Below are 70486 nucleotides of genomic sequence, written 5' to 3' on the forward strand. Positions count from 1 at the left end.
AGTTTCCTCCTGCCCAACATACAGTTGGCATTCCATGCCCATTGGGCATGCTCAGTTCTCACTGGGCTCTTTTGGGTTTCCCAGAGTGGGTGGGCATAAAGATATACCACACTTGCACAGGCTTTTGGGTTCCTCTGAGTCTCATGATACCTCATTCTTATATAGGGGTGGTGTCATTTTGGATCCATAAGGATTGGCACTAGAGAATAAGTGGCACCCTGCAGCAAACTCTATTCCATCTCCTTTCCACCCACCCCAGTTTTCCTTGCCCCCCCCAACACTGAGCATTCCATTCCCACTGAGCATGTTCAGGATTTATTGGACTGTTTGAGTTTCTTCCTCCATTTTGTGCCCACCACCACCACATTAGCATATTGTATTTCTTAATTGAGTTCAGTGGGTAGCAGTGGAGGACTTGTGTACTACAGAACCCTGTGCAAGGGCAAATCCCCCCCCCAACAAGCCCTCGTGCTGCCTTCCTAAAGGGAAGGAGGTGCAAAGGCTTTGGCAGGGCCCTAGAGCCCTTCCCCTCTTCCTTCCCAAAGGTAGAAAAGCATTAACTAGGCTTTAGGAAGGAAGAAGAAGCCTGTCAGAGTACCTCTTTTACCGGGCTTTGAGACAGCGCCCACCCCTCCCAGCTCAGATCCCTGTGTGTGTGTGTGTGTGTGTGTGTGTGTGTGTGTGTGTGTACACCACTCGCACCGGCCTAAGTTCACCCCTGAGGATGGCTCTCCCTTCCATCCCTGGGGCCATTTAAAAACATTTCCCCAGTGTGAAGCAGAAAATGACCTGTCCTCACAGGGAGGTGGTCTTTTTCTACTCTGTTCGTCTCTATGTGGTTCTGCCCTCTTCCGCTTCTCCAGTCCAATAACCCTACCAGCTGGGTGCCAGTCCGCCCCCATCCACACACACACACACACACCGGTCTCAGTGTGACAACGTTCCACAACACTGTGTCATCATTGGGCTGATTTGCGAGTTCCCTCACAAAGTTTTTCTTAGAATTATTTATCTTCTCCTGCAAACCCTGGGGCTATCTGATTCTGCTGATTAATATAACTGGAGACTAAGTTAATAAATCTGTCATAAAGTCAACTGAGAGATTGTTTCAACTGCCCTTGAAATATAGACATAATTTGTGGTAAAAGGGAAGACCCTGGCGCCCAGAGGTTACCCAATAAATTGTGCCACCTGAAGTGGATTCCATTCTTAAGATTGATGTGCACAACTTATATTTGGATTCTGGTAAACTCACAAAGTGAAAACAGCTAATATAATAAGCAGTGCAAAATTTCTTGTACAGTACAAAGGACAATAAATAGGTGAATGGATGAGCAGAATATGGAAAGAATTCATAGAATACCCTTGTAATATCAGCTATGGGAGTTATTCAAACTTTCTTGAAACGATCCCCCCCCCCACACACACACCATTTACTATAATAAGGAATCTGAAAAAGGCTATTACCCTTTTCTCCTCTTTCACATAAGTGGATGGAATTTGCAGGTAAAAGAGCCCCTCCAAGATGGATTAGGCCTGACAAATTTCAAGTAAATCCACCCAGAGGGTTTCTTGCAAGGAACCTTTAAAGTTCATTTTTAAAAAAGAAAAGGGAAAGTCCCACAAGAGACTTGGTGGGGGTGAGTTTTTTAAATCTGAGAATGTGAGGGAGTTGTCCCTGGGTGGGAAACCTACCAAACATTTAGATAAATATGTTCAGGGGCATCATAGCAGGTGCTTTAACTTTCACTTACCTTTTTAAGAGGAACTGTGGAAAAGTCATTGTTTCTTCTCTCACGCACCCTGCCTTTTCTTGGAAGCACCCTCATTGAAGAAGGAAAAAGAAAGCACTGGGATTTTTAATTGTTAGGGGAAGGAACGATTGGGAATCATAGAACCATAGAGTTGGAAGAGACCACGAGGGCCATCCAGTCCAACCCCCTGCCAAGCAGGAAACACCATCAAAGCATTCTTGACATATGGCTGTCAAGCCTCTGCTTAAAGACCCCCAAAGAAGGAGACTCCACCACACTCCTTGATAGCAAATTCCACTGCCGAACAGCTCTTACTGTCAGGAAGTTCTTCCTAATGTTTAGGTGGAATCTTCTTTATTGAAGTTTTAATCCATTGCTCCGTGTCCGCTTCTCTGGAGCAACAGAAAACAATCCTTCTCCTTCCTCCATATGACATCCTTTCATATATTTGAACATGGCTATCATATCACCCCTTAACCTTCTCTTCTCCAGGCTAAACATACCCAGCTCCCTAAGCCGTTCCTCATAAGGCATCATTTCCAGGCCTTTGACCATTTTGGTTGCCCTCTTCTGGACACGTTCCAGCTTGTCAGTATCCTTCTTGAACTGTGGTGCCCAGATCAAGAAGATCCCAATAGTTTGATTTCACTGACATCCTGCTTTTGAATAATGATGATGATGATGTATTATTTATACCCCGCCCATCTGTCTGGGTTTCCCCAGCCACTCTGGGTGGCTTCCAACAGAAGTATTAAAATACAATAATCTATTAAACATCAAAAGCTTCCCTAAACAGAGTTGTTTCTCTCTTTAAAATCTGATGGGAGGGCGTTCCACAGGGCGGGTGCCACTAACGAGAAGGCCCTCTGCCTGGTTCCCTGTAACTTGGCTTCTCACAGCGAGGGAACTGCCAGAAGGCCCTCGGCGCTGGATCTCAGTGTCCGGGATGAACAATGGGGGTGGAGACGCTCCTTCGGGTATACTGGACTGAGGCCGAATACCAGTTGCTGGAAACCACAGGAGGGGAGACGGCTGTTGTTGCTCAGGTCCTGCTTGCAAATTTCCCTTCAGGCACCAGGTTGATCACTGACCTGATCCAGCAGCCTCCTGCTCTGCTCTTATGCCCTGCTCAATAACCCACATAAATAGCAGCTTTGTTTATTTCTCCCCACAAATCACTGTGTTTTGGGTCCACTGGGAAAACCGTGAATAAAAATTAGACCATCGGAACAAAACATCTCCTCTCCAAGCCCTCCCCTCTCAAACACGGGGCGTTTCCGCAGTTAATTTAGTTTCATTTCTCAGAATAGAAAAGCAGGGAAAGAGGTTAAGAATTAAACTCTCTGGAGAAACCAGGGGCAAAAGAGCTGCTTGGAAGGCTGGGGACTCCCTGACCCGCCTCGACACGCCTTGTTAATGGGGTGGTGCGACTTGGGAACGTGAGAGTCTGCTGTGAGAGTCTGCTGTGTCATTCAGGATTCACACAGAGGCGATGCACACCCTTAAGAGGCATGCTGGAAATTGCTGACTTGCTTCTGTGTTCTGCCCAACAGGCTGCCAAAGTTACATGGCAGCATAAGGGCATAACACGCAATTAGAAAATCCATCCCCCTTTATGTTATTTCCCTGCATAAAATCATAGAATCATAGAGTTGGAAGGGACCCTGAGGATCATCTAGTCCAACCCCCTGCGATGCCAGAATATGCAGCTGTACCATACAGGGATCGAACCTGCAGCCTTGGTGTCATCAGCACCATACTCTAACCAAAAGGGCTGAATGAATGAATCTTTATTTGCGTCAGCCATCGGCCATAGCAATAAAACAAGAATACAATATACAAAGAATAGAAATAAAAACTCAGTTATATAAAATACATTTTAGGGTTTTGAATCAATAGTCAAATAGTGGATCTTATTCTAATTGCCCCAGGTAAAAACCTTGCAACCTTTGCTGTCACCTGCTCATCTTGATCTGCCAAAAGAAAAGACAGTGTGGCAATGGCTGGGAAACCCAGAATGGACAATAAAAGAGGAGTGATAACCTCATTCCTCAAGTCTTTATAAAGAGTGCAAGCCAGAAGTTTGCTCCACCGATTCGGTACTGCCATCTCCACAGGGACATAAGCGTTTTTCATTTGGAATCTGTTGGAATCATCCCTCAAGTACAGCCGAGGGCAATACATTCAATCTTGTGAGAGTAAAAACGTATCTATATTTTAGAATCGCTAGATATCTATGCAGATAGGGTACCAGAGAGTTGAAATTATGAAGGTGGAAAATAGTCATATCATGGGCAAAATTTCCTTATTGTGGCCAAGTTGTTCTGACACTCGATACCATTTAGGCGCTGACAAATTAGACTGTTTGCTTTACTAAAACCCAAAGTGAGTAGCTGTTGTGCTGATAAACCACAAGAGTGAAGTTTCTGACAATCTTGCAGCATTAGGGATATTAAACCGGGGGGATTTGAGTTTAGGCAAAGCCAATAGTTAAGTGTCCTATGCCAGGTCCGTAATTCTACTGAGGGAAGATTAGCTTCTAGGCACAACCAATTGAGCTATCCAGGTGCTGAGGATTCCCGACCCTTTGCTGTCATACTGCACAAGTCCATCCACTTTCCTACATGAAGGGATGGTACATGTGTCATCTTCACTGTTAAATAAAATGCAAAAGAATGAGGCTATCCAGATTTGCCATAGGACCGAAAAATCTTTTAGGAACAATAGATTTTAGCATCCCTCTATCTCGGGAGACAATGGAGGAGTGCGCCTTTGGGAGTGAAGTCAAACCATTTCTTGCTGTGACTGTAGATCAGAGGTTTTCGACCAGTGGGGTGCCTTGAATGATGGTCAGGGGTGCTGTGGGTAACACTGGCCTCTGTCCCTCTTCCCGTCCCTCCCTCCTCTGATGTCCTCTTGCATCTCTGCCTCCCAAAGGCTTGTGTGGTTGTTTGTTGCAACAGCCCCGGGCGAATGGTGCCTCTGGCGCTGGCCAGAGGGTGCTGGTTGCCAGGACCTGAGGCAGCCTCGGAGTAGGCAAGCAAGTGGGTGAGGGAACCCACCTAGCCAGCCAGCCAGCCATACCCTCACTGTTGGGAACGGACAGCCAAATGGGAGGCTGGGCAGGCAGGCAGGCGCTGGCCTTTCTTATGATTACTGTGTGAAAGGCCTGCCTGGGAGCTGCATGGCCAGCATGGAAGGGGGGCCATTCTGCCATGCAGGCCCGGCAGCGCCCACTGCTACCTCCCAAGGTGAGTAAAGGCTGTCCTCATGTTCACCTTTGGCCAGTCTCTGCCAGGCTGTTATGTCTGGGGACATCCTCTTCCCAGGCCCCTGTGGGGCAGTGTGAGGAGGCACCCCTCTTTGGGGCTGGGGGGGGGTGCCTCAGAGACTGGGGTGGTAGCGGTAGTTGCCTGGAAGACTCCCAAGGAGAGGGGAGAGGAGAGGAGGCTGAGGGGACACTCCACAAGGGAGGGTGTTCAAAATGGGGTGAGGGGCTGCCGGCTCTGAAGGCAAGGGGTGACGTAACTGGGCTCCACAGGGGTGCCACAGAAAGAACGTGGTTGGGTAAGTAAGCCATGGGCTCAAAAAGGTTGAAAACCTCTGCTGCAGATCATTGATCTGGCGAGCACCACTATAGATACTGAATAGGATTGGCATTTGCGCCAAGATTGTGCAAGTTATGGCGTCGACTCCAGTGCCATCTCTTGCCCTTGTGAACCCGTATTAGTCACATGGAGCAGAACCTTCGCTGGCGCAGTCAGAAGCAATACAAAAAGGTGCTCATGTCTTTCTTCAATGCGATGGCCGTGGTTGATGGAGAATGACTAACAGGTTAACAAAAGCTTGCCTCTGTGGTCTCAAAGGATGATTTATGTTTCTGGGTTTGGCAAAGGGTATGCGTGATGCAATGTATCTAACATTATTTTAATTGAAAAGGAGATTTAGCTAGTCAGCAGCCATGACAAGCTCTAAGTAATTAGTGGGATCAAAAACAACAACTTCATCTGCCCTTTGAAAGCCGGGAGGAAAATTAGCCAGTATAGGCTAAGTGCACTATCATAGACTCACCTGCCACCGTTCATTGACAGCATAATTATTTTCAATCCAGAATTAAGCATAGAATCACAGAATTAAGATGATGGTTTTTAAAAAATTACTTTTCAAGCAAGCACTTGAACTGCATCCGAAATATACTGTGACCTCTGCTCCATGCAGGGCACCTACCTGCCATTAAAAAGGGGGGGGGGAGTCAAATAGCTGATTGATCACAAAACATTGAGGATCCTTTCATAGGAAATTCTTATATAAATAGCAGAATAAAAATGCTACCACCTTCGTTTCCCCCAAAACTGCTGAATTTTTAAAGCAACGAATCAAATAATCCTCTGATATTAACGAAGAAGAATAAACCGAATGGATTCCCTCCCGGTGTAACCTTATAGCATTGTATTGCATTGCATTAATGCAAAAACTGGTGTGCTTTTAAAGCAGAGCTTAAACCCCATTCGCCAAATGACAGCTGCTTCTAGACATAATGGGACTAGGGCGGGGGAGAGAATTATTCAATGCTGCTACTGCAAGTGGACAGTGTTCTCGAAGCTACGAATATGAGTTTGACCAAACTGCGGGAGGCAGTCGAAGACAGGAGTGCCTGGCGTGCTATGGTCCATGGGGTCACAAAGAGTCAGACACGACTAAACGACTAAACAACAACAACTGCAAGTGCATAATTGTACCCTCCCATAGCTGCCAAGTTTTCACTTTTCTCGCGAGAAAGCCTATTCAGCATAAGGGAAAATCCCTGTAAAAAAGGGATAACTTGGCAGCTATGTACCCTCCCTTTCAAAAGGCCTATGCCCCGTTGGTCAGAATCAAAAGCCATATTAGCTTTCTGCAAAGCTTGTGTGGTTCTTTTCATTATGACTGCTGCCATTTGTTGCCATTTTTATGCATACATTCATTAAAAATCTGTCTATGTTTGTCTTGTTTTTATTTTTAAAAAGTACATTTCTTCGTCTCTTTTTATTATGTGTATGTTTTCTTCTGCAGAAAAGGGTCTGATTGATTAGATCAATCTCTCTGTGAGATGTGGTCCTTCCTCTCTTTCTAAGCTAAATAGCAGTGGAGCTAGGGTTGCCCTATTCCCCAAAGTTGAGCTTTTTTTCTTTTCTTTTTTTTTGAAAAGTCCCCCCAGACAAGGCAGCCCTAATTGAAGTGATGGGAAGATATGTCACATAAGATATGTGACAGTTCAGCACAGTTATAAACAGGAGCCACCAGCTACTAGTTATGAACTTCTGTGGTTTTTAGAATCTGAATCTCTGTGGTCCAAAATCTCTCCCTGGTGTAAAGGGTCAGCGACCTGTGCTTTAGTCCAGCCAGTCCAGGCCCTGTACTCCCATTGGTCAACCAGATGCTTATGGGAAGCTCTCAGGCAGGACTCAAGCATGACAGCACTTTCCCCTCCCATGGTTTCCAGCAACTGGTGTTCAGAGATGCATTGCCTCGAACTGCGAAGGTTGAACAGGGTTAGTAGGAATTGACAGCCTTCTCCTGAGTGAATTTGTCCAGTCCTCTTTTAAAGCTATCCAAGTTGTTGGCTCTCCCTGTCTCTTGTGGGAGCAAGCTCCGCAGTTCAACCACGCACCGTGTGAAGAAGTTCTTCCTTTTTGTCTACGCAGGAATAAAACTTGCCAGAATCAGCGTTAACCTGAAAGTTAACGCTGCAGTTCTGGCAAGATGTGTGCAAAAGGTAGAAGGAATAGAGAGGGCAAGGTAACGCAGGGATGAAAATGGAGATACCTAAAGAAATAGCATGCAATAATGTGTTAGGAAGCAGCAAAACTATAAAAAGGAAAGTACAGTAATTACTCAATTGAGTTCCAAAGGCGCTAATGAAAGGTTTGGCCCACCCCGCTCCACCTATTCTCCATGTTGACATGCTGATTAACCAGAGGGAAGAACCCAAGCATGCATATTGGGATTAGCTATTAATTATTATAATTAGCTAATGATGGGCTAGGCTAGCAATTTGGCAAAAAAAAAAAAACACCATACACATAGGAGTATGATGCAATTGCACATTTCTGTATAAAAAGGTAAAAACTGCCTTCCGAGGACACCATCGCTGCATTTCTGCACAGGGAAGGTCCTCTGTACGTTGTTCTGCAAACATGAGTTTCTTTAGCCAGTCCTCCAGGCAAGCCACTTCTTCCCGCAGCAGCAACAGCAGAGGACCAGCGAGGATGTCTGGCCATGGAGCATGCAGCTTCAGCGGTGGATCTAGCGGCAGGGCCTTTGGTGGAAGCTCAAGCTTCAGCGGTGGATCTAGCGGCAGGGGCTTGGGTGGGAGCTCAAGCTTCAGCGGTGGATCTAGTGGCAGGGGCTTGGGTGGGAGCTCAAGCTTCAGCGGTGGATCTAGCAGAAGGACCATTGGTGGAGGCTCCAGCTGTGGTGGTGGCGCTTGGGGCTCTGGCGGGGGCATGAGTGGTATGAGTGGGATGTCTGATAGTAGAGGGAGATGGAGTTCTGGGGGCATGTCATGCGGAGCTGGCGGGTCCTGGGGCTCGAGTGCTGGGTGGGGCGCCATTGGAGGTGGGTCAGCCGGGGGCTTTAACGGCTTCGGGGGCGGCGAGGGCGGACTCCTTTCCGGCGGCGAGAAGGAGACGATGCAAAATCTCAACGACCGCTTGGCAGCCTATCTGAACAACGTACAAGCTCTGGAGGAGGCGAACAGTGACCTGGAGAAGAAGATTGCAGAGTGGTACGAAAAGTTTGGAGCAAGCACCAGAGGCGGAGAGCAACAGGACTACAGCAAGTATTACGCAGTCATTGATGACCTTAAGACACAGGTATGGGAAGAAACAAGCCATGCAAATATGTCGCAGGGCTTTATTTGCTGCATTTGTTCACAAGGCTTATACAGTCATACCTTGGAAGTCAAATGGAATCCGTTCCGGAAGTCCATTCAACTCCCAAAACATTTGGAAACCAAAGTGAGGCTTCTGATTGGCTGCAGGAAGCTCCTGCAGCCAATCGGAAGCTGCGGAAGCCCCATCGGACGTTCAGCTTCCCAAAATAGTTCACAAACCAGAACAGTCACTTCCGGGTTTGCAGATGCTCTATCACTGAATGTGGCCTTTCCCAGAGACACTTCTGGAAGGTGAGATCCATTTTGACGAAGCCAATCCTTAAAATGGTAACGGACCCCTGACAGTTAAGTCCAGTTGCGAACGACTCTGGGGTTGTGGTCCTCATCTCACTTTACTGGCCGAGGGAGCCAATGTTTGTCTGCAGACAGTTTTTCCGGGTCATGTGGCCAGCATGACTAAGCCACTTCTGGTGAAACCAGAGCAGCACACGGAAATGCCGTTTACCTTCCCGCTTGGAGCGGTACCTATTTATCTACTTGTACTTTGACGTGCTTTCGAACTGCTAGGTTGGCAGGAACTGAGACCGAGCAACGGGAGCTCACCCCATTGCGGGGATTCGAACCGCCGACCTTCCGATTGGCAAGCCCTAGGCTCAGTTGTTTAGACCACAGCGCCACCCTATTATTTATTGAGTTTATATACCGCCCTATACCCGGAGGTCTCAGGGTGGTTCATAGAAAAGATCACAACATATATACAGTGGTACCTTGGTTTAAGAACAGCTTAGTTTATGAACAACTTGGATTAAGAACGCTGCAAACCCGGAAGTAGGTGTTTTGCTTTGTTTTGGAAGCAGAACATGTTGAATGTGTTCCATTTGTAAATTGAGTCCCCCGCTGCTATGGGAAAGCACGCCTTGGTTTAAGAATGCTTTGGTTTAGGAACGGACTTCTGGAATGGATTAAGTTCATAAACCAAGGTACCACTGTAATCAGAATAAAAACAACAACCCAATAACACCCCCATCGCCATAATGGTGTTAAGCAAGATCTGTGTTTGGGAGAGAAACGACGATTCTCATTTTTGAATAGCACACACAGAGAGAGAAGAGGACTCAAGCTCAGGTCTGGAAAGCACCTTTTAGGGGCTGCTTCTGTCTGGTGATCTAATTTGGGGCAGTGGAATCTGTTCCCTGCAGGTTTAAGTCATCTGCCTCCACCTATGCTCAACCTGTAAAGCTCAAATATTATAGGCTGCCAGCAATCCCTCTTCCCAAAGGAAAACAAAAGCAGGGAACAGCTGCATGCCTGGGAACATGTCACCATTTGGGGTAGTGGGGTGCACCTATGCACGATAATGAACATCTGGGTTGGAAAAAGAGATGGCACCGTTTTAAGGAGTCATGCAATTTCCTCCTATATTATGTTTATCGTCAGATATTCAAAATTATTGAATTATAAGATCTAGCTTGACAGCTGTTAATTTATACACTTCTTGCTGGAATCCTAGCTGATCAGAGATCATATATAGGGTGTCATGTAAGAATGAGACCTGCTGGATCAGGCCAAAAGCCCATCTTATCAAGTATCCACTTCTAATGGAGGCCAACCAGAGACCTATGGGGAGCTTGCAAGCAGGACTCGGGTGCAACTAGAGTCTCCCTACTTGTGATTCTCTGTAATTGGTTTTTAGAGACATACTGCCTCCAACAGCAGAGGAAGAGCATAGTCATAATGGCTAGCAGCCTATTAAATTGTCTAATTCTCTATTCAACTCTTCCATGTTAGTGGCCAACACTAGAGTTTCTGGAATCTAATTCTGCAGTCTACCCTGAATCTTCTCACATTCCATTTCATTGGATGTTCCTGAGAGAGGGGGGAAATATCTGCCTATCCACTTTTCCCACACAATAAATAACCTTATATACCTCCATCATGTCCTTACCTGCTTTTTTCCCAAACTAAAAAGTCTCAAATGTAACCTTTCATCATAGAGTAGTAGCTCCAGCTCCCCAGTCATTTATTGCTGAAATATTAATTTCATTTGCTGTACCTATTTTTCTTTTCTGTGGGTTTTTTTGTTAGTATTCTTCCTTTCTACTAATAAACTCATTAAACTTATTGGATGCTTAGACAAAATCTATTCTAACTATATAAAAGAGAAGAAAGAAACGATGTCGTTTTGAAACCCGTATATCTCTCATCTGTCTATATAATACTATATATTCCCCTCATTAATTAAGCAGACTTGTCTTGACTTCCCACAACAAAAGGAGACAGTTAAGACATGTAACATAATTCATAATCCATCCTATTCTAAATGGGGCTAAATAATAATTACTGTACAAATTAAAATTGGGTAGAAATTTCCAACAGTGCTGTAGTTGATTTCTTTGGGGGAAGCCATGACTATTTAAACTGGTATCATAATGCTTTAAACGTGTGTGAATGAGTTGGGAGAGGAACTTGCTACATGTCCGAATCCAACGTTCAATTATATATTAATTATTTATTCTTTCTTTTGCAGATCATTGCTGCAATTACAGACAATGGCGGCCTCATTTTGCAGGTCGACAATGCTAGGCTGGCTGCGGCTGACTTCAAGCTGAAGTAAGTGGGACAAAATGGGCATTGCTCCACAAGCTGGTGGAGATGCTTGCTGCATCATTCATATAGAGCAGAAAAACCAGCCTATTGTGAGATCTCCAGCATGCATATCCCATCAGGTGTAACTACAGTACATTTACTGTATGCTTGGGTGGCACAAATTCATACCCACCAGCCAATGAATTGCATTGGTATGCTCCAGCACAGCCCCAACCATGTCTACTCAGAAGTACGTCCCATGGAGTTCAGTGGGGCTTACTCCCAATGGTTATAAGGCTGCAGCCCTAATTTCACATCATAAATTTAGCTGAGTGCTTAACTAATTCCAGGTTTGGTTCATAATGTGTGACAAAAACACCGCTGATAACTACACCTTCTTTAAAACCTGATATACAGGCAAATAGCCCCAACATACAGGTGAAATCGTCCAAAAAGTACATTTATTTCAGTAAAGCAACTTTTTTTTTCTTTTAATTTTTACAAATGCTTTCTTTTGGAAATTCCACAGTAATAAAACAAATAGTTACAATAATACGAAAATAAACATCACTATTACATTTCATTAATTACATTCCATTTATAATTGACCCGCCTAATGACAAATAATTGCAATTACAACAAATAAAGGCTTGGCATACCTTGCTTTGCATGTCATGCATCTATCTCATATATTGGTTTCACCTTTTAAGTTGCATTACTGAAATAAATGCACTTTTTGACGATATTCTAATTTTCCGAGTTTCACCTGTAAAATAATATGGGATGCGGGTGGCGCTGTGGTCTAGGAGCCTAGGGCTTGCTGATCAGAAGGTTGGTGGTTTGAATCCCCGCAATGGGTCCCAGCTCCTGCCAACCTAGCAGTTCGAAAGCACATCAAAGTGCAAGTAGATAAATAGGTACCACACCGGCGGGAAGGTAAACGGCGTTTCCATGCGTTGCTCTGGTTCGCCAGAAGCGGCTTAGTCATGCTGGTCACATAACCTGGAAGCTGTCTGTGGACAAACGCTGGCTCCCTTGGCCTATAGAGCTAGATGAGTGACACAACCCCAGAGTCGTCCTCGACTGGACCTAATGGTCAGGGGTACCTTTACCTTTACCTTTAAAATAATATAGGAACTTAAGAAGAGCCTGCTGAATCAGGCCACCTAGCCCAGCATCCTGTTGCCACAGTGGCCTGTAGGAAATCTGCAAGCAGGATTCGAGTGCAAGAGACCTCTCCCCTCCTGTGGTTTCCAGCAACTGGTCTTCAGAAGCATTGCTGCCTCCAGCCGTGAAGAAAACCGATGAAGGCACTGAAGAAAACACCCACAGAAAAGGAACACGTTTCCCTCTCTGCGTTCAGATGTTTCCCACATGATCTGCTGACAACCTTTTTAATCCATTTTGCTTTAGGTACGACAATGATGTGGCTCTCCGCCAGAGTGTTGAAGCTGACACCAATGGCCTCCGTAAGGTCCTAGATGAGATAACCATGAGCAGGGGTGATCTTGAAATGCAGATTGAAAGCCTGACTGAGGAGCTTGAGTATATGAAGAAGACTCATGAGGAGGTAATGCAGGTCTCAGTTATGCCTAAAGCCATGTCCAATATGTATGTGTTTGTGTATACAGTGGTCCCTCGACTTACGAATTACCCGACATCCGAAGTTTTCGACTTACGAACGGGACAAATGGCCGCACGCTTACAAATTTTTCTACATCCGAACGGAAACCGTTGGCGGTTTTAAATGCGGTTTCCTCGACTTACGAATTTTTCCGAATATTTTTTTCCCTATGGGAATCCGCTTTTCGACTTACGAAATTTTCGACCTACGAATGTGCATTTGGAATGGATTGAGTTTGTAAGTCGAGGGACCACTGTATATACCTTTACATAAACACACACATCTTAAGGGCAATGGGTGCTTGCCATGGGACTTAATAGCATAGCTGTCAAGTTTTCCCTTTTCTTGCGAGGAAGCCTATTCAGCATAAGGGAATTTCCCTTTAAAAAAGGGAGAACTTGACAGCTATGCTTAATAATATTGCTTTGCATTACTCATATAGATAATAGGGGAGCAGGTGGTGCTGTGGTCTAAACCACTGAGCCTCTTGGGCTTGCTGATCGGAAGGTCGGCGGTTCAAATTCGCATGATGGGGTGAGCTCCTGTTGCTTTGTCCCAGCTTCTGCCAACCTAGCAGCTCAAAAGCACACCAGTGCAAGTAAATAGGTACCGCTGCGGCAGGAAGGTAAACGCCGTTTCCGTGCGCTCTGGTCTCCATCACGGTGTCCCGTTGCGCCAGAAACGGCTTAGTCATGCTGGCCACATGACCTGGAAAGCTGTCTGTGGACAAACGACAGCTCCCTTGACCTGAAAGGGAGATGAGCGCCACAACCCCATAGTCGCCTTTGACTGGACATAACTGTCCAGGGTTCCTTTGCCTTTTCACCTCTACATAGATAATAAACAGGTAAAGGTAAAGGTGACCATTAGGTCCAGTCGCGGATAACTCTGGGGTTGTGGTGCTCATCTCGCTTTACTGGCCAAGGGAGCCGGTGTACAGCTTCTAGGTCATGTGGCCAGCATGACAAAGCTGCTTCTGGCGAACCAGAGCAGCACACGGAAACACTGTTTACCTTCCTGCCGGAGTGGTACCTATTTATCTACTTGCACTTTGATGTGCTTTCGAACTGCTAGGTTGGCAGGAGCTGGGACCGAGCAACAGGAGCTCATCCTGTCGCGGGGATTCGAACTGCTAACCTTCTGATCGGCAAGCCCTAGGCTCAGTGGTTTAACCCACAGCGCCACCCGCGTTAAACAGACCAGAGCCCAAATCAAGCTTTAGCTATGCATGAACAACTTAAGGTAAATGACGGAGCAGAATACAAAATAGTACAGGGGGTGCCAACTTGAATAAAATATTGTTGGGGGCCCAGGTAAGCCCCCCCCCATAATCAATCACATGACGCAGTGCGCAACACATCATTTGAATGGGAATGCCCATCAACTCTGTGAGGGCCTGGCCCCCTCAAATATTTTATTGTGGGGGCCGAGGCCCCCATGGCCCCTAGGATTTGGCTTCTATGAAATGGTAAGAGCAGGCACCCCCAAACTCAGCCCTCCAGATATTTTGGAACTACAACTCCCATCATCCCTAGCTAACAGGACCAGAGGTCAGGGTTGATGGGAATTGTAGTCCCAAAGCAACTGAGTTTAGGGGTGCCTGGGTAAGAGGGTCCTCACACCTACACCTGCTCAATCTATTTTGGATCAGATACAGATCTCTCTGGAGTCTGGGCAGTAGAAGCAAAGTTATTGAAACCAGTCAACGTCATCTAGAAAACATTACAATTACTCAGAGATACTCCTGGTATTTTTTTTTTAAAAAAAAAACTGATTTATTTTCCTGCTCTTGCTGCACGTGTTGAGATAACATTTTTATTGGTGCAGGATATGAGCTCTGTGACTGACACCACAGCCGGAGGCATTGATGTGCAAATGAATGCTGCCCCTGGAATTGACCTGACTGCCCTCCTCAATAAGATGAGAGGAGAATATGAAGCCCTCGCTGAGGAGAACAGGCAAGACATTGAGGCCTGGTTCAACGAACAGGTAGGTGGCAGAAACGCTCACTTGTTTGTTATTTAAATAGTTTTTATTTGGTTTTACAAATTCATTCAGACTCATAGTCACGAGTAATAAAAAAACAACACAAGATTCTTCCGAATCTCAAGACGTCCCTCCCCCCCCCCGTGGGTTCTTTCAGGTAACTTTTTTTAAAAAAACCTGCATTTTATAAGTCCATCTAATTTACAATCCTCCATTGTATCCAAAGTCTATGTAATAACAACAACAACAACAACAACAACAATAATAACAATAATAATAATAATAATAATAATAATAATAATAATAATAATAATGTATTATTTATTATTTATACCCCACCCATCTGGCTGGGTTTCCCCAGCCACTCTGGGCGGCTTCCAACAAAATATTAAAATACAATGGTCTGTTAAACATTAAAAGCTTCCCTAAACAGGGCTGCCTTCAGATGTCTTCTAAAAGCCTGGTAAACGTTTTTCTCTTTGACATCTGGTGGGAGGGCGTTCCACAGGGCAGGCGCCACCACTGAGAAGGCCCTCTGCCTGGTTCCCTGTAACTTGGCTTCTCGCAACGAGGGAACCGCCAGAAGGCCCTCGGCGCTGGACCTCAGTGTCCGGGCAGAATGATGGGGGTGGAGACGCTCCTTCAGGTATCATTGCAAGAATTAATTAAAACCTGCCAAACCTGTTCAAGTGTTTACAGTGGTCTTTCAAATATAATATGAATTTGTCCCATTCCTTGCTGAAGCTTTGATCCTCCTGATTTCTGATTTCCCCAATTAATCTTGCCATCTCTGCATAGTCCAGTAATTTCATCTGCCAGACCACCTTTGTAGGCATCTTGTCATCTTTCCAGCTCTGGGCAAGCAGCATCCTTGCAGTTATTGTAGCATACAGTACAGTTCTTTTGGCATCTCTGCACCTACAATTCCTAACAAAAAGGCTTCTGGTTTGTTATTTTAAACATTTTTTCAATTCATTATATATCATTTCCCAGAATTCCTTTATCACTTTACAATTCCACCACATATGATAAAAGGTGGCTTCCTTTTATCTTGCAGAAAATGTTCACTTTTGACTTCATGGAGGACTCTTCCTTACGCAAAATTATTCACTTGACTAAAAACCTTTGGATAACTTTCTCTCCCTCTTTTAATCGCTTTATTTCAGAGTCAAGAACTGAATAAGCAGATAAGCAGCAGCGTCGAAGAGACCAGCACCAACAAGAGTGAGATTACCGAACTAAGACACACTCTGCAAAGCCTAGAAATGGAACTGCAAACCCAATTGTCTATGGTATAAGAATTCTTTCTTTCGTTCAGTTAGCATCTTTTTTTTCTTTGAGAATTTATATTTTACGATTTTACAGTTGCAAATAAACATTTTACAAACTTTAAAATATCCAGTGACTTCCCTTCTTCTCTTTCCGTGGTTCATTTTGCATATCATACATCCCTGCGTATTTTACTATAACCATTCAAATCAATTTTCCACTTTTGCATCCATCAAAAATTATTTACTCTGTTGAATTTATCTTAAGGCTGCCAGTGTTTTCAGCTGTATACAGTCATTTCCCACATATTCAATGAACATTTTCCACTCTTCTTTAAATGTATGTTCTTCTTGCTCTCTTATTCTATGTGTTAAATCTGCAAGTTCTGCAGATTCTGTCGACTTAAGTTGCCAGTCCTCTTTAGTTGGGACCTCGCTCCCTTTCCATTTTGGGGCTAAAAGTTAGCATCTTTCTTTACTTATTACTTTATTACCTTTCTAACCCTTCCTTAAGTTTAAAACAAGAAGAGAGATAGACAATCACAGAGGGCACACATGGCCTTGTGGCACCCAGCCCTACCATTAAACATACCATGATCTTTTAAATGTGTTTGTGGGAGGGGCTGTTTGTTTGTTTATGTTTTTTTATTATCTGTTTGTGTTCTCATTTTATCTTTTTATTCAACTTTCAATGTTCTATTCCTCCCCCCCCCATCAGAAACAATCTCTGGAGGCCACCCTGGCAGATGTAGAAGGCAGATTCTGTGGCGAACTTTCCCAGATACAAGGAGTGATAAGCAACGTGGAGGGACAAGTGGTGCAGATCAGGGAAGACATGGAAAGCCAAAACAGAGAATATGAACAGCTCCTGGATATCAAGATCCGCCTGGAGAATGAGATCGAGACTTACCGCAGTCTGCTGGATGGAGGAGACAGGTGAAAAGGGAGGAATGTGGTAGAAGTCTGCCATTCCTAAATGTCTTTGATTCTCCTTCGCCTAAGGGTCTGCACATCACTTGGTTTCTCATTGCTTAATTGGACATTCCCCCTCTCAATATGCACATTCTCCAGTCAGTTTGCAAAGTCTCCGAGAAACAAGCCCTTTCTTTCTATTTCCAGAAATGTGCAAATGTATTATGAGGCAGCCTGCTTGTGCTGGTTAAACGAATTGATCACATTGGATAATGCAGACATCCTGGACTTAGAAGGTCACAATTTAAAACTCAGCTGGCATGCATGTCTCTGGCATGGGAAGGCGAAAATTTATAAAAGTTTTATGAACCATATTCTAAGGAAGAATTTTCATAGAGTTTGGGAGAAATATAAAAATCTGCTGGAAAGAAAAACATCTTTATGGCTACAGTGGAACCTCGAGTTGCAGACGTAATCCATCCCGGAGGCACGTCTGCAACTTGAAGCATTCGCATCCAGAAGCGTTTCTGCACACGCACAAAGCACAATTTAGTGCTTCTGTGCATGCCCAAGTGGAGAAACCCAGAAGTAACCATTCTAGTACTTCCAGGTTGCCACAGGACACAACTTGAAAAGACGTAACCTGAAGCGGATGCAACATGAAGTATGACTATATCTCTTACTGAGGCTATTACAATTAAGAGAGTTAATATGGAAAGAAAGTGGGCAACCTACAGGGAATTGCTGCACTTTAAAGAGGGGGAACCTAAACTGAAATCAATGGAAAGTGTAAGGAGCCATGTTACGGACTGGCTACAATATCATCAGTTACATGAAATGTTTCAAATAGACAGGAAAAATGGGTTTTCAGACCAAAGCTCACAATTTGAAAAATAACTTCTTACAAAACAAAGAAAAACTTTTATCTAAAATGTATGATCTGTTATTAGATAGGGAAACAAAAGACGAGCTTGTTAAAAAAAAACCTCTATGACATATTGGACAATAGATATAGGACTATATATATATATATATATATATATATATATATATATACGATTATATATCGATATATATATATATCGATATATATATACGATTCAGCTAGATGTTGCCTTTTCTCATCTTTTTTTATCTCGACCCCACATAATATCTACAATAAAGACTTTACTGATCCTGCTACTGTCAAATGTACCTTCACAGAAACCCTCTTTTTTCCCTATAACCAAGTCTAAAGTTTGTTCGTTTTTTACTGTTCTTATAGTGATTTTGAATCTGGATCCAGAAGAATCTCTTCAGAAACTAGATCTAGAGGATCTGTAGGTTCAAGTTCTAGAGACCAGACATCTTCCAGCTCTGGATCCAGAGCTTTTGGCAGTGGAGACTCGAGATCCACAGGATCTAGAGGGTTCGGATCTTCCGGTTCTTCAGATTCCAGATCCAGGGTCCAAGAAACTTCCAGCTTCCAGTCACGGTCCAGAGGCTCTGGGTCTGCAGACTCACAATCTAGAAGCTCAGGATCTGTAGACAGAGGATTTAGTGGCGAAAGTTCCCAGGATTCAGGATCAAGATATGGAAGCACCACCAGAGGTAACACATGTTGTTCTTATTTTTCTGTTAAAAATGCACATTTCTAAAAACAGTTTTATTTTGCTACTAATTTCAGAGGGTGAAATAATGCTGATGAATTGCCTATTGATGTACCAAAATTGAACTGAGAAAGTTGAGTATATGGCAGGGTTGTGCTGGTGAAGAAAGAATAAATGTTAAGGAGCCACCAGTGTAATAACAACTTTTCCTCAGATGGTCACCCAATGCAGAAATCGCCCAGTGGGGTGGTTGATCAGGGTTGCAGCTACTCCCATTGGCCCTCGTCCCCCCCCCCCCAAGCTGCTATTTGCATGGGCTATGAATTGTGGGTTGATTCTGGGCAAATGGGATATTGATTGCACAGTGTGTGGCACAGTGATAGAGCATCTGTCTTATATACAGAACATCCCATTTTCAATCCCCTACATCTCCAAGTAGAACTGGGAAAGCAGACTGAAAACCTGGATAGTTGCTGCCAATCAGTGTAGACAATACTGGCTTAGATGGGTCAATGATCTGGTTCACTATAAGGCAGCTTCCTGTGTTTCTAAGTAGTACATTCCCCACCCCTCAATGTTTAAATAAGAGCTCCGTGATCTGCCTGTTTAAAAGAATAACTGCTCTCCTAAATGCCTGCATTTCCTTTCTTGCACAGATGTACAAAAAACAAGAGTGATCAAGACAATAGTGGAAGACAGAATTGGTGATCAAGTCGTCTCGACTCACGTCCAGTCGGTTGAAGAAAAGCCAATTAAATAAGCCATCTCAGATTCTCATGGGGAATCTTTCGAAGCATGCCATAGCAGATGCATGTCATGAAAAAAGATACACCAAGGTGTCAGGAGCTCAAGGATTTCTGCCTTAAACCCACAATGCTGTATTAGAATTGTCTTTTTTCTCTGCTTCTGTCACTGCTGCTTTCTTGAGCACCTTTCTTCCATGCAAACCAAGACAGAAAACCGTGATCTTATCGGCTAGCACCCTGCAATAAAGATTTTCCTTCTGTAGCAAGTAAATGATAACATTGTGGTCATGTGTCTTTATTTCAAAGCATTGTCTACATACTGCCTGTGCCATTCTTCTCCAAACTGGTGGCTTCTAAGTGCGTTGGACTACAATTCCCATTAGCCCCAACCAGCACAGCAAGGGAGGCCCATGGATCTCTTGGTTTCAGATCTACAAACCAGTCAGGGATGGGACAGCCCTCAAACAGAGGACACCATCGAAGAGAGGGCTGCCCTCTGAGCGTCCTTCAAAAGAGAGGACTCCCCTCAGAAAAACAATCACAGCAGCCCTGTTTCCAAGCTACTGCAGTGCTTCATAATTGCCCAGTCCCATGAAGATCCTCCACATAGAAGCCCCAATGATCATGAAGAGCATCTCCATATATGTGAGGCCAGGCTGTGAGTTCAAAAGCCCCCTGCGCTCCTGAAGCACTTGTGGAGAAGATGTCATTAGACCACCAGTCACATGTTGGTGCAGGGATAAAAAATCTCAGGCCAAATGTGGTCTTCTAGGCCTCTCTATCTCTCAGGAATCCAGGCCACACTTCCTCCCTAGCCACCTCTTCTTTCCCCAACCCTTCACCCACCCTGTTTCACACCCTCGACGGCTGTGTTTTCCTGTCTGGAATATGTTCTAATAATTCCTCCTGATTTCCTGGACCGAGAATATGTATAGAAACTTGCTCCACCCACTTTTGCCTCTGGCCCAGCCCAGCACTGACTTGTGGCCCCTGGAAGATGGCCACAGGGGAATGTGGCCCTCAGGCTGAAAAGAGTTCCCCATCTCTGTTCTTGGATCCTGGAGTTTGGTACGGCAAGTTTCCTGTCCAGACCCAAACTGCAGGGGACGAGGATGTGGTCAACTGAAAATAGGAGTGGGGAAACGAGAAATGGAGAAAAAACCCAAATTTGCAGATTCTCCCATCCCTATCAGTGGAGGGCCTTAAACAAGTAACACAGGGATTATAGTGATCTGATGCATAAGGTTCCTGGGAGTCCAGACAAACTGAAAACAGCACAGCACTTCACACATTGAAATCCCTCTTTGAGGGAGGACACGTGTTGTGGTGAGACCTGGCAACCAAACCCTTGTGTTGTGGGTGGGTACGATTGGATAGCCACAATACCCTATTGGTAGGTCCCTTGATGCTGGGTTCAATCTGACCAATGGGACGCTAGCCAAAATGGATCAAGGGACCTATATATGCCTATGCACGTGACCCTGAGCTTTCTCTCTTGCTCAGTGCATTGGAACACCCACCCACCTCTCCCTATATTTAGGGCTTGCGCTTGACCTTGCTATGCCGTCGTGTGTCATCTGCCGTTGAGACAGGGGCACGGCAGGAATTTTCCCCACTTGGCTGATTGGCTGGTGCCATTTGGGTTTCGCTTGCCGCGCAGCAAATCATCACAACTTGTAAGGTTGCAGATAGGCTCTGGTTCAGGTGATAGGGATGGGGGGAACGCTCCCGCCATCCCTATGTGAAGGGTATTCCATTAAAGGAATCCAGGGACTCAATGGTTTGGTCAACCCTGCGAGGGGTTGTGCCCATGTCTGAGTCCAGGGGGACATCTGGGTGGTGGACATAGCATGTCCCTGGCTTTCCGCCATTCCAAGTGTTCACCCCAGGCTGACCTATGGTAGAGCCCTGGGTCAGCGCTACCTGCAACGGTGCAGAGAGTTAGTCGAACCAGAGCCTATGCAACCATTCACTTGCTGTAATCAGTAAAGTTGTGGCCTAAATTCTGCCAAAAACCAAACCAAAATTTGAGTCTTGTCTGAATTTATTTAAAGGGGAGGTTTGAAGGTCTAAACACGCAAATAAATAATTCTTAGCAATAAATCCTAGCTTCACTGAAACTGACAGCAGCTTCAGCAGCAAAAGACTACACCCTTTGGCAAACAGCCCGTAAATTTTGCTGCTGCAAGATGGGTGTAATTTTTGTCATCTTCTGTTCCTGTGCTGTGCTGATCCAATTAATAAGCCAAAATGCCGTATTCTGCAGAATCACAAAAGGTCCCCAAATTAAACAGCTGTATTCTAAAGTCCATCGATATAGGTCAGTTGGCCCATTTTACCTACCCATGTAGACTAAATGACCCTTTTGTTTTTCTTCAGGGCTGCCTCCTTTTCATTTTTTAAGAAACAGGGGGAATTGTAGCTCTTGTTCCTCGCAGTGTACTTTGTAAAGGGACCCCTGACCATTAGGCCCAGTCGTGACCGACTCTGGAGTTGTGGCGCTCATCTCGTGTTTTGGCTGAGGGAGTACAGCTTCCAGGTCATGTGGCCAGCATGACAAAGCCGCTTCTGGCAAACCAGAGCAGCACACGGAAACCCCGTCAGAGCGGTACCTATTTATCTACTTGCACTTTGACATGCTTTCGAACTGCCAGGTTGGCAGGAGCAGGGACCGAGCAACGGGAGCTCACCCCGTTGCGGGGATTCGAACCACCGACCTTCTGATCGGCAAGCCCCAGGCTCTGTGGTTTAACCCACAGCGCCACCCGCATCCCAGTGTACTTTGTAGGCACCTTTGAAGCCAATGACATCCTGACTGCCTACTTGCCTATTATCTTCCCCTTGTTTCTCAAAAGGTCAATGGGCGTAACAGCTGAGTTTATACAGGAACAGTATCCTGCATACCCAAAGAGGTACTGGAGAAGATTGGTGGTATTGCAGCCTGTTCACTCTGGAAACATTGCAATAGCTGGCTACCTGCCACTCTTTCTTTATTATGATTTGTTAATTGATATCATTTTACCCTACCCTTCCTCCAAGGAGCGCACAGCGGCGTACATGTGCCTTCTCCGCCATACCGCATTTTATTCTCACAACAACCCTGCACGGCAGGTTAGATTGAGAGGTTGCAGACTGAGCGGGCAAACAAGGCCAGCTAGTTACCCCAAAAGAGGACATCGATTCGCATAACTTTTGAATATGCTGTGTATGCACATAGGTGCAAATTTAGAAGGGGGGAAATAGCACAATAATTTACCGTATTTTTCGCTCCATAGGACGCACCTGACTATAGGGCACACCTAGTTTTTAGCGTAGGAAAACAAGGAAAAAATATTTTGCTTTCTTGAATTGTCCTAGGCATAGCAGCCAACTCCTAGAGGCCTAGGTGCCTTTGCCCCCCCCCATTAAATATTTGAGGAAGCTTCTTTTGCAAAGGGGGAAAGCTCCATTTTTTTGAGGATCAGCTCAAAGTTGTGCAGTTTTTTTTGCAAATGGGAAAAAGGCCCATTTTGGGGGGGGGTTCAGCTCAGAGTTGTGCATCTTTTTTTGCAAAGGGGGGGAAGCTCCATTTTTGAGGATCAGCTCAAAGTTGTTGAGCTTACCTTGCAAAGGGAAAAAATCCTGTTTTTATGGGGTTCAACTCACAGTTCTGCAGCTTCTCTAGGAAAGGAAAGGGACCCATTTCTACAGTTTCCAGACAGATAATCTAATCAGCCAGTCACATATCGCTGGGGAAATAAGCAGCCTCTCTCTGCAGACAACAATTGAGGCCTGGGCAAGGGGCCTGGTCGGGGCTGGGAAGGGAGCTAGCTCCCTTATCTCCCTCCCTGGTCTCTTGCAATCAGCTGCTGAGCAGGTCCCTTCAACACTCTCTTTCCCTCTTGTTAGCCTTTAGCTCTTTCTATTAAAAGGGGGGGGGAAGCACGGTCTGCCTTTCGCCCCTGGGCAATTCAGCTTCAGGGACCACGCATTCGCTCCATAAGACGCACAGACATTTCTTCTTACTTTTTAGGAGGGAAAAGGTGCATCTTATGGAGCGAAAAATACGGTAAATAGAAATGCATCTCATCGTCGTGCAGAAGACGGTGAGCAGGTGCCCTGCATGCCGCCTGCTCAATCTGCTCTCTGGGTGCTAACTCTTCACAGCAAACGTCAAGTTCCCTGCATGCTATATCTTTAAAATGGACTCAGGCCAGACCAGAGGGGCCTCCGAATAGAGGATTTTCCTGTGACACCTCTTCCGACAAAGGCCTCTTCTTGGGTAAAGTAAGATACAAAGCCACCCAAAATCTAGCTCCCTTGCACACTGCCTCATGCCCCATCCAGTATAAGAGATTACGATCCACTCAGGTGGCCCCGTCCTCCATGACGTTGCGTAATTCGTTTTGATCCCATCACTCCAAGAATTACAATTCGCTGTAACAACAGTATTTATGCCGCACTTCAGAATGTCCACAAACACTGTCTCGGTAATCCTTATAACACCCGGTGAGATTTGTCAGGACTTTCACTCTCCCCATCTTGCAAAGATATAGGTGCAGCTGATGATAAGAGGGAGTAAACTACTTACTTCGTTCGTGCAGGCTGCATAAGACTACCTAACGGGATGGTGGCCAAAGAAAAGTTTAAATTAGGGGCTTCCGGGTTCAGAGGTCAAAGCTTTTGAGGCACTTGGCTACGCTTGCTCTCGCTCGGGGTGGACAGAAGACAGATCAGGATCTACTGCGTACGAGGCCTTTGGGTGGATGGCAGTAGAATGGCCAGGACCGGATTTAGGTTTGATAAGGCCCTAAGCTACTGAAGGTTGAAGTCGACAACCCCGGAAGTCTGTTTGCCGCGTGTGCCTGGCACGAAATCCAAAATCCTCGACTTACGAAGACGGCCGCGGAACGGATCGTCTTTGTAAGTCAAGGTACCACTGTATGTTGATTTATGGACCTAATAGTTATCTAAAGCTATTTGCGCATGTTGCCATGCAACCAATCCATGCAGAATGTAGGCACCCTATATATAGAAATGAGCAAACCAGTGATATTTTAGGGAGCAGGCTAGCAGGTGGGGCCCATGACTTACATCATAGGAACCTACACAACACACAACACTGTTGCTGTATGTAGGTTTTATTTTATTTGTTTTTAATCTTATATTTTGGAAATGTACATCCAGTTGTTGTTTTTCCTTTAATCTCTGACTCCCAGTTGTTTAGCAATATCATTTAAAAGAAAAAAAAACAAGAGGGTACCCGTACGTGAGGTGGTTGTAATGAAAAATGCTTGGGAGGGGAATGAGTGGATTTTGAATGAAAGCACTGTGGACTCAGTTCTTGTACTGAAAACAGATTCCTGGACAGAGCATGAGCTCAGAGGCAACTCCGATCCTGACATTTGAGCGCCGACTGTTCAGCCCCTTCTCTGCTCTCTACAACAAATCTTCTTTCTACAGGAAAGAAGATTCCACCTAAACATTAGGAAGAACTTCCTGACAGTAAGAGCTGTTCGACAGTGGAATTTGCTGCCAAGGAGTGTGGTGGAGTCTCCTTCTTTGGAGGTCTTTAAACGGAGGCTTGACAGTCATGTGTCAGGAATGCTTTGATGGTGTTTCCTGCTTGGCAGGGGGTTGGACTGGATGGCCCTTGTGGTCTCTTCCAACTCTGATTCTATGATTCTCTGCCCTAAGGACTGATGTGGCACCTGGTTCCAGTTGGTGAGCTTTGGGTCTCACAAATCTGTGCACATAGAATGGAAAGGCTTCAGGTATACCGCAAAAAATTGAAAATAATATTGCTAAAATATGCCTAGTGCGGTCACATTCGAAATACTGGGTTGTGTGCAGAGAAAGTGGATGGAGAGACCTTTTTCCTTCCCATATCATTATTATTATTATTATTATTATTATTATTATTATTTGAATTAATATACTGCCCTATATCTGGAGGTCTCAGGGCGGTTCACAAAAAAAATCACAATATATAAAATAAAAATAAAAGCAATAACCCAATAATTCCCGCCCCCCCCCAAAAAAGAGCCACATTTTAAAAGGGTATGGGATGTTGATCAGGTCAACCAAACTCCTGGTTAAAAAGGAACGTTTTGCCTGGCATCCAAAGGTGTATAATGAAGGTGCCAGGCGAGCTCCCCTGGGGAGAGCATTCCACAGACAGGGAGCCACTGCAGAGAAGGCCTGTTCTCATGTTGCCACCCTCCGGACCTCTCGAGGAGGAGGCACATGAAGAAGGGCCTCAGATGATGATCTCAGGGTCCGGGTAGGTTCATATGGGGAGAGGTGGTCCATGAGGTATTGCGGTCCTGAGCCGTTTAAGGCTTTATAGGTCAAAACCAGTACTTTGAATTGGGCCCACAAACTAATTGGTAGTCAGTGCATTCGGAACACGATCGGTGTGATATGCTTAAACCGTCTTGCTCCGGTGAGCAACGTGGCTGCTCAATTCTGCACTAGCTGAAGTTTCCGAACCGTCTTCAGAGGCAGCCTAGAACCCAAAGTGATCCAAAGAAGCTGAGGACTGAGGAGAGGAGACAGGAGGTAACTCCTCAAACACAGCGTAGTTAAACTATGAAATTTTATACAAGATGTTGGGATGACCACCTCTGTCCTGTAGAAGTGTGCATGCACACGAAGGCTCGTACCAATGACAAATTTAGTTGGTCTCTAAGGTGCTACTGGAAGGAATTTTTTTATTTTTTCCCCGACTACGGCAGACCAACACGGCTACCTACCTGTAACTACACCTCTGTCCTGTTCTCACAATCCACAAGCAGGACCTGAGTGCCACAGGGTTCTTCCCACCTGAGATTCCCAGCAACTGGTAAACAAAATAATGATGATTTTGTCATACTGCCTCATCCTGGGTGTACATATCTTTTATTTTTTCTTAGGAACACCTAAATCTTCAAGCTGAGTTGGTTCAGCAAAAGCGATCTCCTCAATCGTCCTACGCTATCACCACGAAACCATTACTGTAGTTTCCATTTCCCAAGTGTTCCAAAGCTGGTTTGATTAAGCAGATTCTTTAAATATGTTTCATTCACTGGATCCTTGACAATTTAAGAGCAAAAAGCTTCAGGAAATCAAAGCAGCGCCTTGTGAGTTTAGCCTTAAAACGCGTCGCTTAAAGAAATAATGAGAATATCAAACTTCCGCGTCAGAAAAGTAGACAGCTGAGACAGCTGAGACAATTTCGCAGGGCTAATGCAAACTGCATAGTTCTCTCTGCACCACCCAGGGTGAGGAAATCGCAACACGAGGGAACCATCCTTTTAAAAAGCGGTTTGCACACCCCTCTCTCACAAAAGAGTGTTGCAAGTGCGAGTGTGGAAAAAAAGTGGGTAGGGACCCAAAGAAATATGTTTATAATGATGGGCTTTGAAAACACACAGAGAGACGGTGGTGGGATGGGAGGAATTACTCCACCTTGCTGAAAAGGTGGTGGTGGTGATGAATGTTTCGGCCAGGTGGTACCCACCCATTCGCCATCTTGGGAGTGGGGTGGGAGAAGACTCACAAATGGCCCAGGGGGCAAATGAACGAGATGGAATACCGGGCCAAGTTATTAATATCCATCAGTCATGAAGGCTTGAAATGATAAATCTTCCAAACAAACAATGCAGCGATGAAATGACGTTCCAACGAAGGAACACACCCTGAACAAGGTCGGCATATAAAACCTTGATGCTCTTCTGACTGCTCAAGAAAACTCCCCTTGGGTGACTCTTCTGCTTCTCTCCCCCCCAAGCTTGCTTGAAACTTCCTTGAGATCATGTCTTACTTTAGCCGGGGATCTAGGCAAGTTTCCTCCTCTCGCTGCGGTGGGGCATCTATAAAGCTTTCTGGCTGCGGAGCGCATGCCTTGGGCGGAGGGTCCTTCAGCGCAGGGAGTTTTGGTGGTGGGGCAGCCTGGGGCACGGGATCAGGATGGGGCGGCCTGGGAAGTGGGGCTGGGGGCTGCTTCCAGAGCTACAGCTGTGGCGCTGCCGGCAGCGACGGTGGGCTTCTCTCGGGAGGGGAGAAAGAAACCATGCAGAATCTGAACGACCGCTTGGCCTCCTACCTGTCCAAGGTGCGGGCTCTGGAAGAGGCCAACAGCGACCTGGAGCTCAAAATCAAAACCTGGTATGAGAAATCGGCATCGCACGCCGACGGAGGCCTCCGCGACTACAGCAAGTACCACACCACTATTGAGGACCTTCGAAATAAGGTGAGCAAGACTTGGGAAGGGGAAGGGAGATTTTGGAGGAGTAAGGCTGGCTAAAGATGGAAGAGAGGTAGAGGTGGGAAAATCTGTCCCTTTTGGCTTCTCTCAGTTTCTTATTTCCCCAGTTTTAAATTCTCCAGTGAATTTCACCTGATAGACACATTCTTCTGCAATTTTACCTATCGTATATCCATCGATGCATATGCTAGGATAAAGTGTGCGCAAAAAAATGCATATTTTAGTGGAAATAACAGGGGGGAAGAGAATATGTTTTCTATCAAGGGAAATCAAACATATGCAGTTTTATGCACACTTTACACCAGTACTGTATATTTGATGAAGTGTGGTTGTCAAAGGATGTCTGTGTTTTGGTTCGCTTGTCGTTTCTGAAAGTGCAAATTAGCAGGTTCGCCTATAAATGTGAACTGAATCGCAATCAAGCTTGCCATAATTTTGTGATTATGCTAGTCGGTCCTGCTAAAGCTACTGCTGCCTGCCTGTGAGATTTATTAATGGGGAGGGTATTCTCTTACAGATCAGCTGGCTACCTTTGCTTTTTTTATGGCTTCTCTTCACTCAGAGCAGACCCATTGAACTGAATGGACCCAAGGATGGCAGCCAGTATAAATTAAGCTGGTTTACGTTAAACAGGTGTTAAGGTCCGCCAGATCCAAGCTCTATTCAGGAGTGGCCTGTGCTAGCTGAGCTGCCCTAAACTTGGCAGGTAAAGCAGCTCAGTTGATAAGAGCATGAAGACTCTTAATCTCATGGTTGTGGGTTCAAGCCCCATGCTGAGCAAAAAGATACCTGCATTGCAGGACCCTCATGGTCCCTCCCAACTCTACAGTTCTATGACTCTATGAAAGCAAGCCCTTAGAAGAAAGTTGGACTTATATCCCCCCGTTTGCCAGGTTAATGTAGGCCAGATTCTCAGGGATGAACAGGCTAAGGATCCAGCCTAAGTCTCCCTCCCTTCCTTCTGTCTCATCCCCACCTCAACCCCAGAATGTCCCTTGTTCAGGGTTTAGGCCAGCTGAAGAACTACAGCAGAGGGCCTTCTCGGTGGTGGCGCCTGCCCTGTGGAACGCCCTCCCAACAGATGTCAAAGAGGAAAACAACTACCAGACTTTTAGAAGACATCCGAAGGCAGCCCTGTTCAGGGAGGCTTTTAATGTTTAATAGATTACTGTGTTTTATTTTTCTGTTGGAAGCCGCCCAGAGTGGCTGGGGAAACCCAGCCAGATGGGTGGGGTATAAATATATTATTATTATTATTATTATTATTATTATTGTTGTTATTATTATTATTATTATTGGGCTCAGCTCCGGCAGCTGGGTCCTAGCCAAACTGGGATGTGGGAGATACAGAGGCATATCTCTGGCTCAGCCAGGATCAGGTAGTTAAGCCAACATAGTCTGGCCAGGTGGTTGAGAGCCAGTGTGGTGTAATGGTTAGAATGCTAGACTAGGACTTGGGAGACCAAGCTTCAAATCCCCACTCAGCTGTGAAGCTCCCTGGGCAACCTTGGGCCACATAATAATAATAATAATAATAATAATAATAATAATAATAATAATAATAATAATAATTTATTATTTATACCCCGCCCATCTGGCTGGGCTTCCCCTGCCACTCTGGGCGGCTTCCAACAAACATTAAAATACATCAAATATCACAGATTAAAAACTTCCGTAAACAGGGCTGCCTTTAGGTATTTTCTAAATGTCAGGTAGTTGTTCATCTCTCTGACCTTCTGATGGGAGGGTGTTCCACAGGGCGGGTGCCACTACCGAGAAGGCCCTCTGCCTGGTTCCCTGTAGCTTTGCTTCTCGCAGTGAGGGAACCGCCAGAAGGCCCTCGGCGCTGGACCTCAGTGTCCGGGCAGAACAATGGGGGTGGAGACGGTCCTTCAGGTATACTGGACCAAGGCCGTTTAGGGCTTTAAAGGTCAGCACCAACACTTTGAATTGTGCTCAGAAATGTACTGGGAGCCAATGTAGGTCTCTTAGGACCAGTGTTATGTGGTCTCGGCGGCCGCTCCCAGTCACCAGTCTAGCTGCCGCATTCTGGATTAGTTGTAGTTTCCGGGTCACCTTCAAAGGTAGCCCCACATAGAGCGCATTGCAGTAGTCCAAGCGAGAGACAACCAGAGCATGCACCACTCTGGCAAGGCAGTCCACAGGCAGGTAGGGTCTCAGCCTGCGTACCAGATGGAGCTGGTAAATAGCTGCCCTGGACACAGAATTGACCTACGCCTCCATGGACAGCTGTGAGTCCAAAATGACTCCCAGGCTGCGCAGCTGGTCCTTCAGGGGCACAGTTACCCCATTCAGGACCAGGGAGTCCTCAAGTCTGGGGAGGAGGAGACGTCTGTTAACCGTCTTAAGCTCCCTGGAGCAAAGGTGTGATGTGAATATAATAAATAAAATAAATTCAGATTGAGGATTGTGCCCTTGATCATGTTCATTAATTCTGATTGCTCTGCTCTGAGTAAACCTCAGCCCAATGCCACCCGTGTGTTTTAATGATGTGGTTACTCTTATTTTTTATCTTTACGTTGGTTTTCGAATTTAGCTACCGATAACCACTTTGAGCGATTTTGCTGGAGGGGGAAAGAGGGATGTAATCTTTTTGTGTAAATAATATAAATGATTTGATTTTTTTTTAACTTCAGCGCCTCTTCCTTTTTCTATCTCCCCATACAATGCAGATCATTGCTGCGAGCGTCACAAACGCCAGCATTATCCTGCAGATAGACAATGCCAGGCTGGCTGCAGATGACTTCAAAATGAAGTAAGTTTGAACCCAATCAGGGTATCTGTGCTATTTTCTACAAAAAGAGCTGCTAGAACTTACCATGAGTTCTCTTATCATGGCAGTGGCGCCCACCTGAGAGGTGTCAGGACTGAGTTTTTCATGAATTCCAGCTATTAAAAAAAAGCCCTGTATATACCTAATTTTACTTGTAAACATGACCGAAACAAAACAGCCTGATAAGCAGAGTCTAGGCTTCTCAACACAATGACAATCAAATAACTGGCCGAGCCAATCCAATAGCCAAAGTTAAGCACTTGAGCAAGCTAAGCGCTTTAAGAAATAATAATAATTCCTCTTCAAAGGTATGAGAACGAGGTGTTCCTCCGCCAGAGCGTCGAGGCAGACATCAATGGCCTGCGCAAAGTCCTTGATGAACTGACTCTGTCGAGGAGCGACCTAGAAATGCAGATTGAGACCCTGACTGAAGAACTGGCTTACCTCAAGAAGAACCATGAAGAGGTAAGGCAGCCATCTTGCTCAGTCAACTGACAGTATAACTCCAGGTGTTGTTAGGGGGTTCCTGAGCTCCAGGACTTTTGCGCTGAGCCCCAGGTGTCCTGTTCCATCCTGTTCCCTTTTTCGTGAACTTGTTTTCTTTTGAATTTTGCTAAGTTAAAGGTCAGCCGGGCACACCTCAAAGCACAGCAAGATCCCAGCAGCCCACTTATATTAGGTTGCCCCGTGGCATCCATACATACACAGTTGGCATATGCTGATCGATCTACGCAAATTTGTTTCCGGCCCCAGTGCCCCGAATCCTCTCAGTATTTAGCAGCTCCCCTGGTACAACTTGATCAGTTAGCATTCCAGAATGGTTGGAGTTCGGGTATGTTCAGTGCCGATAACAATAATGACGCCAAGAGGTGCTTCACTGAACAAAAGCTCAGCAGCTTACAGGAGGTGTGAGAAAACATACGGCTAGCAAAACTGGTTTCTGAAGGGTGATCCAATTCCTCAAATTTGGGACAGAAGTTCCATATCCCTGGGTTACAGTTTCGCCACTGCATTAACCAGAATGAGGCAACCCCATCAAGCAGCAGAGGGTCAGGTGGGATTGCAGCCCCCAACCTATTCCTTTTGAGCCCACCCCCCCCCGCCCCCCGCTATTCCTATCCCTCTGAACTGGTGCTTTTCTGGCAGTGGTTTTTCCTCCCTGCCAGCTTTCACTGTCTGCCTGTAGGGTTACTCCCAGGGATGGGGAAAGTTTACAGAAACCCGAATGTTGAGCTTATCTTGATTGATGGATTGATTGCATTTATATCCCGTCTTCTTTCTTCCAAGGAGATCAAGATTGTGTACGTGGTTCTCCTCCTCCTCATTTAATCCCTGCAACAAGCCTGGGGAGTAGTAGGTTAGGCAGAGAGGCAGTGACTGGCCAATGAATATTCATGTTTCTAGGGATGCAGAAATGCTACCGATACATGTGTAAAGCAAGTCAAATGCGTTGCCACTGTGAATATGCAGGAAATGACTAATCAGTGTGGATATGTATTACAACCAGGATCAAGACATTGTGCCTCTGATTACTGGTTGCAGGGAGCAGATATGAGAGAATGAAAATCCAGGTATAAGAGAAGGAAAATGCACAAGTTCTGCTTGTGGGCTTCCCATGGACTGGCTGGGACTCTGATCCAGCATGATTCTTCTTATGTTCTCAAATCTTACCAACTGAATTATGGTTCTTTGTTTGTTTGTTTGTTTTCTCCCTTTCTCTTTCCCTCTTCCCTTTCTTTCTTCATGTAGGAAATGAAAAGTTTGCAAGGCGTGACCTCCGGGAAAGTCAACGTTGAAATGAACGCCGCCCCAGGAATTGACCTAACTACCCTCTTGAACAAGATGAGAGCAGAGTATGAGACTCTGGCAGAGCAGAATCGCAAGGATGCTGAAACCTGGTTCGCCGAAAAGGTAAACGAAAACACAGGGATATGTCTAAAAATCAGCAATCTACCAGCAAATCTGTTTTTTTGAAAAAAAAGAAAAAGAAACGACATTTGTCAGTCCAATCATCTCATTTCCTTGTTTGTGAAACAACTAAAATGTGCACATTAAAATAAGCCAGCAGATTACCACTGCGCAGTGGTTCCAGGGATAACAGAACAAGACTTCTGCGGGTTTCGCAAGTGCATGTCTCGCCACGATTCCCTGGCTGCTCATTACCCCCATTGCCCTTTAAACGCAGCATTCGTCCTCCCCTGTAAAATTCCAAATTCTGCAGAAGAAACCTGGAGAAGTTGGAGGGTGTATAAGTTGCACTGAACATGTACAGAGTGCCCTACTCTTACAATTTCTGTTTCCAGGGTCCGTTATATCTGGAGTTCTCATATTACAAATGGGGGTAGATTTGCTAAATTTCTGGAAAACAGAATCAATTGCTCAGACCACATTTCCGTCATTTGAATACTATACCGCTCAAATGCTGTTATTGAATTATTGCAGAGTAAGGAACTGAACGTGATGATCAACGTGAGCGCCAAGGAGACCAGCACCAACAAGAATGAGATCACAGATTTGAAACGCACCCTTCAGGCTTTGGAGATAGACCTGACATCTCAACTTGCTTTGGTATGGGGAAGAGATCTCTGCCAGATAACATAATCGTATTTGAATGATTAAGACAAACATCTCCCTGAAATATACACCTCCCTCTTACAAGGCTGGTTCAGGCACAAAGCTAAGTCACATTAAGGATTATGAGAATGAGCCTGGCTCCCCACCCCCCCAAAAAACCTTGTGTCCTTTGAAGCTTTCAGTCCCGTTTCATTCAAACCTCTAGACCTTTATGTAATCTTCATTGTGATTAATGAAAACAAGTCAACTTCAAAGAATAGTTCATGAAACTGACTTGTTTTCACTAACTGTAGTTAAGATTGACTGCTGTTTAGGGTTCAGATGATACACACAACCCCTGAACCCTCTTCATAATTTGTTCATATATACAAGTGGTGAAAAGGGCTTAGAAGTTGGTTAGAAGTTATCAAGAGTCCCTGGAAATAACAGTCATTCTTTATTTGCCTCTCTTTTCATTACAAGCTGCTAGCTATGACAAAAAGCAATTGGATGGACCACTGGGTTGTCTCATTCTGCAACGGCTTGTGAGAACAAAACTCACAAGACACATTTGGAGGAAAGATTTCAGCACAGCACAAATTCCTCTAGATTATTTATTTAATGGATTTGATTTCGAGCCTCTTCCTTTCCAAGGGCCCAGGACAGGTGGCAACGTGTTAGAAACAAAGGCCTTTTGAGCACAGCAGCCAAAATACAAAGAACCACACAGGTAGCTTTGTGTGATTTGCAGGTTTGGGCTTGAGTTATTCACAAAACAAAAGGGTCAGCCTGCACGTTAAATCGTTTGTACTTTTATATATATATATAAAAAACCTGAACATTTTTTTTTATTCTGAAGAAGCAAAAGGTCCCAATTCAAAACTTGTTCCTATGCCAGATGTGGCCCTGTGTCACTTTATTGCTGAAACTCAGAGGAACATAGGAAACTGCCTTATACTGAGTCAGAACATTGGTCCAACGTTGTCTACACTGACTAGTAGCAGCTCCCTTTCAGACAAGAGTTTCGGCCAGCCCTACCTGGAAATGCCAGGGATTGACACTGAGCCCTTCCACAGGTAAAGCATGAGCTCTGCCCCTCCCCCTACTGCAAGGAGTACCTTGGGCGACAAATAACTGTGGCAGGGGCACTGTTCTGGGGGCCCCCATGCAGACTTTGCGCACATTCCAGGTTGGCAGCCCATGCCTGCTTTTTCTTAGCTATGTACCGTATTTTTCGCTCCCTAGGGCGCACCGGACCATAGGGCGCACCTCGTTTTTAGCGGAGGAAAACAAGGAAAAAATATTTTTCTGGTTTTCCTCCTCTAAAAGGCTGGGAGGGGTGCTGGAGGGGGGAGCAGAGGAGGCAGCGATGGTGGAGGGACCAGTCCGGTGAAGGGGGCGGGTGGGGGGAGGAAGGGGAAGCCTGACAGCATCGCTACGGGGCTTCCTTTCTCCCCCGCCCCTTTCTTCTGCTTCCCCCGCCCCTGCCAACACCGGAGAAGGGGGGAGAAAGAAGAAGCACTGTAGCGATGCTTCACGGAGCAGGGAAGAAGGGATGGGCAGCAGCTGCCTGCCCCCTCCTTCCCTGTTCCGTGTCAAACATCTCCCCGCCCCCGCCGCTGCTGTCGCTTGTAAAAGCAGGCATTTGCAAGCGGCAACGGGGGGGTGGGGAGAAGTCTGACGGGGAGCAGGGCAGAAGGGGTGGGCAGCAGCCACCACTGCCTCCATGACTCCTGTCCTCCCCCATCAAGGAGGCAGCGGGAGATCCCAAGCTGCCGTTTCTCGCTGTGCGCGGCTCTGGGTTGCAGAGCTGAGCACAGGGGGAAACCGGCTCTCGCGCTGCCTCCATGACAGTGGGCGGGGAGGAGGGAGCTCTCCTCCCCGCCCACTGTCAAGGAGGCGGCCCGAGAGCCTGTTTATCGCTGCGTGCGGCTCTCGCCTTCGCACCATAGGGCATGTTGTGACGTGGGGTTTGTGATTTCAGCTCTCTTGACAAAACATGCTGGAGACAGTTCTCTAGTAACAGCTCTTTATTAAAGTGAACAAGACTGAAGACTGAGGAGAGGAAAGCTACATTTATAGGGACAGGGGACTAGCTAGGAAGGGATACATTTTGGAGGGAACAATATCACGCAATCACAGTGCTGCCTTTTGGAGGAAACCAATAAGACAGAGGATCCAAATACAGCAGCTTAAATGAACCAATAGTAGCTGTACCCTCTGGGACCAAAAGGCAGTTACTTTATCCTAATGCAAATACAGACAATAATACAGATATAAAATCCTTTGACTCAATACACAACACCCCTCCCCCCCCTAGTGAGCACAGCAGACGTAATCCCTCAGGTACTGTGGGGTCCTACAACTTCTACCTGATCTCCTGACAACAGGTGTTGCAGGTTCTGGATTGGGTGTTACCTGTGGTGGAGGGGCTGCTATAGGGGTTTCATCAGGAACAGATGGAGTCCCAGACATCTCAGGGTCCCCGACCTGTACCTCGTCATCCTGAGGACTAGCAGACCCTGGTTCATTTGCTGAAGCCCCTGGTGACTGCACCTCTGGACCATTTTCACTCTGGTCTCGCAGCTGTGCGTCATTAGCCAGGGATGAATTATCTGACTCCTCCCTGCTGAGCGCCCGGCGCCTCAGCTGATCTATATGTCTCTTCCAAACTTGCCCATTTTCCAAGGTCACATAATAGGACACAGGTCCACTAGCCCAGGTGATCACACCAGCCACCCACCGCGGACCTCGTGAATAGTTCCTCACCCAGACCAGATCTTCAGGGGCGAGATACCTTGTTGTGTCAGTCTCAGCCTGGGGGGTTGCTCTTGAATTACGGTTTGGCATTTTATCTGGGTGGACATAATCCAGCACCGTTACCAGTCTTCTACCTAAGAGCAGCTCGGCTGGCGACTTGCCCGTCGCAGTACACGGCGTCGCATGCTGCAAAAATAACATTCGCGCAATGCGAGCCGACCAGTTACCCTCCATTAAGCGTGCAATGGATTCTTTGGCTGTTCTTACCATGCGCTCAGCCTGCCCATTGGAGGATGGGTGAAAGGGCGCGGATGTGACCCCTCTTATGAAGTTATCAGCCAAGAATGCCCTGAATTCTTGGGATACAAAAGCTGCCCCATTATCTGATACAATGGTCTCAGGTAACCCGTGGGTAGCAAACAGCTGCCTCAACACCTTGATTACGGCAGCTGATGCCATGCTAGGGACCATCGCCACTTCTAACCATTTGGAATATGCATCAACGATAACCAAAAAGACCTTCCCTTGGAATGGCCCTGCAAAATCTATGTGCAGCCGGCTCCAGGGAGTCCTGGACTGCTCCCACCAGTGGACTGGTGCTCTGGCCACTTCTGGCCGCACCTCTTGGCATGCCTTGCATGTTCGTACCCATTGTTCTATGTTCTGGTCCATTCCAGGCCACCACACATAACATCGGGCTAGCGACTTCATCCTGACCATTCCCGGGTGTCCCATGTGAAGCGTCTCAAGAACCCTGTTTCTCAGTGGTGCTGGGATGATCACCCTATCTCCCCATAGGAGACAACCCTTATGCATGGACAATTCGTGCTGCCTTGTCGCATAAGGCCTGAATTTTTCTTCATGCGGACCACCTGGCCACCCCCTCCCCACCCAAGTGAGCACACGGGAGAGAACAGCATCTTTCCTCGTTTTCTCAGCTATATCCGTAGCTGTTACAGGAGCCCCCGGAAGTGTTTCTAGCATCATAATGTGCTCCGCCGGAGCAGGATCCTCATTGCTCCCGCCAGGAAGGGGCAATCGACTCAGCGCATCAGCATGGCACAATTGTTTCCCCGGCACATGGGTCAAGGTGTACTGGAACCCATTCAGGAATATTGACCAACGCAACATTCTGGGGGAGAGAATTTGTGGCGTTTGTTTGTTTGGGTTGAACAACCCTAACAGTGGTTTGTGGTCCGTTTCAATGGAGAATTGGCGACCGTACAAATAATCATAGAACCTTTTGATTCCGGACACAATAGCCAGTGCCTCTTTATCAATTTGAGCATAGTTGCGCTCCGTGGGCGACAACGTACGGGAATAGAAAGAGATGGGCTTTTCCGACCCATCCGGTTCCCTATGACTCAGCACAGCCCCCAGACCGTATTGAGAGGCATCACATGCCAGGACCAGCGGCTTTGACTCATCATAATGAGCAAGGACGCTCCTGCTACTCAGCATTCCTCGCAAGGAGTCAAAAGCCTTCTGCTGCTCCCGCCCCCATCGCCACACATTCTTTTTCTGCAATAGTCTATGTAATGGTTCAGCTACCAAAGCTTTCTGGGGTAAGAACGAATGATAAAAGTTAATAAGTCCCAGGAATGACTGCAACTCCGTCTTGTTCTGTGGTCGTGGTGCCTCGATGATGGCCTTAATCTTAGCATCTGTGGGGTGGATGCCTGATGCATCAATTTTAAACCCCAAGAAATCCACCGTTGGCACCCCAAAACTGCATTTTTCCTTTTTCAGTTGCAACCCCACCTCCTTGAACTTGAGCAACACTGCACGGACACGCGCAACCAGTTCCTGTGGGTCTTTTCCAGCAATCAAAACGTCATCAAAAAATGGCAAGACCCCCGGCAGACCTCTTAACAGGCGTTCCATGAGCCCTTGAAAAATCCCTGGGGCCACACAAACTCCGAACTGTAATCTGTTAACTCTGAACGCCCCTTTATGTGTGACAATAGTCTGTGCTTCCGCTGATTGTGGGGTTACTGGCAGCTGTTGGTAAGCTTGTGCCAGGTCAATTTTGGCGAACACCTTGCCCCCAGCCAGTTTAGCCAACAGATGTGATACAACTGGAATGGGGTATGAGTTTCCCCTGAGTGCCTTATTGATAGTACATTTGTAATCTGCACATATCCTGACTTCCCCATTTGCTTTAAGGGGCGTGACGATTGGAGTCTCCCACTTAGCAGAGTCCACGGGTGAGAGAACTCCCTGCTTGACCAATTTATCCAGCTCTGCCTCGATCTTGGGTTGCAGTGCAAATGGTACTCGCCTTGGTTTGAGTCGGATTGGAGCCACCCCGGGGTCCAACTCGAAGTCAACTGGGGGCCCTTTATAACAACCCAGTTTTCCATTAAAGAGGCCAGCAAATTCCTTGCATAATACCTCGCTCATCTCAGGGCAGGTTTGGATTGAATTAAGCCCTGAGATACTCAGTCCCAGGGCAGGGAACCAGTCAGTGCCCAGGAGACTGGGGCGACTGCCCTTCGCAATCACCAGTTTGAGTACAGCCTGTTTGTCCCGGAACTGTACTCTCACGGCACACATTCCCATAACATGGATGCGGCCTGCTGAGTACGACTGCAAGGTTGCCGGAAAGGGCTCCAGAGGGGGCAACTTACCCCTGGGGAAGAATGTCTTCGCGGTCTGGTCTGACACGATGGTGAATGCAGATCCGGAGTCCACCTCCATGTCGCACTGCTGACCCTCAATCTTCACCTTGACGTGTGCCTTGCCTTGCGCTGGAAACTGCACGGCCCTCCCATTGATCTCCGTTACGTAGTGGCAGTCCTTTAGAAAACGAGTTGCTGTGGGCGGTCTGCGATGCTCCAGTCTAGGTGCTCCTGTCGCTCCAGACGCCGCCGATCTACAGACCCTGGCGATGTGACCCGTCTTTCCGCACGTCCGGCAGATAGCATTCCTGAAACGACAACTCTTCCTTTCATGGTTTCCGCCACAACCTGGGCAACTGCCTCGGCGATCTCTGTGCACTGTGCAGGCCTGACGCACCGACTCAACCCCACGGACTGGGCTCTGGCTTGGAGTAGCCTCTAGCTCGTCCATGGCATGCGCAACTTCTATCTGTGGCTTAGTGGCCTTGCGACTGGCATCAAGCTCCTCTCTTTCATAATTCTCCGTGGCGGTGGCCTCCTTCAAGGCTGAAGCAAGGGTAACCTCTTCTTTAGCCACGATGCGTCTTCTGGCTTTCTTGCTGCTCAGACCCCCAATAAACCGATCCAGGAGAGTCTCTTCCAGATTTTGGAAGCCGCAGTGCTGAGCGAGCTTCCGGAGTTCAGCCAGAAATGTGGATACAGACTCCCCAGCACACTGCTGCCTCTTATGGAACTCCATCCGCCGGGCCATCTTGGTCTCAGTAGGCGCCAAGTGGCTTGTTAGGCAGGCAAGAATATCTTGGAGAGATGTCTCACTCAGCTTAGCTGGAGCAAGTAATGCCTTGGCTAGCTTGAAGGTCTCGGGCCCACAGTAGCTCAGGAATGTGGCCCTTCTTTTGCTGGCATCGGTGATCCCTTGAGCCACTGCGAAGAACTCAAAGCGTTCGACGTAGTCTTCCCAGGTGTGGGGCTCTGATGGCTGGAAGGGCTCCAATACCCTTGGACTCTCCATTGTCCTAGCGGGCAGGGTCGTCTTCTCAGCTGGCCAGTGAGTCTTGTTCTCAGCTGCAATCCGGACTCTGAGGCAGGGTTGTGTTTAACCGCTCCTCAGCATTCCGGATCCCATCTTCGTCGCCAGTTGTTGTGACGTGGGGTTTGTGATTTCAGCTCTCTTGACAAAACATGCTGGAGACAGTTCTCTAGTAACAGCTCTTTATTAAAGTGAACAAGACTGAAGACTGAGGAGAGGAAAGCTACATTTATAGGGACAGGGGACTAGCTAGGAAGGGATACATTTTGGAGGGAACAATATCACGCAATCACAGTGCTGCCTTTTGGAGGAAACCAATAAGACAGAGGATCCAAATACAGCAGCTTAAATGAACCAATAGTAGCTGTACCCTCTGGGACCAAAAGGCAGTTACTTTATCCTAATGCAAATACAGACAATAATACAGATATAAAATCCTTTGACTCAATACACAACAGGGCACACAGGGATTTTACCTTTCGTTTTGGGAGGGGGAAGTGCCCTTATGGTGCGAAAAATATGGCAACTTGCTCTCAGCAGCGCATCGTGTCACAAAACAAAGCACTTTTGAAGCCGAGTTGTTTCAAAAGTATAGGTTTGCGTTTTGGAGCAGGATTCTGCTGCACAAAGAGAAACGGATCAAAAATTTCAAAGCCCTCGAGCACACCAAACATAGCACTTTAGAATTGTAACTGAAATCTAGATACTCAAACAATAGCATCCCTGGGTCCGCATGAGCAGAGTTTAAGTGCTTCTTGAATCTGTGCATGCAAATAAATGCAAATGCAAGATTGCTCTTGCAGCTTAATGGAATTAATACATCTGGCGGATAGATTTCATAGGTACACAAGATAAGAATGACTTACAGACTTGGGCATGTGTCTGAAACAGCCTGGAATTCCTTAGCAGTTGTCATCCTCCCAGGACACTCTGGGGTCTAGAAGCAACCTTTCAAAATGTTGGTGGCATAAAACATGCTCTACGTGTTACGTTTGTGTTACGGTACCTTTTTCCCTCTCAGAGGCAATCGCTGGAGGCCACCTTGGCGGAGACAGAAGGCCGCTACTGTGCCCAGATCTCCCAAATGCAAGGGTTGATTGGCAACGTGGAGAGCCAAGTACAACAAATCAGGGAGGACATGGAATGCCAAAATGCAGACTACAGGCAGCTGCTGGATATCAAGATCCGCCTTGAGAATGAGATTGAGACTTACCGGCATCTGATCGATGGAGAAGTAAGGTAGGGTGCAAAAAAAAAGAACCACTTTGCAACCCAGGTTTGCCATAAACCAGTGACAATAAGGAGTGTCTTCTTATCCAGAAAGGTGTAAAATTATCTCCTGGGGTGTAAATCGGCTGCACTTCAGACGCTCTTTAAAATGGCATGAATGTGCAAAGCACATTGAGTACAATTGCTTTGCAAGCAAGGAATGAGGGATCTCCAGGCATTGTTGGACTTCAACTCCCAGCATGCCCAGCCAGCACGGACAATGCTCAGGGGTGCTGGGAACTGCAGTTTAACAACATTGGCAGGTCCACAGACTGCCTCGCCCCTGGTGTGTCAGGGCACCAAGCCCCATTATAGTTAAACATACTAGAACATGAGTGTCACCAAATGAAGCAGAATAGTGGAAGCAGGGCCGTCTTAAGTATATTTGGCGCCCTGGGGCCGTGGTACGACGGGTCCCTCCGGTATCCCCGCCCCGCTTCCCAGCGCGGCGGGCGGGCGGAGCTGCGCGGGCAGGTGGGCAGGCGGGCGCAGCTCCGCGGCGGGTGGGCGGGCGCAGCTGCACAGTGCCCCCCTGGCGCCCTGCGCCACCCAGCCTGGCCGTAGGGCCGGCCCTGAGTGGAAGATTCAGAATGGACAGCAGGAAGACATCTGTGCTAGAAAATAAACTACTGCCAGTGACGATGAGCCACTGGTCTGACCCATAACTTGACTCTGGGTCCCCTGTTCTTTATGTCTGAATGTGTTACTTTGTTAAAGGCCTTTGTGTTGTATAACCCCCCAAAAAAGTTTTTATTCACCTACAGTTTACTTTTTTGGGTGTGTTTTTTTAATGTTCTCATTTTGTATTTTTGTATTTTTATGTGAGCCACCCTTGTGACCTTTGGATGCAGGGCAGTATACAAATTGAATAAAATAAAAAAGCAAAGGTAACACAAACAAACCTATTGCCTATTGCAGTGTATCTGGACACGGAGGTGGCAAAGATCTGGGATCAAAAAATGTGGGGTCTGCAACAGGTACAGGATTAAGAGGCTCGGAATCTGGTGCAAGAGGCACTGGATCTGGCACAGATTCTGGTGGCAGAGGAACTGCAGGTGGGAACACGCATTCTGCATCCAGAGAAAAAGGTGAGCATCATTTTTGGGTTGTCTTTCTATGTTATTAATAGGTTGGGGACTAATACCAATTTAACATCCTGCATCCTGCAGTACATTTTTTCTCCCCCTTGCATTTCATCATTGCAAAGAATTCTCAGGTTAGAAGCAATTATCTATGTACAGTGGTGCCTCGACTTACTAATTTAATCAGTTCCAAAGGCACCTTCGTAGGTCGAAAAATTCGTAAGTCGAAAAACGCCATTGGAAACGTGATTTCCCATAGGAATGCATTGGAAACGGAAAAATTCATAAGTCGAAGCAACCCCATCTAAAAATTCGTAAGTCAAAAAATCCCTATCTAAAACCGCCACAGTTTTCTTTCGGATGTCGCGACAATCGTAAGTGCGCGGCCATTACCCCCATTCGTAAGTCGAAAAATTCGGTTGTCGAGTCGTTCGTAAGTCGAGGTACCACTGTATCTCACCTATGAACAGAATTCCTGGGTGCAAGTTACATGGCCCACAGACAACTGAGACTCATTATTTTCAGAAAGGACTGGATTGGCTCTGCCAGTGTGTTTGCACCACGCTGACCTCCACATCCCCTTGCCCCACCCCTTCAAAGTCGTAGAGATGCTGGCGATGGGAGGTCAGGGAAGTGCCATCCCCCATCCCCCACCCCACCCCCCTGCAACTGTCTGGAAATAACAAAAGCTTCCAGGGGTGTGCATAGACATCCTCCTGGGTTGAATGAAGATTTCTCCTTTTAATATATTTTAAATATTTCAATCGTTATTATAGATCAGGGGTCCCCAAACTAAGGCCCAGGGGCCGGATGCAGCCCAATCACCTTCTAAATCCGGCCCTCGGACGGTCTGGGAATCAGCATGTTTTTACATGAGTAGAATGTGTCCTTTTATTTAAAATGCAGCTCTGGGTTATTTGTGGGGCATAGGAATTTGTTCATATTTTTTTTCAAAATATAGTCCGGCCCCCCACAAGGTCTGAGGGACAGTGGACCGGCCCCCTGCTGAAAAAGTTTGCTGACCCCTGTTATAAATAAATCATAGAACTAATGTGAACCCACTTGATTTGCTCTTTCCTAACTAACATGTTAATTGAAATGCAGCTGTCTTTCAAAATTTGCGCTTCTCCAAATTAGGAGACAGGTGCATGCCAGCGTAACTCTTGCATTTGTAATCGTTAAAGAAATCGAGTCGGAAAAGACGCCGAATAAGTGCTAAATGTTGCACCAGAAAGGTGCTCAGCCTTCTTGGTTGTGAGTCCTGGAAGAGCTGCTTCCTGCCTTGCAGGACTTTTTCCACCTGGCCTGGGAGGGTGGGGCCCTGACTGACTCCAGCTACAAAAGCTGAGGCTGCTGAACAGACACTTGGGCTGGGGGGTTGCTCAGGGAGTTTTATTGAAGACAGTTGCTGATGTCATTCATATTATTTTTTCATATATTTATTTTATATCTTATTATTATTCGTGTGGAATTTGTTCAATTTGCTTGTGAATTTTTCTTTTATTTTTTATGACTCCTTTTGCTATGTTGCAATCAAGTAGTTTTTTCAAGTTGTAAACTGCCTTGAACTTGGTTTGAACTACAGAAAGGCAGCATACAAATTAAATGATGTATATATGCATTTATGCAGGTAAGTGCTCAGATGATGGGGCTTTGTCATTCAGGTAGATACATAGGTGCCAACTCCCAGATTGAAAAATCCGGGATCGGCAGCGGCGCGGCACCAGAAGTCACGCTGTGGCCATTTTGGAATTGGGCAGAGCAGCACCCGAAGTCGCTTCTACGCATGCTCTGCCCATTTCCAAAGTGGCCGCAGCACCAGAAATCGCTTCTGCGCATGCCCAGAGACTCCAGACATGCGCAGAAGGAGCCTCCCCGGGCCGTTAAGAATCCGGGGGATTTACAGGGTTTTTTAAAATCCGGGCTGCCAGTGGGAAACGGCTGGAAAAACGGGGGTTTCCCGGGGAATAGGTAGATACCATTCTATTAAAAATTCTGTTACAAAAAACATTTGGCATGGGCATTTCAGTTACTTGTTCTTTCTTTTGTCTGTTCCGTCTTCAGAATCAAAGAAAACGAGAGTGATCAAAACCATCATTGAAGAATTAGACGAGCATGGGCGAGTAACTTCCTCCAAGGTTCAGTCTGTTAAAGAAAGCGCAGTTATATAAACATCAAGATTTTATCTAGAAACACTTTTCTGCTTCTGGAAATGCTGCAGTGCAAGAAGAATAAGTGTCATCTTTCACGTTAATGTGCCGACATACTGTGAAGGCAACGAAAATATTTCCTTTCCTTAATTAGCAATCTGTTTAGATATTCTCATTGCTCTCCTTAGAATTCTCTTACAATAAAAAGGTTCTCTTCTTTAAAGTTAAGTACAGCTTCTGCTCCTGTAGCTACTTTTACTTGATTCTTCTTATATAAAGGTATTTCAAAACTTGATTTTGTGGGATGCATTTCCCCCCTCCTCCCTGGGAGAAACTAATCACACTAAGGCTGGTTGCAGGTCTGCTGCAACAGCCGCTGTGCCAGGACTTAGGGTTGTGGGTGAGTTTGCCCCCTTTCAGTGCACCAGTACAGTCGTACCTTGGAAGTCGAACAGAATCCATTCCAGAAATCCGTTCAACTTCCGAAATGTTCAGAAACCAAAGTGCGGCTTCTGATTGGCTGCAGGAAGCTCCTGCAGCCAATCAGAAGCCATAGAAACCCTGTTGGACGTTCAGATTCCAAAGAACATTCACAAACTGGAACAATCGCTTCCAAGTTTGCAGTGTTTGGGAGCCAAACACCCGAGTACCAAGGCATTCGGGATCCAAGGTACGACTGTATTGCTTCTCCTATACTGCAGCTTTTCGTAATCCAAGTGAGCGCCCCCCTCCCCCACTTCCCAGCAATCAACGATCTCTGCGGAAGTGCCCTGGGGTTGATTCACACTGAATGTGGGCAGGTGCCCTTCTTGTACTGAGCAGTGCAAATTTGGTAAAAAACGGAGAAAACAGCTTTATTCAGATTCACGACATGCTATTAAGACATCATTAAAATGAGGAGCAGCTGTTAAACACCGAGATGCAATTGTTACCGTACATATCATTAGGTCTCAAGCAGATTAAAGGCTGTCAACTCAAATCTTTACGGGTGCAGGAGTCAAACACACGCTTATCGTTTTGCAAACACATGTAGGTGCACTGATCAGCACACAGCTCTCTCATCATCTCCCAGGATGTTTACTCAGGAGAAGGGAGGAGGGAGAAGCCTCTTCTCAATAACAAGATGTGTTTCGACTTGCTAACTTTCCTCAGAAGCGTAACTCAAGAGGTGTACACAAATCGCAGCAGAGCAAATCATCTTATCTTCCAGGCTCGCAAATATCCGTTCGCACCCTTAACAGAACAGCGCTTACGGCAAACCAGATGTCTTCTTCGCAAGCGCATATTGCAGTTCAACATGCCGCAGCTCACCTGGGCACTCGTGGCAAACGTTTTGAGCCACAGGCTCGCCACAATGCGGTTTGGGCTTCAAGATGCGTGTTGCCGGCTGCTTTCAGTGTGGTTTCAGCTGAGGGAGAGGAACGGGCCAGAGCGAGCAAGGCACTAGATTGCTGTGGCTTCTACTCACCCTGCCGATGTTGCCACTTGCTCACCCTCCAGCAGAAATAGGCTGATCTGTCAATTTCTCACTGTTTCTCATTTTCTACAATCTTAAGGGCGGTCCTCCACTTTTCCACATCGTTTTTCAAAAAAAAATTCAAGGAAAGCACTTCAGCATTTCAGTGCAAAGGAATCCAAATACACGCATCTTTGTTCCCAAATTGCTTTGAAAAGAAATAATGGGGCAATAGAATTGCACAGATTTCATATCTTTTGATGGCACTTGTAAAGTTACTCCCCTATATGGGTTGACAGTGGCGCACGCGGAGGTGGACTTTGAGCGGATCGTCCCCTTTCTCTGTTTCTCTTTTTTGAAAACTTACATTCCGTTCTCTACATTTTTGACATCAGTTTGCATAAAATAAAATAAAAAGACCTCATGGAAATTTGTCAGCGTTGTAGTGCCAACTTATAATATAAAAAAATCCTTCCAGTAGCACCTTAGAGACCAACGAAGTTTGTCATAGGTATGAGCTTTCGTGTGCATGCACACTTCTTCAGATACACTGAAACAGAAGTCACCAGACCCTTAGACTTGAAAGAGAAGTTGCTGCATTGCAGCTTATTACCAAGCTTAAAACCATGGAGAGACCTGGTCTGAATAAGGACACTGGATTCTTATCTCATTATACATGATAAAGCTTTCTTTAGCACCTCAGCCCTTGTTTTTTCCTGCAAGACCAATTGCAGTCGTTAACAGTCATCTACAGGTTCACCACTCCTATCACCCATTCCCACCACCCTTCTGAGTAATACCCCTCCCCACCCTCTGACTATACATAAGGGTCTGGTGACTTCTGTTTCAGTGTATCTGAAGAAGTGTGCATGCACACGAAAGCTCATACCTATGACAAACTTCGTTGGTCTCTAAGGTGCTACTGGAAGGATTTTTTTTATTTTGTTTTGACTGCTTCAGACCAACACGGCTACCTACAGTACCTGTAACTTATCATAATATAAGCATCTTTGTATGAATCCCCCCATATACACATTTGTGCAAAGCAATTTCCCCTAAAATAATGCATTTGTGGGAGGGTCACTAATATATATGCATTTCTATGCTCAAATATATGCAATTTACTTGGCTGGAGCACCGCATCGCAAAATTTGGAGAAGTATGAATTTAAAAGGAAGCCGTGTTTCAGTTTGCCATCTTTCTTCCCCTCACTTCCCCATCTTTCTTCCCCTCACTTGTATTTTCTGCCAAAGAACTTTGTGCAGCCCATTTTCACATTATCAAATGGGGGGGGGGGGCGTTTTGATAAGAAAGTGCCATTTCTAGCTCTCAGATTCAGGCTCCCCAAAATGTGAACAAATATCTCAGTCCCACAGTTATTCGCAAACCCTCGAAAACCACTCCATTATTGTTCAACTAGGAAATGCCATCCAAACCACTAAGCAATGTGATCATTATTTATCGATGCGCAAGAGAATGCATTTTGCCACATTATATAGTTGGGGGAAAGGAGAAAAACTGCATTGAAGTGAAGGTTTTGCAAAATAACAATAGGGTTTGGTTCAGTTCCAAGTGCTTTGGGATCAGAGGGTGAACCAAAAAGAATAATGTTTACTGGGGGATTGAACATTTTAAAAGCCAAAGAGATGCAAAAGAGGGAATTTGGTTGCTTTGTTCTTCTATATGAATGGTGTTCTCAGAGAAATGCTACTAAATCATTATTAGAACCCTGGTGATCCATATGTGAATTGACTTGCCCTCTTCTTAATCACAGATTAAAAAGAAATTCTTGAGCTTGCTAGTATGAATTTATAAATCCAATCACCTCCTGGGACTTGCAAAGACAGGCTATACAAGAAATTAAGTTCTCAGATCAAAGTGGGGTTTTTATTTAAAAAAAAAAACAATAATCCGAGAAGCAATTAATAAATCAGGCAATTGGCAGCTTTGAGCCAAACCATAACAAGCTATTTGAGATCCGTTTTTCTACTAGATTAAAACAGTATACAAAAGAATCTTCCCAAGAGTTTAGTGCTTGTTTCGTTTATACATGTCGCTTTGCTTGGCGTCCTCTTTCAGTTGAGAGAGATTTTGCCTGGGGGCTTGAAATGTTGAACAGAATGCAATATAATAACCAAACTTAAAAGAGAAAGAGGAGGTGGGGAGGAAAAGCGAAAAAGGGTTTGCTCATCACAATTTCAAAGATAAAAAGGAAAGCAAAACATGTTTTGGCCCCATTCCATCTGGGATTCTGGCATAATATAATAACCCAAGGATACATATTTCTGCAGAGTTGGACCTCGTGACATTTTTTTTTAATTAGACAGAACAATTATCTAATTATGAAGGCATTGACTTGGCAAAGGACGCACTGTGCCAGGACGGGGCGGAAACACCCGGCTAACCCCGCATATAAACCTTAAAAGCCCACCAGCTCAATGCACTCTTTCTAATCCGCTTGCCTTGCTTGTTTCACGGGACAGGACCTTCCTCTTGCTCAGACACCATGGCTCTCTCTGTCCACACTGGCTCTTCCCGACAGCTCTCCTCCTACAGTGTTGGCGGTGGGGGTGGCGGAGGGTCTGTCAGACTGTCTAGCGGCATGGGATTTAGTGGCGGCTCCAAGTTTGCCGGAGGCTACTCAGCAGGTGGTTACGGAGGAGGGAGCCTTAGTGGAGGATATGGAATGGGCTTGGGTGCAGGTCTGGGTGGTGGGTACGGAGGGGGCTTGGGGGGCGGTTTCGGGGGCGGCCTTGGCAGCGGTGGCTATGCGAGCGGCTTTGCGAGCGGCATGGGCGGGGGCTTTGGGGGAGGGGAAGGGGGTCTCCTGAGTGGCGATGAGAAGCAGACCATGCAGAATCTCAACGACCGCCTTGCGAACTACCTGGGCAAAGTCCACGCTCTCGAGGAGGCCAATACAGAGCTGGAGCGCAAGATCAAGGAATGGTACGCAAAGTATAGCACTCCAGACACCAGCCGAGACTACAGCAAATATTTTAGCATCATCGAAGATCTTCGGAACCAAGTAAGTGGTGGGGACGCTAATGCAAAGTTTCCTGACTTTGGTCAATGCTTCGTCCACCGAGAACAACTTTCTGTGTTCCATATATAGGGAAACAGAAAGCTGCCTTATAATGATTCCAACCATTGATATATCTACCTCAGCATGGTCTACACTGACTGGCAGCAGCTTTCCAGGTTTTTAGCCAAATGACATTTCCAGCCCTACTTGGAGATGCTGGGGATCGAACCGGGTACTGTCTGCATGCAGAGCAGATTGCTCTACCCACTGAGCTACGGCTCCTCCCCATTAAGTCTCAGAGGGAGCATAGTCTGCAATATTCCTCATAGTCTGCAATATTTCATTGATGAATTGTCCCCCTTGGGCATCTGAACGTTACGTGTGCTTTACTGGCAAGATCTTAATACCCTTCTCGGCAGAGCCTTAATCTGTGGATATGCGTCACTATCCACACCCCTCCCATCGCGTACTTAAATTTGCGAAGAAATTAAGTGAGTAGTAACCGGTTATCATGAAAAGTCATCAGCATCTTTGAGCGGATTTTGCCCAATCACCTTCCTACGAAGCGATTTCCCCTGATATAATGCATTTCTATGTGATTTTAACGAAGGTGTGCATTTTTCATCATGCTTTCCCCTACTGTATGCATTTTCATGCACATCACATGGCTGGGGAACCGCACTGAAAAATTCAATTAAGTGCAAAGTTTGAAGGGTAGCTATGTTTCAGTTTGCATCCTGCCTTGGAAAGTGCCAATTTGGTGGATTTTGCCTTTAAATGTGAACTCAGTCCAGTTTCTTCCCCCATCCCTAGCAAGGGGGGACATGGCAGAACGCATCAAATTACACATGATGAATTGAAAGTGGATAGGAAGACTTCCCCCTCCACCATCACCACTTTTATAATACCAGGACCTGGAAGCTGAATGGTGAGGGATTCAGGAACAGAGAAAGAATTTCTTCGTACAACACACTGCTAAAGAACAGGATTTGCTATCGGAATATATAGCTAGTGTTGCCAACGGGGATGGTATTAGATAGGGCTTGGAGAAATTAATGGAGAATAAGGCTATCAATGGTGAATATTAATGAAAGGTCTATAGTCATTGCCTGCACTCGCAAAGGCTGTGTGCCTCTGTATGCTGGTATCTGGGGAATCAGTAGGGAGAGTGTTGTTGCTCTCATGTCCCAGAGGGAGCTGTATGCCCATTGTAGGAACCGAAGGCTAAACAAGATGAGCCTTTGGTCTCGTCCCACAGGACTATTGTTGCATTCTTCTGGTTGCCTTATGTGACTCCTCTTCCTTCTCCTCCCAATCTTCCTTTCTAAAAATGGTTTCAAAAGAAATGTCCGTGACACTCTACTCTATGACCTTGGTGTAAAGTGTCCAAGAAGAGGAACTAGGGATGATGGTGTTGTTTGTTCGCTTTTTTCCTAAAAAACTACTGCAGCTATCTTTCCTATGTGTCCTTACAGATTGTTAGACACACCATTGAGAATGCTGGGGTCGTTCTGCAAATCGACAATGCTCGGCTGGCTGCTGATGATTTCAAACTTAAGTAAGCATCAAATTCTGGGCAAGGGAAAGGGAAGGAAGCACAAACACCAGCACCTCTGTTGTACACCTTGCTCCCACCTCCTTCCCAGCTATCTGAAGGCCGGCAGGAAGCGAGAAACCGTAATTGCCACAATTCTGAAATCTCATTCTTACGTTATCTTTGAAGGTATGAGAACGAATTGTTCCTGCACCAGAGTGTGGAGAGTGACATCAATGGCCTGAGGAGAGTCCTGGATGACTTGACCATGACTAGGTCTGACCTCGAGTTGCAGATCGAAGGCTTGAATGAGGAGCTTGCCTACCTCAAGAAGAATCATGAGGAGGTAGGTAGAAACATGCTTATAAAGCTGCTGTGCCTCGAATAAGGGTGTAAGAAGGCATCATTTCCCCATTCCACCTTGCATTTGTCGCACGCAGCACTGTTTCCTTTCTGATGCAGTTTGTCTTCCACCCCAAACTACATTACAGTCATACCTCGGTTTAAGTACGCTTCGGTTTGAGTACTTTCAGTTTAAGTACTCTGCGGACCCGTCTAGAATGGATTAATCCACATTCCATTACTTTCAATGGGAAAGTTTGCTTCGGGTTAAGTACGCTTCAGGTTGAGTACTCCACGGACCTGTCTGGAATGGATTAATCCACTTTCCATTAACTTCAATGGGAAAGTTCGCTTCAGGTTAAGTATGTTTCAGGTTAAGTACAGACTTCCAGAACCAATTGTGTACTTAAACCGAGGTACCACTGTATTCATCTCGTGAATAATCCCCATGGCAGGATTATAAATTCACATGAATTGCATTGTCATTGTGTTATCCCACCATGTCCATTTCAATGCAAAGGAAAAACGACGCAAATTGGGCATAATCAATTCCACATGATAGGTGGATTTCCAACAAGTAAGAGAACATTGGCAATTTACACTCCCAATTCTGTTTTCATTGGAATTCTCTGACCCCCCGACCCTGGAAGCAAATAGTTTTAGCCTCACCAAGTCGTACGGGAGAAACAGATCCGACATCACATATCTCACTCGACCCAGGCATGATGTGTGGGGCAGGTCAGTGGCAAAAGGAAAGCAGAGAGTCAGAGCAAGAAGCGGCTCATCTAAAGGGAAGAAGGATGCCACCTTATTTTGAAATCCTGCTTTTAGAGAAACTGCACTGTATTATTAGTGAAGGTGGCAAAATAACATTAACATAAACAAATGCATTGCTTCGAAGTGGATAGAAATATATGCAGTGCTGACCGGATTTACCAAAGGGAGTTGGGGGAAGGCTCTCCTAATATATTTATTTTTAAGGCAAAGAAAATCCCCAAATCTCAGGTGCATCTGCCACCTAGTGGTCAAATGAGCTCACACTGAGACAGAGACCATTCAGAACGCATTAAAAGTGGTCTCAGGGAAAGTTTGTGCACTTTCAGGGTCTGGCTGCCATGCGTCCAGGTTTCCCCAGGGAATTTGACTGTCAAAATGGTGTCTGGGTAGATTTTTGCCAAATTGGCAAAATATTCGGGAAAACCTGAACATATGGCAACTAGGGTGGTTTTTGTTTTGTTTTTTTAAGAAAAATGCTTTTAAAAAAAAATTAAGCCCCAAAACTTTTTTTGGGGGGGGGGAGATGTTCCCCCCAAAAGCTCAACTTTTGGGAATATGTCAACCCTACTTTCAGGGCCAGCCCTACAGTTAAGCAGAGCGAGGCAACTTGTGGGGCGGATAGCAGCAATGTCCCTACCCCTGCTGTTCCTCTGAGCAGATGGCAGAGCTATGGATACACATGACCTGTTCTCCTAAACTAGCCTGCCGCCTCCGCTGTGGTGGAGGATCCTACCCCATCACCAGGGATTGTTCCCTTTTCATGGTCTGGGTCATGCTACATGCTGTTAAAAACCCACTGGGCTTCTCTTGCAGGAACTGATGAGCTTCCGAGGCATAACCAGCGGAGACGTCAGCGTTGAAATGGATGCCGCTCCTGGAATTGACCTCACCAAGCTACTGAACGAGATGAGATCCCAGTATGAGGAGCTTGCAGACAAAAACCGGAGAGAGGCAGAAGAACAGTTCAACAAGCAGGCAAGGATGGTTCTTAACTCTGCCTAAAACCTTAGGAGACGACCCAGTTACCGCGTCTGCTTAACGCTTCTTCTCCTTGGTTCTCCAGGTTGGAGCTCTGAGGCAGGAGATATCGGCCAACGTGGACCAGTTGAGCACGGGCAAGAGTGAAGTTACGGATCTGAGACGCACATTGCAAGGCCTGGAACTGGAACTGCAAGCCCAGCTTGCCATGGTAAGTGGATCGTTGCAGCAGGAGGAGCTCTTTCAGAGGGTTTGGGCTACAGCTGTGCACATTAGGCTGCTATCAAGATCTCTCCCATGGTAAGGAGGTAAGTCATAGGATCGTAGAGTTGGAAGGGACCCAAAGAGTCCTCTAGTCAATGCATGTACCTACACTCCCCCCTCCTAGAACAGCAGTACATTACATAATGCTCAGTTTACTGGAGTCACTTGATAGCCACAGAATAGGGGCTCACAGAATGAATTCAACTTGAGCTGCAACGAAACTGAACCGCAAGCTTTCGCTTTCCGTTCAAAACCCAAGCAATCCTGCAAAAAGCGTCATCGTTTGCAGGAATTTGGAATCCCATCTCAAAGAAGAAGCAGTCGGACTCTTTTCCTCATCCATCTATATGCTACTATTATCCAAACTTTGGTTATCACTTTGTTCCTTCAGCAGAGCAAGGGGGTGGAGCCTATAAATTATCATGGCATTCCAGCGAGCGACATTATTGCTCCTGCTATGTCCCAGAGCTGCATTCCCCCTGTTTCCCCCCATCCACTGCACCTCTGAAATATTGTGTTGTGTCCTTTAGAACCGGGTGCGCCAATTCCCATGTAGTGAGAGATGCCACCATTTGGCAAAGTATCTTGTTTTGCAAGCCTTCCAGCAAATACTGGAATGGTATTTCAGCACACCTGCTGAGCTGATCCATATATTGAGCCCTCCCAAAGTGATAATGAACCATCATCATGTCAACATGTGGGAGGAATAGGAGAGCGTTCGTCAGAGGAGTCACCAGGCTCAGAATGCTGCAGCAAGGTTGCCAACAGCAGGGAGACCCTGTCTGCATACGGACGTCTCTGCTCAGAGGTCTGGACTGGTTGCCCATCTGCTACCAGGCCAAGTTCAAGGTGTTAGCCCTTTGCAGCATATATGCCCACTCAGTCACTTCAATCTGAAGAACTGACACGGTTACAGGTGCCACATAATACCCATTCCACAGTGGTAAGAAATTGATCTTTTAGTGCGGAACTTTGGAACTCCCTGCCTATTGACATCAGACAGGTGTCTTCTCTGTATTCTTTATGTGACTATGCTTAGGCAAAGCTATCCAGACATGTAGCAGTTACATGTGTTTTATCTCTGTTTAGCTGTTGTTGGTTTTAAACAACTTTAAAAAGTTTTAAAATACTTGGATTTTTAAAGCAGTTTTTATCAAGAATTTCAATGTTTCATTTCATATTTTTGTAAACCACTTAGACGTTTTCTTGCCACCAAGTGGCATATGCATTTGGGGTGCTTTGCACAATGTCTGCAGGAAATGTAATCTAGATGCAAGAGGGGGGGGACCCCCCACATAATTTGGGTTATATGCCTGCAGTTTACTTAGACTTCCATCCTATACCCATGTACGTGAGAGTAAGCCCCATTGAACCTAATGGGATCTACCTCTGAGCAAATGTGTCTGGGGTTGCTTGTGTTAGTCTTATAAATCTGCTGGCCTGTGCTAAAAAGATACAGAAGCACAAAGGAGGCACTCTTGGGTTTTGAATCATTCCAAAGAAGCAGAGTTCTCACAGGGCTGTTTTAAGTAGAAGTCACTGTGTGAGTGGAAGGCCTTCCGCTTGCACAACAGAACTTCCCCTCCCTTTCCTCCCCGTATTTTCACCCTTCACACCTCCCAATCTGCTCTGGGAGTGTCCCCAACCCTCCAGAGCAGAATTTGCAGGGGGGCAATGCAGGAGAAGAGATAGCAGAAATTCCATCACACAAACAGAAGTCATTCCGCTTGCCCAATGACTTTGGTGGGTACAACATTATGCTATTTATTGGATTCAACCCATGGGAGTGTTTTTTAGAATTTTCATTTTCTTTGCTGGAACTTCTCCATCTCTGTTGATTTTGCTGTATTTTTACGCCCTTCTCTTCCTTCCGCTGCCCCTTCGGAACAGAAACATTCCCTGGAGGGCACTTTGGCGGAAACAGAACGAAATTACTGCGACCAGCTCGCGCAATTACAGGGTCAGATCGCTGGCTTAGAGGAACAGCTTCTGCAGGTTCGGGCTGAGATGGAGAACCAGAATGCAGAATATCAGCAGCTGTTAGGCATCAAGACACGCCTGGAGCAGGAGATAGAGACCTACCGCCGCCTACTGGACGGAGAAGGGGGGTAAGCGTTAGACATGACAGATCGCCAGATCTGACTCAGAACCAATTATGAGGCCCTGTAGATCTGACCAAAGGACAATACTTCACAACAACAATTGGCATAATATGGATGCATTCGCTTCTACTGTACTGAATGGGAAACCTGCCATTTGTTAAATTAGACCAGACTGCACTTGTATTTAGAAAGTTTGCAGAGCTGGAGGCGATTCTAAATATCTGCATGTGCAAAATGCAGAGGAAGACCTACGTTGGTCAAAATTCGCCCACCGACTTTCCATATTTGGCAGAATCAATGTGCAGGGTTGGAATCTGGATTGCACCTACTGGCCCCACCCTTCAAGCTCCATGGGTCAAATGGGAGGGCTGGTCTGCACAGAACCTACATACACAGTGCATTGAAGACAGCGCCAACCCATTCCAGTCCTCCCTCCATGTACTGATTCTCATCTGCTTAGGGCTGTAAAAAGAACTGATCTCCATTACTCATCTGAGCTGATCATAGGAGCCAACTCCTAGGAGTCAAGGTCCCTTTGCCGCCCCCATAAAATATTTGAGGGGCCACCAAATTGATGGGTATTGCCATTCATGTGGTGTGTGCCCCCCATGTATCATGATTGATTATGCAGGACGGGACTTTCCTGCCCCCCCCCCCAATATTTTATTCAAGTTGGCACCCCTGCAGCTAATTATCATCACATTATATTACCTGGCTGTAATAAATTGGTGGTCATGTTTAAATTCTCTCTGAAAAATGATGCACAGTATACCACTAAAAAAACAACTTACATTGTTTTCCTTTACAGTGGTTTTGGGTCTTACGGATCTTCGAGCCACAGTAGTTCTATGAGTTACGGAGGCTCTGGCAAAGGTAATTACAAATATCTTTATATATATTAAAAATGCACAGCCAAAGGTCTGGCTGCAAACTTCTCACTAATGCATAAAAGCACCCCCTCTTTCCCCGCCTGTTTTCCCCCCCCTTGCTTCCCAAATTTCCTTGCCTGCCTATTTCCCACATTTCAACAATACATCGCCTCTCTTAGTCCCCAAAACTATGCAAGGCTTTTCCAGTTTGCTCTTAGCGAAGCAAGTGAACTACAGCCCTTTATTGTGGGTCCATCTTTTCTTGTGTCCACAGCCCAACCCAATTTCACATGGGGGACATCTATTTGCATCCAGCAGTGACCATAGACCACAATGGCAAAACATGTGGCTGTCAGGGAGGGCCATGCAACCTGGGTGTAGCAAGAGGGAGGTGGCCGCAGGCATAACCCCACTTCCCTGTTGATGTGTGATGGTGTCTATCAGTAACCTAGTCTTGGAGCCTCCCTGCTGCCGCCAATGTTGCTGCCGCTTACCTAGATGGGGTTCAGGCAGCTCAAAGGCTAGTTCAGGGCTGCATTGTTCTGATCTGGTGCTCCTACAGGTGTGCCCACATGGCTTCAACCACACAGCCCAACCCTGCTCCATCCCTCCATGTCAGCTGCAGTGACACCAGTGGCAGGAGGTCAACTTCCCCCCACCAAGAGCCTGCAAGGAAAAGACAGTTATGGAGAAGCAATTTGGGGAACAGGAAATGGGTGGGTGGGAAAAGTCATCCTGGAGTTCAAATTCACTCCCATCAACCCACATTCTAGGGAACTGGCAGCAACCCAGTTTTTGCAGGTGAAAATGCAAAGTCAGGCCGTATCTTGGGTGCTTGATTATTACCTGTTTGTATAAAAATGGGAGCGTGAAAAGCAATCATGCAAAGCACGTCGAGGACCTGCTTTGAAGCCTTGTTCAAACACTATGTTTTAATGTTGCTTTCCTTTTTTATATATAAAAACAGAGTCAACGAAAACCAGAATGGTGAAGACGATTGTGGAAGAAATGGTTGATGGCAGAGTTGTTTCGTCCCAGGTCAAATCGGTTGAAGAGAAGCCGACTAAATAACCATCAAGAATCCCTTTTTACCATGTCCTGGCAAAGCAGCAAGACAGGAAACCTCCAAGAGAAATTTCTTCTTTAGAAAAGCCTCCTCACTTCTTTCCTCTTTTTTTAGAGCAAATCATCAAAGTGCATTCTGAAATCTTGATTTATTTTAGCTGTGGTAGTTCAATAAACCCTTTTTTTACTTTTTGCATATCATACCTAGTTTCACGCAGTTCCAACTTTCTCTTACTGAAGCCATCGAGGGCAGCAAGAAGCTCAGCGTTTTAATGGTGTGCATTAATTTCATCTATAAACAAGCACATGAAAGCATAGAGACACTCTCTGCACAGTCATCAGGAGAGAGGCAACCCTTCCCCACTACAATAGCAATAGTTCTCTGTAACTAGATAACTATTAATGCCAAACTAATTAACATGAAGCACAAGGCTAGGCCTTAAGTGCAGGATTTTTCTTTTCTCTTGCAACACCAAAGGATCAAGATCACAGTGGAAGTTGCAAAGAATTAAAGTCCCCTTAACCCCATGCCAGAGTCTCAGTCTTGATTAAAGCCTCATGTCTAGTATTGGTAATAGGGAAATTATTGCATTTAAGGGGCAAACCATGTGATTGAAGTAATGCGTAGTTTGGCCCTGTGGTGTCAACAGATACTTACTAATTCCTTTAAATCCTTAGCTATGTTTGGCTCAAGACACAGGATCCATTGAGTATTTAAATTCAGGGAGCACTGAACAGGTGGCAGATATTTTGACAAGTAGCACACCCCCAAGTCCATTTGTCCAGTTGAGCATGTTCAGTACTGGTGTGGAGTGGACAGGCCATTTTAGTAAAAGTAGAAGCAGACATCTAAAACATGGGTAGGCAAACTAAGGCCCGGGGGCCAGATCCAGCCCAACCGCCTTCTAAATCTGGCCCGCAGATGGTCCAGGAATCGGCGTGTTTTTACATGAGTAGAATATGTGCTTTTATTTAAAATGCATCTCTGGGTTATTTGTGGAGCATAGGAATTCATTCATTTCCCCCCCAAAAATATAGTCCACCCCCCCCCACAAGGTCTGAGGAACAGTGGAACGGCCCTCTGCTGAAAAAGTTTGCTGACCCCTGATCTAAAACATCCTGCAGCACTGCCTACTTAAGTCACGAACACTTCCCAAGCCAAGCAGAAGCTTTGCACAGACTATACAGCTGTTACTTGTGCACCATGTAAAGGTAAAGGTAAAGGTAAAGGGACCCCTGACTATTAGGTCCAGTCGTGATCAACTCTGGGGTTGCAGCGCTCATCTCACATTATTGGCCGAGGGAGCCGGCGTACAGCTTCCAGGTCATGTGGCCAGCATGACTAAGCCACTTCTGGCGAACCAGAGCAGCACACGGAAACGCCGTTTACCTTCCCGCCGGAGTGGTACCTATTTATCTACTTGCACTTTGACATGCTTTCGAACTGCTAGGTTGGCAGGTGCTGGGACCAAGCAACAGGAGCTCTCCCCGTCGCGGGGATTCGAACCACCAACCTTCTGATCGGCAAGCCCTAGGCTCTGTGGTTTAACCCACAGCGCCACCTGTGTCCCATTTGTGCACCATGTAATTGCTGCAAAAAGTGAGGGGGAGAGCCGTCTCTGCAACGGGGGAGTCATGGAACCATGCAACTGGGAGCTGCAACTAACACTTCACACTACATGGTGTTCACAGTGACAAATGCCAGCATATGCATGGCAATCCCATCCACTATGACATAATTCCAATGCAAAATACTATTGAGCAGCCAAGGCTGCAGTGCAAATTTCCATATTACTCGTTTTACCAAATGGCATGGATGTAGCTGCTTGGCTTAGTAGCCTATGCAGATCATAGATGCCTCCACATCAATGGCTACTGGCCATGATGGTGATACTCTACGTACCTCCACAGTTGCTTCTGAATGCCAGTTGCCACAGGAGAAGAGAGTGCTCTCGTGCTTGGGTCCGACTTGTGGGTTTCCCACAGGCATCTGGGGAGGGCACTGTATGAAGAGAATGGTGGACTAGATGGGCCTTTGGCCTGATCTCTAGCAGGCTCCTTTTACAGTTATGTATCAATAAAGTGTCACTTAGCTACATGGCACTCTGGACAGATTAGAGACATGGAGTTTGGAATCTGAAACAGACTCAGGGAGACAACAGAAGAAGGGAAGGTAGGAAGAGGAAGTGTGATCATTTCAATTTCGCATGCATTGGCTTATTTATAATGAAGCATCTTCCTCAAAAGCAATCACCAAAGCAGCTGTTCTGTCATCTGTAAAAAATCCTGGGCTTCCGGTAGCCACTGTTACAACACAGATCACACCCAACTGTAGCCCTTTCTCTTTGGCGATCACTCGCAGCCGAGTAAGATTGTCTTCCATAAACACGGTTTTAATAGTGAGTCCATAAGTGACTGTGGAGGCCAATTCTGGATCCACACATCCTTCCACAGTGGGGACATTGGTTTCCAGATGGGAGCTGATCATGGTGAGGGTTTGCCAAGTGTGCCTTCCTCTTAGCACACTACTTCCTTTTGTCCTGAGTTTGAGCGTCTTCAAAGCCCATGACACCTTTGGTAAAGGCTGTTCTCCAATTGGAGCACTTGCAGGCCAGTCTTTCCCAGTTGTCGGTGTTTATACAAAAAAAAAAATATTTGCCTTGAGAGAGTCTTTAAACCCATTTTGTTGACCACCAGCATTATGCTTTCCATTTTTAAGTTTGGAATAGAGTAAAGGAAAGGCAAAAAGGAAAGTGTCAGAAAGATACTTTCCCACAATCCCAAAAGGGTCTGGTGAAGGGCTTCCTGGGGCATGTTTCTGAGGCATGAGAAAACAACAGAGAGCAAAACTACAGCTTGCTCTCCTTCTCCCTCTCCTTCTCCTAGAAGGTTGGACAAGATGACCACTGGGACCCCTTCAAGCACTACAAATCTATTCTTCTTCAAATGAAATAATTGTGATGACCTGAAGCAACATGTGCCTCTCGAAGAGATACAGTTAATTAGTGTTTATTGGCCCTGATCCAGAAAAGGAGCAAAAGGCTGTTATCCTAATTAACATCTTCTGTTAATTATAACAAGCCACAGTTCTCAGAAAAAGGTGTCTGAGGGAGAGTTGGATCCTGCAAGTTTCCTTCTCAACAGGCAGAAAGAGAGGTCTGCATGTAGAGGAGGAGGCCCAGGGTCAGAGCCCTCCAAGGCAGCCATGGAAAGCTTGGCAGCTCGTGCTGATCCACCACCAGTGGTGCTCCAAGTGTGGAAAGCCAGGAAGAGGGAGACTGTGGATCTGCAGAACCCTACATCCCACCTCTGCTTGCTATCATTAGGAATGGGGTTAAGACTCTGGTTGACAGAGGTCTGATACTGGAGCTGCTCATGGCTGCTAGGTTAGAAATTGTACATCAAATGAAGGGTCTTGTGACCTCTCTTTCAATGCTTGGTATGCAAAAAGGCCTGGCTCTTAGTGAGAAGTGGACTCAGAACTGCCAGGAAGCAAGGGGAGGAAGAAGCGAAAGGCAAGTTCTCTGAGATGTGGTTTCAATTTATTGCTTAATGCTCATAACAAAGATTAGATGTTCCAGCCTCTTTCCTTTGGGTTGGACTCAATAGTTTCAGCCAGACCTGCCATTTCGGGATGCTAACTAATTTTCTGTGCTGAATCCATCATTGTCTGCCCTATCTTTTGTGTTACTAAGGCAATTTTGTTGTTTGCTTTTTTTGTGAGAACAGTTCAGGAAAAATTCAGGTGTATTTTTTATTTTTTAAAAAATCTCATGCCTGTCTCAAGAACAAAACCAGTGGGGTTGGTGTGAATTAGAAAGAAGGACACAAAAATCCACCTGCAAGTTGAACAAATTTCCGAAATACAAGAACGGTCTTGTATGTTCCCAACAGGAAACAAGAAAGAACAACCTATCAGAAAACCCCTGCCCCACAAAAAGAAAAAAGAAAAAACCCAGAACAAGTTTCCGAAAAATAAGCAAATGCTGGCTTTGCATAATTTGTTGTGATAGCCTAATTCAAATGATCTCAGTGCCAAATTATAATAAGCACAAATCTGTCAGCCCACAGAACCCAAGGAAAAGTTCACAGTTTCAGGAAAGGACTGGCTTTAATGCGCCAATACTGCTCCCTAGTGAACCTGTGGAGATGCTGTTGCTAAAATCCTCTCCCTCCTTCGCTCTAGGCTTTTTCTCACAGTACAGGCAACCACATGAAAGGCTTCGGCACTGGCGAGATGCCGAGCAGCCAGTTTAATCTCGGGGGGGGGGGGAGAGACCCGATTATAATAACAACTGCAGTTGAGTCAGAACATGGCTCTTATCGTACAATTTTGCAATCAAGTTCATAACCACCTTTGATGGGGGTGGAGAAACCAATCAGAGTGGAATGGCAGCATTGGCTTTGGCAAGAGGGACTATGAGTAGACTCGAAACACCAGCAGGATGCAGTGAAGAGTTCTGTTAAGTGCATGCTTAAAAACGCATGCTTAGAACTGTCTCCTCTTTTTTCCGACACAAAAATTAGTAGCTGTGTCCAACTCCACCCCACCCCACCCCCCCAAAAATAACCCAGATCAGGCATGTGGTATGAGGAAGAGGGTGCTAACTCTTTCTTCTCTGTGTTGTTTTCCTAGCAAAAGTATTACAGATGAACAAAGCTGTCAATATCAATTTCTTTTCATTCCTCGTTCTTCCAATCTTAAATCCAGTTTTTCCATATTTCTACATCAGTTTGCATTAAAAAAAAAGTCCTCATGAAAATCTGCCAGCATTTTGGTGTACATTGCTTCTAAAATATGCATTTTTGTATGCAAGTTTGCCAAACACATGGATCTTTCTTTTAGCAAATTTCCTGAATGCACTTTTGTACATTAATTTCACTAATACAGGTATATGTATTATGTTGCATAGTTTTCCCCAATATGCGCATTTCTGGGTTGGAGAAGTGCATCTCAAAATTCAGAGAAGTGTGAAATTTGAAAGATAGCTGTCTTTTGATCCATGCACATAGATTTTTTCAGGAAGTGAAAATTATAAAAATAAAGTGTGAAGCAATCCGAATTTCTCCTCCACCCCTACTCTGTATAGCAATCCCACAGGAGCTCCAGCTAAAGCAGATGTGGGGATCCTTTGTAAAACTGCTAGCACATTTGCAAAGCAAAGCAGGGTCTGGTATGGTTTCAAGCTGGATGGGGCACAGTGTGTTGAGATTCCTACATTGCAGAGGGTTGGGTTGCTAGATGACCCTTGGGGTGACTTCCAACTCTTCAATTCTGTGTTGGTGAACTACAACTCCCATCATCCTTGCTTGCTGCAGCTGATGGGAGCTGTAGTTCAGCAACATCTGGCAGGGCAAAGGATCCTCAACTGAGCTGAAGCGTTGCTCTGAGAATTCATGGGATATTGGTATAACTAGTGGTGCCATCAGTGTAGGATTTTGAGGGTGCTCAGTGACAAAGTCTAGGGCACCACACAGCAGAAAGAGCAGCCAAACACAACAAGACTATCTTACTACATTGCCAAGTGACTGAAGCAATAGGCATTTTCATCTGTAAAGCACACACCCTGCACAGCTGCTCACAAAACCTGTTAACTCCAGAGTCTAAAATTATACCACAACACTGGGCATAACTCTGTAGAAGCCTATATCTTCACTAAAAGGGTAAAGGGACCCCTGGCCATTAGGTCCAGTCGCAGACAATTAAATACAGTGGTATTTAGTTCTCTAACTTAATCTGTTCCGGGAGTCTGTTTGACTTCCAAAAACATTCAAAAACCAAGACACGGCTTCTGATTGGCTGCAGGAGCTTCCCGCACGCAAGCAGAAGTTGTGTCGGATGTTCTGCTTCCGAAAAAGGTTCACAAACCGGAACACTCACTTCTGGGTTTGCAGCGTTCGGAAGTCAATTTGTTCAGGAGCCAAGCCATCTGAGTAGCAAGGTAAAGGTAAAGGGACCCCTGACCATTAGGTCCAGTCGTGACCGACTCTGGGGTTGCGGCGTTATTGGCCGAGGGAGTCATCTCGCGTTATCGGCCGAAGGAGCTGGCATACAGCTTCCAGGTCATGTGGCCAGCATGACAAAGCCACATCTGGCGAACCAGAGTAGCAGTTCTAAAGCACATCAAAGTGCAAGTAGATAAATAGGTACCGCTCCAAGCAGGAAGTTAAATGGCGTTTCCGTGCGCTGCCCTGGTTCGCCAGAAGCGGCTTAGTCATGCTGGCCACATGACCTGGAAGCTGTACACCGGCTCCCTCGGCCAATAACGCGAGATGAGCGCCACAACCCCAGAGTCAGTCACAACTGGACCTAATGGTCAGGGGTCCCTTTACCTTTACTGTAAGGTTTGCAGTTCATAAGGACATAAGAAACGTCGACCTGGCTCAGGCCAGAGGCTCATCTAGTTCAGCATCCTGTCCTCACAGTGGGGAACCAGATCCATGTATGAAACCCACAAGGAGAACCTGATTGCAACATTCCTCTCCATCCTTCTGATTCCCAGCAGCTAGCATTCAGTGGCATGCTGTCTCCCACAGTGGAGGGAGGAGCATTAGTGCAAGAGGAACATAGAATCGTGGAATTGCAAAGTTAGAAAAGTTCATCTAGTGCAGTAACTGCTGCCAGCTACGTACCTCTCCACTGAAAAGGACTTCCTTAATCTGAACCTTGTTTGTTTAGTCTTCAATATTTTGCCCTTGTGTTGCTCCAAATATTCACCATGGACTCCCGTGTCCATCGAGGCACTCACAAAACAATGAAACCAACATCAGGTGCTTGCAGCTTTCCTATCGTTTCTAGGGAGTGAACAGCTCTTGGGTGCCTTCAGAATATTCCAGTTCCATAGGAGTGTCATCCCTAACTCCCCATGAAATGTGTGCGCCCCAGGAGCAAATCTGGGGTGGGGTGGGGGGAGATCAACTAAGGCTTCAAATCTGTGTACATAGACTTGGGAGTAAGTCCCAATGAACTCATTGAGACTTGAATCCAAGGAAACATGCATAAGACTGTGCTGTAGGGATGGAGAGGAAATGTAGTTTCTGTTTGCATTTAAAGGCAGACCCACCAAACATGCACTTTCTGAAACAATACATGAACCAAACCGCAGCCGTCTTATCGAAATTCGCATTTTTTTGAATTTTGCAATGCAGCTCTCCAACCAAGTAACATGTATTAAAATACAAATTAGGCAACAGTGAGCATAAAAATGCACATATTTGTGGAAAGAACATACAAAAATGCATTATATTGGAGGAATTTATTTTCCATAAATGTTATAATATTGGAAGTCACATAAAAACATGCATATTATGAGAAGTTTGCACTAAAAAGCTGGTGTGTTTTTTTAAAAAAATCGTGCGCACACAAATCGATGTGAAAATATGGAAAACTGAACTTAAGACTGCAAATATGAGAAACTGCAAGGTGGCAGTCCGATGCAGTTTTACTTGGGAATAAGTCCCACTGAAGTTAACGGAACTTATTTCTCAGAGCTGCACTTTTCATGAAAACCACGGTTTTAATGTGTAGTCACGTTTATTTTCCATGAGGGTCATAGGCATGCCTCACTCTCCCTGGATTGCATCCTGCAACTTGCAGCATTTTTGCACATGATGCAAACATCTGTTTACTCACTTTTGATACCTGCACTTCAAACATCATGCCTATGTTTAATGTGTAGTCACATTTATTTTCCATGAGGGTCATAGGCATGCCTCAATCTCCCTGGATTGCATCCTGCAACTTGCAGCATTTTTGCACATGATGCAAACATCTGTTTACTCACTTTTGATACCTGCACTTCAAACATCATGCCTATGTTGAGTAGAGTGCACATACATTCCAGTTGAAAAATGACTCTCCTCCATCTTCTATGCCATATAACTTTTTTACAGCTGCATGCAGAAATGAAGTGCAACAGCTCTTTCTGTGCTGCGGAAGAAACACCTTTTTGTAACTCCCAGCTCTGCCACAGAAGCCTCCCATCTTGCAGAAACTCCCCATAAGAAATAGCAAGCGGGTATTCATTTGTCACTTTTAATGATAATGGATGATGCTCCACAATGGGTTTTTACTCGGAGCAGATTGGCTGAAAGTTGTTGACCATGACTAACTTGGGTCTGTTCATTTCAACAGGTCGACTCTGACCTGTTGGATGCAGCCCATTGTGTCTCTCAGTTCAGGATATTTTGTGCCTCAGAGATATTTGGAGAGGCTTTGGTTCTCTGTTTTATAAGACGTCCAGAAGGGTGGAAGAGTCTTTACAATGAGAAGCCTTCCATGTCCATTTTCCTTCGGCGGCAGGGGGTTGCTACTGGTAAGCGTGAACCAGGGCCGTCTCTAGGCCCGGGCTGAGTGGCGCAAGGCGCCGGGCGCCTGGCCACCAGGGGCGCAGAAGGGGCGCTGAACGGCTGGTGTCTGGGAGCAGCTGCTGCCGGCGCCCCACCACCCCCACCCCCACAGTGGCAGTAGCGCGTGGCCATTGAGCTTCCTCCTGCCTAGAAGCAGAATCAATGAGACTCCTGCCTAGAGTGGCACCACGTGCCTGCTGCCACTCTAGGCAGGAGTCTCGCTGATTCTGCTTCATGGAGGAAGCTCAATGGCCGCGCGCCACCGCCATGTCCCGGAGCGGCCACTGGAGGGAGGCGCCAAGGAGGGGCCAGTCCAGGGCAGGAGGCCGAGCAGCTCCCTCTGTGGGAGGTGGGCTCTGCGCCCAGGCCAGCCCCCTGCAAAGTGGTGCGCGCCATCCAGGCTCCACCATCCTCCATCTCCGCCCCTCAGCCGCGTGCTACTGCTGCCGTGGGAGGGGGGGCGCCGGAGGATTCTTGAACCACAGCGCTGGATACCCTTAAGACGTTACTGGCGTGAACGAAGCAAAAGGTTGAACGAAGCAAAAGAGAACATGATCCCATCAGAGCAAATATTCCCTCCACACAAAGAGAAAAATTGTGGCTGTAAGGCAAACTCTGAGGTCCAGCATAAGTGCTGTTAAGTGAATGACAAGACATACAAACAAGTGCCTGTCACCTAGAGATTTGCTCTGGGAACACAGAGCGTTATGCCTAGGGGTCTAGGAGATGAAGGAGAGAAGAATTACTCATCCGCAATTACAATATCATAATGAATTTTTAACTTTGTTCCACCCTACTCCACCCCCCGGCCTAACAAACGCCCTCAAGGCACCAAACTGCAAATGGACACCGTGTTGAATTAGGAGGGGAGGGGGGAGGGAAGAAAAGCTGTTGAAACTGAGATCCGCTGAGCTGACAAGAAAAAAACCAAAATGCCACAGGTAGGAGGCATTACAAAAGCAACACCCTAACAACCTTATATATAAAAGGCAGAGGAAACCGCCCTGTTAGCACACTGCCTGCCTGTCTGTCTGTCTTTCCTGACTCTCCTTCGCCTTTTCCTTGCTGCTTTTTGGCAAGCCACATCCCTCGGCTAACATGTCTACTCGGATATCTACCTCCTCGAGGAGAATTTCTTCCTTTGTCAGTGGGGACGGAGGGGCCAAAATGGGCAGCGTTGGAGGAGGCAGTCTGTACGGTTTTGGCGGGGGGTCCATGGTCGGACTAGGCAGTGGCTATGGAGGGGCTGCATGCAGTGGGTTTGGTGGACCTAGCTTTGCAAGCGGAGTTGGCTTTGTTGGGGGGTCTGGCTTTGGTGGCGGAGCTGGCTTTGGTGGCGGGGCTGGCTTTGGTAGCGCCTCCGTGGGAGGCGGTGGCTACGGAGCCAGCTACCGCTCCAGCTCGGCAGTGGCCTTGGGTGGTGGCTATGGAGGGGGAGACAGCATCTTCCTGGCTGGGGCTGAAAAGGAGACCATGCAGAACCTCAACAGCCGCCTGGCAAACTACCTGGAAAAGGTGCGCTCTCTGGAGGAGGCAAATGCCGAGCTCGAGCTTAAGATCCGCCACTGGTATGAGAAGAATGGGCCCGGGGCTCCTGGAGTGACCCGCGATTACAGCAAATATCACCAGATCATCGAGGATCTTCGCAACCAGGTGAGGAAACAAACGCTGGGTAAAAGCATCCCCTAAGTCACACTGAAATGTATGGAATCTATGTGAGGGATTTGCTATTGGACATCTCCCCTGCAGTTCTGCACAGCTTGTTAAGGTGGCATTGGAGGCGCCAGTTGTGTACAAAATGAGATAATGCGCATATATATGACTATATGAGTAAGCAGACCAAGATTTTTAAAAAATTGCTTTACCTGTTTTATCACTCATATATGTATGTAGTGTAATCAGAGGGGAAAGTTCAACATGGAGGGTTTTTCTTTCTTTCTTAGCACTAGAAACCCAAATGCAAAATTATAATAGGATGAAACTGGCATAGGCATCGAAAGCCATTTCATTGGTCCAGGCAAGTCAGTAGCAATGGCTGTCTGGCGCTTTAGAGAGTTTTCCCCAGCTTTAGGCAGAGAAACCAGAGAATGAACTCAGGGGCTTTTTTTTTTTTTTTACAAGTGAAGCACACACAGCTACAATCCTCCGTTACAAGCCTCAATCTGCTTAAGTAGGATGCAGCAGTCAATCATTTAAAACTCTAATGAATGACATTTCTTCAGAACGATAACATTCTGATTTGCTGGTGCTTATCTCTGTTAGCGATAAAGGTCTTGTCCACATATTAATTCAACAAAAGGACTGGAATTGAAGCCAAATTAGTCTTGGGTTTTTTTTGATAATCAAGTTCATGTAACCGGATAAATTTCAGCTGAAATTCAAGTGCTTTGGCTGAATAATTGTTGTAAAAGCTAACATTGTCTATTCTTACTCTTCATATTCAAAACATCGGGGAGATTTATTTATTTTTAAGTCAGTTTTTACACTACTCTACAAATCAACCCTGATTATTAAACAAAATGCATTAGCTGTTAACCTGGAAATGCGCAGTTCCCCACACAAAATAACCTTGTTTTATTCTTTTAATATTTCGTTCCAGATCGTCAATGTGACCATTGACAATGCCAATGTAGTCTTACAGATTGACAATGCTAGGCTGGCTGCTGATGACTTCAGACTGAAGTAAGCTAAATGCAAAACTTTTCTGCTTTTTTTTAAAAGCGAAATGTTGGTTCTTAAGTTTTCTACCCCACTCCTTTCAATGACATTCGGTCATTGGGGTCTACTTATATGTAATGCAAGTTGGAAATCAAATAATGTAATGCAAGTTGGAAATCAAACCCCCCCCCAATGCTATGGTCTATGATGGGCAGCTGTTAAAACTGGGCAAATTTGGTAATTATCAGCTATGCAGAAAAATGAGTAGAGATACATAATGCTACTTCTTCTACTAAACACAGTAAGACTATAGCAATACACATGATATCAAGTCCACCTTTTACCAACCCAAATGTTTGCTTGCTTTTGTCAGGATCCAGTGAAATAAAACAGTGCTGGGACGAGCTGGGTTTTGAAGCCCTGTCTCCCAGGTGCAGGTCTAACAACTCATCTGCTGGCTCCTAGTAAATATCTGCTTTAATTATCTTAGAGTCCAAGGGGATCTCACCAGAGCATCTATCTAATCCCCTCCAGCTCCCAGCAGCCTTCCTTGCCCCATCCCACATTGTTTGGAGGCCCCATTGAAGAATTTTGGGGTGACTTCAGAGGGTGGCCAGGACTCTACTTCTTGCAGGAGTGCCAGCTTGGCCCCGTGACCGTGGGTACCCGGGGCCATGGGTGTCATGCAGCGTGCATGGCCCTGGCACTGAAATTTGTGGGTGCCCAGCCTCTTCATGGGGAATTTAGTGGGTGCTTAGGATCCCAGGAAGTTGGTACCTCTGCTTTCTTGAGTTAAGCTCCTCACTCTGGCTATTGAAAATTGAAGAACTGATTTGCTCACTGTAATGGACTTTGGAGCTATGCGGCTAAGGATCGGTCTTTGTCCTGCATTCATTGTGTTTGTGTAAGCTATGTAACCCACCTTGGGACCTTCTGGGGAAGGGCAGTTAAGAAACACCATAAAGAATGACAATGTTCCAAGTGCCTTGGAATGATCTTGCCATTTCCTTTGCTGTCTTTACAAGCAGCTAATCTGAGCCATCTCCCTATATATCTCATAGCCTTTTATGCTCACTTGCCCCTTTCAGGTTTGAGAACGAGCTCTTCCTTCGCCAGAGTGTTGAAGGAGACATCAATGGCCTGCGCAGAGTGCTTGATGACTTGACCATGAACAGGTCTGACCTGGAGGCGCAGCTTGAAAGCCTCACAGAGGAACTAGCATACCTTAAGAAGAACCACGAGGAGGTAACCAACTCTTTCGTTTCACCACAATCCCCCTCCCTTTTCAGTAGTTTTCCACCCTGATCCAGTCAAAGGCAAGACTGTGTGTATGAGTCTTTGGGGTGCAGGACAAGCGCCTATCACAGTGCTGCAAATCAAAACGTTTGTTTTAGACAAAGGGAAGCTCAGGTTAATTCCTCACTTAGCCCCAAAGCTTACTAGAGTACCTCCTGGGCAAGTCAACTACTGCCTAACCTACCCGACAGAATTAATTCGATTATAATAGTCCACCTAAATCCAAGATTCAGAATGAGGAACATTTCAGAAATATTTCAACCTCCTGCATGAAGTCAATAGAAGAAGAACAGTTTGAAGAAGAAAAAAAGTACTTAAAACCAGCTTAGACAACCCTTCTTACAGTACCAGGTGTGGGCTTTCAAAAGTTTTCAGGAGGACGGAAGTGTAATTGTAAAGGCAAGGAGGTCAGACTTGTGAAATAATTCCACATAATCGTTGGGAAAGTGAGCAGGCACTAGCGCAGAGTCCTGACTTTTCATTGGTTGGGTTAGCTCATATTATGCCATATGGATATGAAATCCTGTTACATCAGCGTGCAGAAAGAATGAATCAATTCCATCACTCACCTTCAGTCTCTGACCGCATTTGTTACATCACACCATTGTTCTTAAGCACAAAGGAGAAATCACGCCCTTATCAAAGACTCCATCTGAACTACCAGGAGATGACTATTTAAATTAAGTTCAAATTGTGCCATAAACTGCTTTAATGATTAGTGTGTGTGCTCTCTCCTAATGGCTACTCATCGCTGTGCCTGTGTGGTCCAATGTTACTACACAAAGTTATGATACACGGGGCTCTGTGGGCCCCGTAGCTTAGGCTGGGGCTCCCCCCCCCCAAAAAAATTCTATAGACAGAACATCATTTTACACTTTCACTGTGTAAGGTAAAGCTGGCATATTTAGAATGGAGACAGGCGCTCCTGCAATTAACCCTCCACTCTTTGGGAACACCCTTCCCTTGCTTAGATTCCTTTATGCCTAGTGGGTGCTCCGGGGCCAGGCAGGGAGAATGGATCTTCCTTCAGAGCTTCCCAGGCCCTAAGGCTAGTTTCGGTAAATGAGATGCAGATCATTTTCTCTGTTGTATTTGTCCTGGGAACAAATCCAACAAAAATAAAATTAAAGATAATGGTTTACCAACTTCTGGAGATGCTGGCGCTGGCTGTCATGAAAAGTTTAAGGTGGTTGTTTCATTGTCTCTACTTAGGATGGTGGTATACAAGTTTCATGGTTACAGGGGAACGGCCCGATACCTTGTGTATATGCTGAGAGAGATGGTTTCACAATTATTCATAGTACCTGGACAGAGCCCGAATAAACTGAAAACAGGATTGAGCCCTGGCTCGGCTGAATGACCTGCATAGTCCTTCTCTGAATACTCTCTTCGCCAGATAATGCTTCAGTGCTTCAGTGATCTTAACGGTCCAGACCTCCCCAGCCTAGTGCTCTGCAGATGTTTTGGACTACAACATCCATCAACCCCAATGGTCAATGGTTGGGGGTGGTGGGAGTTGTAGTCCAAAACATCTGAAGAGCATGAGGTTGGGAAGGGGTTTCTTAGACCATCTGCCTAACAAGGGCTGCCATCTATTGCAAAAATATAAAAGGCCATTATGTTTGGTACAGCTGAGACTTTCAATCCAGGAAGCCTTTTGAGCACTTAATGAAAAATTCTATATAAAACCCTATGCTGTTGTAGTCATTTCCTGTGTAATGAAGACACGATTATTGCTTCACAAAATGCTCGTGTAATAAAGACACGAAATGCTTGGAACATTTTTGTACAAATTTTACTGTGGATGATGTCCTTCTAGATAAGAAGTTGGTGGATCACTGTTTACTGCCTTTACCCTGCTTCATCATCTCAAGTTAACCTGCTTCTAATATTCTTGCTCAGGAAATTAACTTGCTGAGAAGTAGCTCTACGGGTGACGTCACAGTGGA

At 46.0% G+C, this 70486-nt stretch overlaps 4 protein-coding genes and 1 long non-coding RNA gene across 5 annotated transcripts in view; 4 read left to right on the forward strand and 1 right to left on the reverse strand.

Moving 5' to 3' along the window:
- The first annotated feature begins 8293 nt into the window (after positions 1-8293).
- LOC118094624 (keratin, type I cytoskeletal 27-like) lies at positions 8294-19353 on the forward strand. The gene is made up of 8 exons (XM_035135178.3): positions 8294-8608; positions 11156-11238; positions 12628-12784; positions 14666-14827; positions 15991-16116; positions 16811-17028; positions 18467-18516; positions 19250-19353. Exons 1-8 carry the CDS (start codon positions 8294-8296, stop codon positions 19351-19353), a joined length of 1215 nt encoding a protein of 404 aa, XP_034991069.1.
- Positions 19354-27098: 7745 nt separating this feature from the next.
- On the forward strand, positions 27099-44117 carry LOC118095365 (keratin, type I cytoskeletal 12-like). Its single transcript, XM_088655341.1, has 8 exons — positions 27099-27551; positions 30260-30342; positions 30669-30825; positions 32110-32271; positions 32803-32928; positions 40346-40563; positions 41512-41681; positions 43740-44117. Exons 1-8 carry the CDS (start codon positions 27114-27116, stop codon positions 43844-43846), a joined length of 1461 nt encoding a protein of 486 aa, XP_088511467.1. The 5' UTR covers positions 27099-27113; the 3' UTR covers positions 43847-44117.
- On the reverse strand, positions 43282-45362 carry LOC148683831 (uncharacterized). The gene is made up of 2 exons (XR_015946584.1): positions 45294-45362; positions 43282-43820 (listed from the first exon to the last, which is right to left on the reverse strand). It is a non-coding gene; the product is annotated as an uncharacterized LOC148683831 (long non-coding RNA).
- A 2266-nt stretch (positions 45363-47628) lies between these two features.
- On the forward strand, positions 47629-56435 carry LOC118095364 (keratin, type I cytoskeletal 12). Its single transcript, XM_035136571.3, has 8 exons — positions 47629-48306; positions 49779-49861; positions 50027-50183; positions 51770-51931; positions 52020-52145; positions 54089-54306; positions 55109-55173; positions 56137-56435. The coding sequence occupies exons 1-8, from the start codon at positions 47788-47790 to the stop codon at positions 56238-56240; spliced, it is 1434 nt and encodes a 477-aa protein (XP_034992462.3). The 5' UTR covers positions 47629-47787; the 3' UTR covers positions 56241-56435.
- Positions 56436-65588: 9153 nt separating this feature from the next.
- LOC118095363 (keratin, type I cytoskeletal 12) overlaps positions 65589-70486 on the forward strand; it is a 10694-nt gene continuing 5796 nt past the window's right edge. Inside the window, exons 1-4 of the mRNA XM_035136570.3 lie at positions 65589-66236; positions 67183-67265; positions 68330-68486; positions 70440-70486. The exon at positions 70440-70486 is cut by the window's right edge and continues 115 nt beyond it. Coding sequence (XP_034992461.2) covers positions 65682-66236; positions 67183-67265; positions 68330-68486; positions 70440-70486 — 842 coding nt within the window. The 5' untranslated portion in view covers positions 65589-65681. The remainder of the gene's footprint in view (positions 66237-67182; positions 67266-68329; positions 68487-70439) is intronic.

The sequence above is a fragment of the Zootoca vivipara genome, chromosome 12 (genome assembly GCF_965207765.1).
Source record: "Zootoca vivipara chromosome 12, rZooViv2.hap1.1, whole genome shotgun sequence".
NCBI classification, from domain to species: domain Eukaryota; kingdom Metazoa; phylum Chordata; class Lepidosauria; order Squamata; family Lacertidae; genus Zootoca; species Zootoca vivipara.

Coding starts and splice junctions, on each gene's coding strand:
- LOC118094624 (XM_035135178.3), top strand. CDS start 8,294: ATGTCATGCGGAGCTGGCGGGTCCTGGGGCTCGAGTGCTGGGTGGGGC. Junction 11,239..12,627: donor GCGGCTGACTTCAAGCTGAA/GTAAGTGGGACA, acceptor ATTTTGCTTTAG/GTACGACAATGATGTGGCTC. Junction 12,785..14,665: donor TGAAGAAGACTCATGAGGAG/GTAATGCAGGTC, acceptor TTATTGGTGCAG/GATATGAGCTCTGTGACTGA.
- LOC118095365 (XM_088655341.1), top strand. CDS start 27,114: ATGTCTTACTTTAGCCGGGGATCTAGGCAAGTTTCCTCCTCTCGCTGC. Junction 32,272..32,802: donor AAACCTGGTTCGCCGAAAAG/GTAAACGAAAAC, acceptor GAATTATTGCAG/AGTAAGGAACTGAACGTGAT. Junction 40,564..41,511: donor CTGATCGATGGAGAAGTAAG/GTAGGGTGCAAA, acceptor TGCCTATTGCAG/TGTATCTGGACACGGAGGTG.
- LOC118095364 (XM_035136571.3), top strand. CDS start 47,788: ATGGCTCTCTCTGTCCACACTGGCTCTTCCCGACAGCTCTCCTCCTAC. Junction 49,862..50,026: donor GCTGATGATTTCAAACTTAA/GTAAGCATCAAA, acceptor TTATCTTTGAAG/GTATGAGAACGAATTGTTCC. Junction 51,932..52,019: donor AAGAACAGTTCAACAAGCAG/GCAAGGATGGTT, acceptor TTGGTTCTCCAG/GTTGGAGCTCTGAGGCAGGA.